Raw genomic sequence first — 72,089 nt, 5'->3', positions numbered from 1 at the left:
ACTGACAGATATCTTATTTCGCTGCAAAATGAGCGCAAGGAACGCGGCGAGCCCCCCAGTGTTATCGTTTCATAATCCACTCTTGTCCGGTTTAACTAGTGCAGAACTTGGCAGACCAGCAAATAAGAGGCTCCATGCAAGATCAATGATACTCCATAGCACAATATCAAAGCTGCCATTTGTCTGGTTTTCAGGGAACTTCCTAAGTTTAATCCTGGAAATCAGAAGTCCAAATTCCTAGTGACGGGTAGAGATAAACTAAATTGATGTGTTTGCTGAAATGTTGGCGACAATTAAGCTTCAAAGAATATTATTATATTGTTTTGTAATAGTGCGGACATATTGGGCAGTGCTTTACAAAGTCTATATAAGTCATATGTCCGATCTGAAGTACCTAACATAGTCGTAGGTCATTAACACAAACTGAGATCAATTTGGAAGCCAATTAACCTAATTTGTTTTTGGAATGGGGGAGGAAACCGGTTGGTGGAAACTCCTTTCCAAATAACTATTAGGGAAAACCACAATGGTAATTCTAACTTTGGTGTTAGGACTGACCTTAGCCCTACTTCTAAAATTAACCCTAACCCTAAAACTTAACCCTAACACTAACATCATAACATGACCTTAACCTCAAACTTATCCTTAAAGCAGAAATAAAGTTCTAATGAAAAATTTGGTGATCAGGCAGGGCAGAGCAGGGATTTCCCTTCTGCAAAATGCATTCTTACCTACCGGATTGCTTTGAGAAACTGTCAACTGAAAATCACTGAAATGCAATCCCATATTCCCTTGCACTTGCTGGGACTTGATGAACTGTACACCTGTGCAGAAGTTGCGCCATCCAAGATGGCCAAAGATCGCTAGAACTAGCAAGAGATGAAGGAAGAAGATGGCGGCACCCTACAATTGGATGCGGCAGGGGAGTAAAGTAGGGTTTAGTTCTGTTTTAACTATAAGGCTATTACTAACCCGAAATGCAACCCCAGCACAACCCCTTAATGCGTCACTATGTTACCTTCCCGAAGGCTCTGAAATGTTGGTTTTTTAAGCATGTTTTGCCAGTGTTAAAGCAAAGATCCTGTACTTCGGAGTGCTGGTGACTTTGTCTTTTGTTTTCACCAGCAGAAAAATAGTATACCTAACCATGATCCTAATAGGCTACCAGTGTTTAACCCACAGTGCTGCCCCTAAACCTAACCCAAAGGTTCTGAGTTGATTGGCTTTGATGTAGTCAGTTCACAAAAAGGACATTGTGGAATTGGAGAGAGTGCAGAGAAGGGCAACTAAACTAAAAAAAGGAATGGAGGAGCTCAGCTATGAGGAGAGATCTGGATCAACCACTGGGATATGTTTATTTCCCTAGTGGTTGAACTTGATGGACTTATGTCTTTTTTCAACCTAACCTACTATGTATAACTATGTAATAATTCGGCATGCTTTTGATATCAGTTTAAGATACTTAAAATAGTGAGATAATTGAAATTTTTTTGTAGCTGCTTAAGCTGCTTTAGCATTCATATGATCTAATACAGAAAAGAAGTTCCTGAAGCAAGGTACATTATTTTAATAAATATAATTATTTTAATAAATGCAATTAGGGCCGATGTTTGTCTAAACATAATATTAGGCAGCGTGGTGTCAGTTACTGTTAATCACAAACAATGCAAAAAAAAAAAAAAAATTAACTTTATGGAGCCTAGACATTCATTAACTTCTGGAGCAAGCTGTGCTTTGATATGCAAAAAGAAACAGCTGCAGAGTTTGTCTTGGTCATTAAAGAGTTACAAGACGTTACAGATCAGCTCAGCTCATACGATCACCCACAACCTCAGCTGTGTTTAGCAAAAGATTTCTTCTGCAAGTCATGCAAACTGCCCCCCTCCACCCCATCAAGCCTTCGTCCTGCACACGAGTGAGCAGGGAAACCCCGTTCTTATCTAGAAGTCTTCTATATGTCGGATGTCCTTAACCCTGAGACTGCCTGTAGCTGTATTTTTTACTTCAATGATGCAAAGAGTAGCGCTAACTTGGTCATGTCAGCACCACTGTATGCACTGTTGCATTGTAAGTGCATGATGCTGTGGTGCACCCAAAAATATAATGTGTTTGTTACATCCTGCACCTACAGTATGTCCTCAGTCTTTTGAGTAATACTGGATGACAGTCAACATTAAAGTCTGAAGATGCTGGGCCAGATTTATTAAATCTCTCCAAAAACTATAGTGGGAGAACCTGGGTGATCCAGCAAAGCATTGCTGGATCATCCAAGATCCCCAATAATAGTCTATCTTTTCCAGTCTTGATGAGCTTTAATAAATCAGGCCCATTGCGTGGCTGGGAAAAGGTAATGCGAGGACAGCCCCAAGAGGAAATGAATATTACAGCTACAACTGTTTTTATTTTACTCTCCAGGGCTTCTTATTTTAGCCCAGGTTTTAGCTTTAAGCTTTAACTCATAAACTCTGAGAATTTGTATTGAATCCCAAGGGAATAATATTTTTAATTGTAATTTTTTCTTTCTTTCACTGCATTTCTCAGTCCCTTGTTTTGCACTGTCCTGCAGCCAATGGATCAATGCCTAGATATGTATCTCTTCCTGTGCACGAAGAATTATTTTTCCGTGCGTTGCATCCTGGTCCTGTCGCTGTCCTGTTCACCTCTGCGATCCATTATTCTTCCTGCTTGGAAGGTTGTTAGCCGCTGCTGCATTAACATTCAATCGCAGGAAAAATAATTTACGGTTTCCTGTTTTCGGCGTTATCAAATAATGAATATAGATTTTGGTATTTTATTCAGGGAGTGACATAGACATCACTCTCTGCTAACCTTCTGTAACCACGATGCACATTTACATTGAGCCCTTGTCTGAAGGAGGAAACTGTACTCAAGACTTGTCTGACCTCTCTATAAAGAGAAACCCAGCTCATAGATTTTGGAATAAACTTTGCAGCAAATTTCTGGGTGGAAATATATATATAATTTTTCTCCATTAATTTAAAACTTAGAGTTGATCTTAACACCTCCATTGTTGTTTTTTTTTTTTTTAATAAATTCTTTGTTGCAACTGCTGATCTCCTGAATTCTCCATAGGCCATTTCCTGGATAGCTGTGTTTCAGGGTCTGTTGCACGTCATTGCTGTGGATTTTCTTTTACTGAGATCTGTGGACTAGGGATGAACGAGCAAGAATATTAAGTTCGATCTCGTGGTGAATCGTCCTTTCTTGCTTACCAAAAATGTAAGCGAAAACGTCCTTCTGATTCACCGAGAGGTCGAGCTCTTGCACAATAGGAGATTTCCAGGGCTGCATCATGCAGCCCTGGAAATCTTCTGCGATCCCCAGGCACTAGAGGTTAATTAACCTCTAATGGCCCAGGTATCGCACACTCTTCTCAATGAATGCAGCCACAGCTGCAATCATTGAGAAGATGCCCAGCACAAGAGAACCTCCTGACATTGTAATATAAGTATCTCTTACAAATTATACATTGGTTACAGCTACAAATGTATCATTTGTAAGAGATACTTATATTACAATGTCAGGAGGTTCTCCTTTGCCAAGCATCTCCTCAATGATTGCAACTGTGGTTGCATTCGTTGAGAAGAGTGTGCAATCCCCGGAGCACTAGAGGTAAACTAACCCCTAGTGCCTGGGAATTGCAAACAGAAGGATTTCCAGGTCTGAATGCAGCTTTGGGAATCCTCCTTTTTTAATTTCCTCTTCCAATGGTTTCGCGAAATCGGTTCGCCAAAATTTCGCTGAACCATTGGAAGTTTGAGAAAATTTTCGCAAGAATGTCGAAGGCATTCTTGCTCATCCCTACTGTGGACCATATTTGTGTAATGTGTATTGCCTTGGTTGCCCATAGTCTTCACCAGGAGCATAGGTGACAAAGCGAGAGCACCCATAGGAGTTGTCACCCTACAACAGGAAGTGCTGGAACCTACATGGCAGGAGCACCAGCTAATATTTTAATGAAAACTGCAGATTGAAATATGCAAAAAGCAAAATTAACATGTTAGGATTTGATAGTTTATTGGTTGGGTTTGCATCCCAATAAAGGACGTAATTGGAAAACCACTTGAGATTAGTGTATATTGGTGAAATTGATGACTTGCGCCATGTTTTTAAAGCTAAACTCTAGGTAAATTGAAAAACGACCTTTGGAAAAAGCCACTGCAAGCAGTAATTGCTCTTTTTTGTTTAGGGTAGCAAATAAATCAGCTCTATTTACCATTTCACTCCCTTCCCCGGTGGCTGAAATCTTTTTTTCCAACACTCTTGATTGTGGGTAGGCCCTCGATTAAGTGGTGGAATGAGTACCAGAGACTTCATCTTGGTTGAAAATCTAGAGAGTTTTAGTAACAAAGTGAAATCAGCACCAGAAATATTCACATTTTTGTATTTAACATGAGTTGCATGCAAGTGAAAATATAACACTGCCAATTTTTCACTATCCACAGTTTGGATGTTGAAATTTGTCCCCTTTTACCTGATTGCTCTGACTAATTTCCTGGCAGGGTTGGAGTTGAGTATAGCAGCAAGGTGGCACCAGGACCTGGACCAGTGGCAAGCGGTACATGCTAAATTATGAGTTGTGTTCCCAACATATGAGATTGATTCTTGCTAAAGGATTGGACTTTCTCAAGTGTTCAGCACTGTTTCAGTTTCTGTAGGTTCGGCTGGAAAGGAAAAGAACAAAAGGATAGTCAATATGCATTCCAATTTGTGCCCAAATGATGGTCACTTCCTTTCAAGGATTTTTTTTTTTGCTAACCCCTGGGGCATTTTTTTTAGTCTTTGTGCAAAGGGAGAGAAAGCAGTGCTTACTTGGTTTATTATTTATGTGCTTACTTGGTTATGTAAATACATAAAAAATGCTTGATAAAATTCGCCTGCCATTTTAAATGGTCAGTATATAACCCACTTGGAAATTGCGAGAGAGTAACAAACAATTAATTGAAATACAATAGGAAGATTGCCAACACATTTCACCAAAAAGGCTTCCTCGGGGGAGGTGAAGACAGGTAAAGGTCACTGTAGCAAACAGAGTATTGCAATATTCATGTCATGTAATTACATAAATACTACCTGATATGAATATTGCATTTCAAAATTACATTGTTTGCAACAGTGACCTTTACCTGTTTCCACCTCGCCTTAGGAAGCCTTCTTGGCGAAACGCGTCCGGCATCGAAACATTCGTTCTTTTCTTTGTATTTCAACAAACTGTTTGCTAGTGTCTCCCAACAAGTGGGTTATATAATGACCACTGAAAATGGCAGATGAACTTTGCCAATTTATATGTATGTATTTATGTACTTATATAACCAAATAAACACATTATCAATTTGTCAAAGAAAAAATCCCACCAGTAAATGATGTAGCCAACCTATGGGGTGACATTGTGTGTATTGGGTTGCAGGGTCTATGCCCCAACTGGGTGTTCTTTGGATCTTTTGCTGGCAAACTTTTTGCCTTGCTGACCAGGTTGTTTTACCTAATACACACCCTAGAAGAAAGTGGTGAATAAGTTCAGGGAAGACAAGATATTAGGTGTGCAAAGTCTTGGCAGTTACCAGAAGTGTGTGGTATCTAAGTCAGGCTGCAATGGTGGTCAGCAAGAAAGGGTCAGCAATCCAAGCAAAGTGCCATGGGGCAAACAGAAGTGCATACTGGGGCAGGAAGATGGCTGATTCTTAAATGTTCTATATATTGCTCCAATTATTATTTCACTAGACCGATCTTTCACCTATATGCCATTACAAGAAGGTCCGACCCAGCCAGTAAACCATTCTTCTTAAAATTTTTCAAAGCTCATTGAATCAGACAGAGCAAAAAAAAATTGTCGCTGCCCCATACAATTGACTCTCTGCTGTTTTAAAAGACCTTAGTCTCCCATAATGCATTGCTTTTGACAATGACACCCCACAGCAAATATTATTCATCTCCTGTACATTAATCCCGCCGTTTGTCAAAAGTACGGATGACCCAGTACGTCTCTATACGATAAGACCTCTTTATGATTCACAGCTTGGGAAGAAATTGCTGTAATTCTTAGAATGCTCCCTTTAATGACTGTTAATGGGCGTCTTCCCTACTAATCACCAAACTCCCGCTGAGCGATAACATCATACGTAGCAGAAATAAAGACATAATTATACAAATACAAGGATTTAATAACCAGAATTAGACAACGGGAGGTGGATCATATTAGCACACTTATTTCTATGTATCATATTAGCACACTGACCAGGAAAATGTGTCTTTGCCAAACTCGCTAGGAAACTTCAATTTATGGGTAAAAATAAAAATTCTATATATTTGGAATAGAGCATGAAAGGCTCTAAAATATTGATTGATCCATAGCTTGATTGTTATAAAATGCAATGTATTCAATGGATATAATGCAGCAAAATGTCATTGCTTGTCAATGTCTGCTGTTAAAAGTTTTTGGTTGGATTAGCGATGTCATGACAATGAATGGCAGGTAGACAGTGGCTCGGAACTCTCAGGGGGAAACATCTATCAAGTGCATTAAAAAATTTAAATATAAGCACGGAGATTTTACCAACATTTGATTTGCTGCAGAATTGCCAATTGTGAAATTTTGCTGCAGAACCATTCACTTTTCTTATTGGCCACTGTTCCGCTTTACACTAAATCTAAAAACAAATGTTAGGATAAGACAGGTCAAAGAAACACAATACGTGAGAAGAAAGTCTCTCTAAGCCAGCGTTTCCCTACCAGGGTTCCATCAGAGGTTGCTGGGGTTCCTTGAGCAATAAGCAATTTGTGCTTCTAGGTCAGTTTTATTGTCACCAATGATAATTTTGGCTATCTGTAAGGGAGACATTCTTCTCAATGACCAACAATGTAAGAGGCATTCCTCCCACTGACCACCATGCTAATATAATGTGAGCTATGGATATAGTAATTTGAATGGTTCCTCCATGTTAAAAAGGTCAGGAAACACTAATCTAGTGGGAAGAATGCCTCTTCCATTGCTGGCCATTGGGAAGAATGTCACCCCATCAGCCCCTACAGCCACAAAGATCATTGGAGTCACTTATACTGACCAGAAAGGCAAATTGCTCATTGTTTAAGGAACCTTTAGCAACTTTTGGAGGAACCCTGGTTAAGATTCACCAATCTTGACCAAACCTAAGCTTATGGGTATTTAAATAGCAGATAACTTAAAGGATAGTGGATAAGTAAGGGCGAAAAATGTTTTATCCAAGATAGCTCCAAACATTTTCCAAAATGTGACAATTTTCACATTGGATTCAATTTTAAAACGTCTGAATTACGATTAAAATTTTACTCACACATTTTCTAATTGAACCCATTTGTAAAAAAATTGTTATTTGTAGATAAAAGTGGGAGGATCATGGGTGAAAGTATTTATAAATAAACTCTATAGAGAGAGGGAATTGATCTTATGTCAATGGTGGATGTCCACGGTCTATGGCATCCACTCCAGATTTTCCCAGTTGAGGGATCCTAGGAACGGACTTGATGACACAAATTAGAAAATTGTGTTTAATCACCAATGCCAATGCCAAGATAAGCTGGCATGAGAGTAGCCTGCAGAATTTGTACTATGTCTTTACATTGCACAGCAGTTATCGGAACATGTGGGTGACCAATGGCTTTCTTTTTATGGCCGAAGCTGGGCCAAAAGACATAGTGAAATCACCATCTGGCCATGCAATGATATCCTCGGCAGGCTTTATAACAGAATATTATCCTTGGAGCAGTTTTCTCATTGTACCCATAGTTATGTTCTAACTATCGCACTCACAAAACTGCCCATTTACCAATACCACCAGGCAATATTATTCCATATCCACACTCCGGTATAGTCTAGATCTTCACAGCTTGTTATAAATAAAACGAGCGAGGGGGTCAAGATTACCTGCCTGGGTTATAAATTAAATTCTTCCGGCCAATTACAACTCTTCAGGGGGCTGAGATGACGCGTCCGGTCCAGGCTGAAAGGGATGATTAGAGCGGATCTCCTGATACTCGCACCTGATAGTAGTTTCTGCACATATACTATTGATTTTCATTTAGATATCTTAATGTTTACAGACAATCCTCGCCAACGGGGGCTCGGGGCCTCCATCGCCGGCAATTCCAGTGCATTTTTCTCTCTCTTGCTTTTTCATTTTTCTTTAAACAACTGAATTGGAATCAAGAAGGACAAATGGAAAGCGGCGGCTTCGCCAATCAATCACGCCGTGCACAAATATTGCGACGGCCTGTTCCAAAGAACCTATTACCACCGGGTAGTTGGCTAGTCAGGGAGGAATAAAAATTACACCGCGAACACCATACGTTAGGCTTGATTTGTTGAGCGGAAAAGCTGACAACGCTGTCAGGAGCATACAGCTCAGTCACGCTAAAAATCAGCCTGTTTATGGCCGCCGAATGTTTATAAAGACTGTTCATTTCATAGGTAACAGTCACCCTCGCCCAGGAGGGTGAATAATAAGGGTTATAAATATGGAGGGGGGATCTGTGCGTCTGGCTCTCTGTAGGATGGCGTTCTTGCGGGCGGTTGAAGGAGAGATCTTAGGCTGGCACTGGATAGTCAAGGTCAGCAAGGGAATACATTAAAGGAGAACTCCAGTCTAAAACATGCAAATGCAGCTTCCAGTGCTGCATTAGATTTAGACCTGCGGTAAAGAGCTAGTGTTTTGTGTAGGAGACTCTCCCAAACAAATTAATACACCAGTATCTTGGACCTGTGCGCATCCTTTTGAACAGGTGCCATGGAATCCATTTTAGTATGACAAATATTTGCTTTGCTCATTAATTCCAAAGTAATCCCTTTGGTCTCCCACCATTTATTTCATCATTGAGGACATGGAGACAATGCAGGGCCAGTTAGTGCTGGCCAAAGAGAGTTGGTAGTCTTCTTCAACTCCGATGACTACTAGCCTTCACATGAGTTTCTTTTCACTTTTGGTGTGGAAGGTGAAGTGTATTATTGACCAGGGGTTCATGCTGCATTAAAGTGCACCTATATCATTGCCAAGCCAAGCACAGATTCAATGGAAATAGGGAACTGTATGCTAAATGTGCATTTTGAGAGCGGAGGAGGTTACACCAATGGCTTTTTGGTTCCTGTCTTCTTTTTTTTTCTTCCTAGAGCTGTACAGACAGCACTATTGTGTTCTATGGAGAGCAGGGAGGGAGCAGGAGGCACACCTATGCACCCCCGTATTAGTAAACAAGTGCAGTGATACAATAGGATGGATAATTAAATGGCATTGGGGGATTTCTGAACGATCACTAGACGTTTGGTGAAGACGATCATGAAAGTTTGTTTCAGTTGACAAAAATTTAGATTCTGTACGTAGCTCTAGATTTCTCCTAATGACACAGAGAGGTTGCTTACGAAAGGAATTCAGGCTGTTCACTTTGGGAAGTTCCCATTGAAAATAATATTCCATTTTGTTTTGCAAAGAATACCCAAACACATCCAAGGAAAAAGAAAAAATAGGATTTTTGCTTGCACATAATTGGGTGGTTGAAGCCAGCAAAGCTTTACCCACCATCAGGGTGCGACATGGGGTACTTCCATACCGGGCCCTGATCAAAAGAACTTTTTACATTTTTTCAATGCTGGAAGTTTACCTAGCATGGAGCCCAAAAATTTCTAATGGCGGCCCTGGCTTTACCTTATTTACTAAGCTTAGTGAATTATCCATTGCAGAGTAATTGTACATTGAACCTGAATTCCTTTACTAAATTAGCCCCAAGGCATCCACAGCCATCACTAATGCCTCTATCCATCCCACATGCAGGGCACATCCAAAGTGGAGCATCCCTTTAAATGCAAATGCTCCTATCAATCACCTTTCATAAAATATATTTACTGCCAATACCCTAGTTTGCAATAACCGTCCACAGAATCGTCTTGCAGGGCGGCACAGCCCCTGTGCGAGATTAGCGCAACTCCGGCAGATGTTTTATTGTCTGCCCTTATTTACTCTGGCAAGACGGCTGTCAGATCTGAAGAATGGATGGAGGCAGTTACACACACTGAAGTTCAAATGACTGGTAATTGCTTTAAATAAAGATTGACTAATTGTCCCCACTGTACGCAGTCCATCACACGGAATTTTAATATGAACATTCCGTGATGTTTGTTTTTCAGTCTCAGCTGGCTCCCATCTCAAAGTATCAAAGAACGCGCATTATTCCTTGCAGGCTCCTAAAATACCTTCTTCCCTTGTTCTCTTCTGACCTCTCATAAAGGAAAATGACTTTTTTGGCTGTCACAATTTTTTTTTCTTTTATTTATCAAATCCATCATCTCAGTCTTTCCGCAGAGGTATCAGATAAGTATCAAGTGTGGAAAAATAGATTTAATCTGTCAGCTACAATCTGGTAGAAATGTAACACCCATCTTGCGTATTTACTTGCATATTGATATATTTTATCGCTGTCCTTTTATGCTTGGGTTCACTGCATTTGCCTTGCCACATTCACACAAATGATACAAATATCAGATGGCCAGTGCAGAAAGCAAAATGTGAACATGCAAATTAAAAGGTTTCTTCATTACTGCAAATTTTCATTTGCAGTAATAAAGAAGTTAATGATTGAGCAGCATGGATCTGCCCATTGAATAAATTATTATCAATGGATTGAGTCAATGGGTGGCTGAATGGCTAGCATGCTGGGCTTGCTCAATTCCAGGGTCAAAACTTGGCCAGCATACTATCTGTATGGAGGTTGTATGTTTCGCCCTTGTTTGCGTGGGTTTCCTCTCACATCCCAAAACCAACTCTTTGGATCATTGGCTTGCCCCAAATTGACCTTAGTCTATGTAAATGACATACAACTATGGTAGGGACATTAGATTGTGAGCTCTTCTAAGAAACGTGCTAGCTTTCTGGGCATGCTCAGTCCTAGGGTCCCAGGGTCAAATCTCAGCAGATAAACTATTTGTATGGAAGTTGTATGTTCTTCCCTTGTTTCCATGAGTTTCCTCCCATTTCCCTAACATAAAATGATCTTAGTCCATGATCAAGGCATATGACTTTAGTTGGGACATTAGATTGTGAGTTCCTCTTAGAAAATGACTAGCTCTCTGGGCTTGCTGAGTCCTAGGGTCCCACGGTCAGATCTCAGGTAGGATACTATCTGTATGGAGGTTGTATGTTCTCCCTTTGTTTGATTTGCTAGTTTTGCCCTCCCATCCCAAAAACATACTGTTTGGGATAGTTAGCTCCCCCCAATTCTACCTTAGTCCATGTTAATGACATACAACTATAATAGGGACATTAGATGTTGAGCTCCTTTGAGAGAATGGCTAGCTTTCTGAGCTTGCTCAGTCTTAGGATCCCAGGGTCAAATCTCTGTATGGATTGACCCATTAAATACATTATTGTCATTGGGTTGAATCAATAGATAGTACAGTGGCTGAATGGCTAGCATGATGGGCTTGCCCAGTTCCAGGGTCAAATCTTATCGAAGAAACTATCTGGTTGTGTGTTCTCCCCTTGCTTGCATGGGTTTCCTCTTACATTCAAAAACATACTGGTAGGTTAATTGACTTGCCCCCAAATTGCCCTTAGTCCATGGTAATAATATACAACGATGGTAGGGACATTAGATTGTAAGCTCTTCTGAGAGAATACCATAACTTTGGACTTTGCTTATTCTGTAAGGCTTTACAAGAGATTTCAGTACAATTGTATCTGCAAATATAATGCATGTGTGGATTACAAATACACAATATGTTGCTAAAGAATGGGAAATGTAGGTGGTGGTGAATGCTGCCTGGTTGGGCTAGACAGTAATTGTATTTATGAATGGTAATATGGGTATTTGAAAGCAAAAACTAATGAGCAATAGACAAATCAGTCATGGAACAAATGTGACCCATCAAATTCTTTTTGAATTCATGCTGACATTGCCCAGTAATCAGCAGGGGGAATGTCACAGTTATGGCTGCTGTTATTAAAACAATCTATTTTTTCAGCGATCAGTCACACAGCGGCTTTGTGAAGTCAAAATGCTAACAAAGACAATCCATTAAAAAAATACTTCCAATATGGCCTTTGTAGTTGCCAGAATCATATTAGCTACCTATATTCCCCACGAAATCTATAAGCCAAGATTTTTTTGCATTGCACAGTGTTGTTACTTTAATTCTACTTACAAGAAAGAGGAGCGAATGGGTCACCAAAGGGTTGGTGCTTCTTCCTGGTGCAGTTTTTTAGTCACACTTCAGGTCATAATTTTGAGGATGGGAATTATTAAATCATGTAAGCTTGGTGGATACCACAATATGGTAGAGCATAAACACAATGCTATTGTATGCATAAAATGATATACTTAAAATATTATTTTTTGGCCACATTTCCATGGGGTCAACATGGCCCCATCCAAATAATATTTTTTATTATTTTATTTAACAGGTCTTGAAATACTCCCTGTATTCTGTAATTCTGCATTTATAATGATAATTATGATGATGAATAAACAAATGGAAAAGGTCAGTGTTCTGAGGTCAGTGCAGAGAATGTCAACCCTTGTTGTACACAACACACAATTACCAATGTCTCTCCTGACTACCACATGGCAATGGGAAATATTATTAATTTACTCAAAAGACTTGTGTTTAGAAATAGAAGGAAAGAGCATGGAGGGAAAAGCGAAAGTGCCTGAGCAAGGATCTTCATGGCAGATCAACCAGGTAGTTTTCCACCAAAAACAGAAGTTTTAGGTAGACTGAAAACAACTGAAATTACATTGGCATGTTGACGCTGATAAGTGCTTTAATGAAGGAACGTTGGATCCACATTAATGATGGTGTCAAGTACATGTGCGTCTGATGCAATTGTGCCCATGCATCTTTAGTTCATTGGGTTTTATATGTTAGCTATAAAGCAAAATGGAGATGATCAGGTGATTTCCCGAACTAGTTTTTGCTTTGACAATTATCATTTCTTGAGATATATATATATGTATATAAAGATGGGATGCACTTCCCAAATAACTTTGTAAAGTATTCAAGCAATTAGGATTTACTACTGTGGAGGCAATCATCATGTAGTAACATTTAAAGGACTATACTGAGTAAACCTAACCGACCTACCATCATTTTATTGGGATGGTACTCCATCCCTCACAGATGATGTGGTGTACAACAGTAGTGTTGCCAACCGAAGATTAAACGGGAACATGAAACGGGAATAAGATTAAAGCCGGTACATAATCTCTGGAAAATTCATAACATGACTGAGATAAAGCCATAATTATACTTTGGTAACCATTGCAAATTACTGAGCATGAACTGATAGTCACGTGTTGTGTATGGCTTCGTACATTCAGTTACATGCAATGCTCAGCGTTAATTGTTGTCACCTTCTTATGATTTACTAGATCACCTGCTAATAAAGTTTACCTAATAGTCCAATGGGATTAAAATGGAACCCTAAAAAATGTAATGTTTATGTTTCCATTAACCACTATTATTTGTGCCACCATTTTTTCCAAAATATGCCATTGTTCGTCATGTTTGGCCAATACAAATTTCTCAATTTCGTTCATTAGTACAGATAAATCCAACAGGGACAATAAGTCAACATCACGAGCCGTAGACACTCAGATCCATCACTGTCCAACCATCACATTGTGAGATTGGGAAAGTAACTTGGAGAAGTTAGTAGTTGTGGCGCTGTCCCTGCCACTGATTATATATATCTGATTAGTACATGTCAGCCTTCTGCTGGCTTCTTGAGAACGGCTGCAATTTTCATTCATCACGGGTGCTGCGCAGATGCTCGGAGACGTGCCCTCTGTAACATACTACATCGTGTCCCGAGCCTGACGCTTTGGCTTTTTCAATAAAGGATACTTATTGTCTGGCAATAAGTTACTCCGGAGAGGCTGGACAGCCATTTTTCTATGAAAAATGAATGCGATCATTTATGTACCTGATGTTGCAGAGAATGTCGTCATTAATCTGCCCTCCACTCTCATCAAGTCCTTTATTCATGGCCGTTAGCGCAGCAGATGGCTGGAAAAGAGACTCCGCACGGACATTTTGTTCTACAGTCATTTTCATCACGTCACGTCTGAACCTTCGACCCGATACCCTTCTGTTTGAAATACTTTGGCTGACTCAGCACTAGAATCAGGAAAAAGGTCTCAGTACAGCAGGGGAGCAATTTGACTGTGGGCTACTATGACATGTGGACATACAATATGGTGGTACTCAACCTCAATGTAGGTGGTGTTGAATGGCTACTCAGGGAGTTTAACACTGGAACAGTGAAATAATAAATTATTTAAAATGTTATTTGGGTTTAATCATTTTGTTTTTGGAAATGTTGATAGTCCCATAAAAAATACACCAAAAGGCCAAGAGCCTGTGGACACCAAAGTATTGAGTTTTGGTGTTCCTAGTAGGGGGTACTATAAATGCAATGGCATACAAAGACATTTTAGACAAATGCCTGTGCTTTACCTTGCAGAAACAGTTTGGGGAAGATTCCTTCCTCCTCCACTGACCGTGACCTTCTGGCATAGCCAGCTTCATAAAACCATAGTTTGACCTCAAGTGACCTCATGCACAGAACCCTGGTCTCCATACTACTGAACAGTTTTGTCAAAAAATGAAAGAATTTGTGTATATGTATTTATATAGCACCGATATAGTACGCAGCACTTTACAAAGTCCATAGTCATTTCACTAGCTGTCCATCAAAGGGGATCACAATCTAATGTCCCACTATAGTCATATGCCATTACACAGACTAAGGTTGAGTTTGGGGGGAAGCCAATTTACCTCACCACTTGTTTTTGGTATGTGAGAAGAAACTGGAGTACCCAAGGGAACCCACGCAAACACAGGGAGAAAATGCACGTTCCATGCAGGTAATGTCCTGGTGGAGACCTAGCACTAAAAATGCCACTGTGCATGCTAATAGCGAAGCCACCGTGCCATCATCCCATCCAACATCAATTCTTGACCTCACCAATCCTCTTTTAGTCTAATGGGCTCACATAATCAATTGGAAAGCCTTCCTAGAGAAGTGGAGGATGCTATGGCTGCAAATGGGGGAGAGTGGGTAACCTCATAATAATGCCCATGTTTTTAGTCGAGGTTGTACCATGCTTTTATAGATGGTCCTACACCTTTGGTCATAAAGTGGTATTGTAATGTGAAACCTGTCTGGTGATTAGTCTACTTACCAGCTATTTGGAGACTGCTTATGAGATTAAATAGAGGCAACCACTCAATGTGCAGTTTGTTTCTGGTTACGCGGGTATATGCCTTGGGGCATACCCATTGAGAGAAACACAGAAGGCTGCCATTGATGGCTTATAACATCACCTGACCGGCTGTCTTTGGCTACTCCCTGAGACACTAACCTAGAATACATGGTATTATCACACCTAATCTACACACTTGTTCCAGGTCAGGTCCTCAGAGTATTGAAACCAATGGATAAACACGCAGAGAACTATAAAAAGAACAATTTTCTTGAATAAAAAAACTTGCTGGAAGAATGTTTTGGCTGCATCATTATCCATCTACATGAGAGGCTTTATTATGTTATATTCTGTGCTGCTTTACAGAATTTTACAGATAAACAGTCATTATAACATTCATCAATACATGCTCCCCAACCTCCTAAAATGGAAAAGAAGGCCACCTTCAGGCTGCCACATCTGACTATATAAACTATGACAAATTAAAAACCAAAAATATCATTTGAACCTATTGGGATTTTTTACTGCTACCTTTTTTCTTTTTTTTCTAAACAGCATTTACACTTAACCAAATAACAAGAGAAAGAAAGGTCAAAGGCTAGCTAACCTTTACAAATAGAAAGACGGAAAGTAAGGGATTTTTGTGGCAATTTATTCAGTTAAAAAGACACATTTATCCAGTATCATACAATATAATTACATAAAGATTATAAAGGTAATTGAAAATCCCCTGAGGAAGCAGGATCTCACCTGCAAAACGCGTTGAGTTCATACATATTAGCCAAAAAATGCTATGTTGAACCATGGATACCCTTATTGTTACTTTACTTTATAAAAATCTTTATGTAATTTTTTTGTATGATTACAAATACATTTGTAGTTTTTTACCTGTATACCTTGCAACAAAAAAAATCCCTTCCTTTCTACCTTACTGTTTGTAAAGATTGGCTGGTCTTTGGCTCTTCCTTCTCTTGTCAGCTTTTCTTGTGGATGTGGCAACTTACTGTGGCATACTTTGTATATGTAGGGAATTCTTTTTACTTATAGCAAAAGCATAAATCTGAAAAATGGAATAAATATTTAGCACAATACAGCCCTCACTGGTAAATTATCCCATTGTTAATAGAGATCCCAATGTCTTCAGTAAAAGAGGAATATGAAAAGAAATAATGGCCAGATCCATTTTTCTACCTTGCAGAGCAAAGTATGCAGACCCAAAGATCCCTGTCATGCCCCCCGGGTACAAATCACAAATTATTAGTAAAAATGATTGGTTTAGCCCACATATGCATTTTATTATTAATATTTTTCTTTTATATTTGCATTTGAAAGTAGCAAATGCAATAATTTAGTGGACGTATTTAGTTTAGGAAAGTATGATATGTTAGGTAGTTGCTCTATACGTCAGACCAAAAAACAGACAGTTGAAAGGAAGAGAAGGGAAAGAAAGATTTGGTTCCAAAAAGGAACTGTCCCTCATTTGAGGGCCAATTGAGAACATTGTCTGTAGATCTGGACCTAAACCCAGTTGGTCTACAAAAATGGTTCATCACATGGCTATGGGGTCAATGGGTTGACATGACTTCAGGACAGCCCACTGTTGGATGAAACCACCCTGTGTATAAAAGCTAAATGCTTTTCTGGAATGCACAGAAATGCCAGATACCGGGTCATTTGCCATGTCCAAAACATTACTATTTCTGCATCCAAAATATGAAAAGCAGACACAACTTTGCACCCTTACAAATCTGTTGAATAATTTAAAACAAGTGTCACCTTTCCCAAGACTATATTTTAAATTCCTATTCTAACAAAACCACAAATATAAGCATAACCTTAAAAAAAGGAGAGAGCATTTTCAGAAAAAGAAATGGAAACACAAATCTTACCCAGCCTGAAACAAATTAAAATGTCCCAATTTTACAGTTTATAGCTGGCCCTTGAATTAAAAAAAACAGAGGATTGAAGAAAAATACATTGCAAACTCACTTTATTCCAAAATGTATTTTCCAGCAGCACTTTATATATATTTACTAAATCTGTAATCTTAAAACAGGGCACTTTTTTTTCTTAATACGGCGCGTCTGATCTCACCCAATTAAACAATAATGTACATCAACATAGTGATTTTCTCGAAGCCTAATTATTATAACAGTCAGTGAAAAACATTTCAGAAGAACGTACCTACAACACACAGACAGCGCTGACAAAGAAACATAATTCTTAGATTTACAATTAATTACCCCAGTGTCTATACCTTGCATCCAATTTGCATATCTTAAAACTGTTATAAATTTCACCATGGTCCCTAGATTACATGCCACGGGTAACTTTTTCCTTTTTTTCTGCTTCTTTGTCCACAGTGATGTTCTTTCCCTATAGTCACGTCTAAAAGTCAATAAATATTATTATACTTTAGCGAAGGCTGGTTATAATTTTTCTTGCCTTTTCTCTGAATGTTTTCCATTATTTACTTCCTTGTTCCTCCTGCCCTCTCATTTATAATCCCCCAAAGAACGGAGAGATATAAGAGTCTAGCTAGAAGACAAAGTGAGTGGTCAGTACAGGAGATGTTATCGGTCCCCAGGAATCTGGAGCTGCTGGGTGCCTGACATATTCTATACATCTTTTTAGTGTCATGCTCATTAAATAAATGCCGCTCGATGGGAACTGTGCAATGAACGCAGTCATTCCTGTCCTTGTTGTAAAGATTGTGTGTGTGTTTTTTTTTCTGTAGAAGAAAGACAATCTTAGAAGCTGAATGACACCAGTAAGGAAATGTAAGACATTTGGTGGTGGTAGTAGAAGGTTCGGTGCCGACTTGCTTTTAAACCGTTGGCAGTTCTGGGTGCAATACTAAATTTGGTGATGGACTATAGAGGATCAGTCTTGTATGTCTTTTCTCAAGAGTTCAGTCCAGACTGTTTTTTAACCTACTCTTATTGGGGTGGTTGCTTCGTTGTTGAAGGCTTTTAAAAAGGGTAACCCTAGTTTGCCAAAATTTGGGGTTGCTGAATCTCCTGGTTCTTTTGATGTTTCCGGAGCTTTCTGGAGGATCAGGTGCAGAAGGGCCACTGTTGGGCTTTTGGATCAGCATACTCAAAATACAGAATGGAGAGCACAGGGCAGGTATAAAAGTTTCCAATACCCAATAAAAAAACAACTATTTTCAAGGATTCCATAAGGGTATCTTGGGTCTTAAAAGAGGTAAATTTCCGATAAATGCATTTCAAATTTCAAATAATGTGCCCAAGGTCTTCAACTTTTGTAAGCCAGATCTACTTTAGCCCTGATTGTCCTGGCATGCTTTTGTAGAACAGTTAATCGATTACTTGCCTGTATAGATCACAATTAATTAACTAATACCTGGTAGGATCACAAGAACCTCAATCAGCAGAGCAGTGCAGTAAATGGCAACCATAAGTGGGATAACAAGATCGGCCATCATACTGGGGATTTGTGCAATCACTAAGATTTGTGTCTGGACTTCTTCTCCTATTTTTTAATAGTAAATGGACTTTTAGAGTCTTCAGTGACTTTCTTCTATTACTGGCAAACTTTATTATAGATATTGCCACACTTGATGTGCATTTATGTGACATCTGCACCTTGTATAGGTGAGCTCATCGGGAAAGAGATGCCCGAGCTGCAAAGGTGTGATTGCAGTCTTATCACAATTTTTGATAATCTTTGTTTATAAAGTGAAACAAGAATGAGCTGACCCATAAGTAGAACCATCCCAAAACAAAAATAAAATGGGGCATGGGGGGTCAATGCCTGGGATTTGGGGATTACCTACAAGCTTGCTAGGGGTAGAGTTTTGTGATGATTGCTATTCCAAATTGACCATCATCTTACCAGCTGTTTTTATGAACATTTGCCGCCAATCAAAATTTTGGTGCTAAGTAGTTTCCTATCATTGAGATTTTTTTAATGCATTTTCATTGGGTTGAATAATTGATTTTACATGTTGGAAAAGGTGTGATGGTTTAGTTGTTTATGAGAGCATGTAAACAATATTTGAATGTAGAAAGGGTAAAAGTTTTGATTTGGAAGTGCTGATCTGTATTAAACTTTCAATTCAATATGGCGGAGCTGCATTGTAGAATTGGGTTTTGGATAAGAATTTTTTAAAGAAATGTAAGAACATTGGTGAGCTCATTATGTCATACACCTAACATTATGTCTTATTATTATTAACATTAACAATGGGTTCTTTTCTGAACATGCAGGATGGTGTATTGCAGAGATGTAATAATTTTTTTGTTTTGCTTACATTTTGCTCAAGCATTTTAGACATGGAGACTTTCTTGGTTCAATTGGTACCAACATCTTAGCAAAATCTTGTTTTTCTGATTCCAAACCAGAAACCAAAGGCTGTTTCATAACAACTGAAAGAAATAAGATTTGCAGTAGAGATAGAATGCATTACATATATGAACCAGGATAAAATATGGATAATATGTGGATATATGGACCAGATACTTGGAATGACGAGGCAAGAAGAAGGGTTATTGCAGAAAGGACATCACCTGCCCCTTTCTGTAATAATGATCAGTCTGATTCATGTTTATTTTAAAGTGAAACTTGAGTTCAGCTTTAAGTCCCCAACCTAAAGGAGATGTCAGAAGGAACAGCGATGAGTTGGGTTAGCCAAGGTCACCTCTAGTCTTTTTAGTGGACAGTGTTCTAAGCTGTCGCTCCACGTTCAAATTGGTAAGTATTCTTTTTCAGGGCTTAATTTTGGAGAAAGGGTAATTAGAGGGACACAATATAGGGGGTGCTGGTTAATATTATTATTAAACCGTATTTATATATCACCATCATATAAAGCAGCGTTGTACATTAAATAAGGGTTGCAGATGACAAACAGATACAGATAGTAACACAGGAGGAGGAGAGGGCCCTGCCCAGAAGAGCTTACAATCTTGAGAGTTGAAGGAGCTGTTGTTCTTTTTACCCAATATAGTAATAACCAAACGCTCCTGTACAACAAATACCAAATCCATTTAATATGAGATGCCCAAACCTCATAAAGGAAACCAAAAACTACCCTACTTTCCCTGACTAAGCCAAAATCATGGGTGTCCTGCATGCTCCCCTTCCTAAACATAGCAGCCTATAGTACAAGAGTCCAAGCTTTTGCCTCAAAACTGTAAATATACCGTGTTTCCCCGATTATAAGGCATCCCCATCAAATAAGCCACCCCTGAATTTTGCTAAAATACTTAAAATAAGGCACTCACCCGCGAATAAGACATCCTCCGATACCTGATACTGTGTGTGTCTCCTCGATGCTGGCTGCAGTGCAGAGCGAAACTGAAAGTAACAAGCCCGCACACGCGCCTCCGCGATTCTGCACCAGGAAGCAAGCTGCTGATCCCTGCCTTAACGGAGTTACCGGGCCGTACAGTAGAAAAAAAGGTAAGTCAGTGAACAGAAGGGGACAATCAATGGCACAGAGTGATCAGAAGGGGACAATCAATGGCACATGAGTGATCAGAAGGGGAATACGGTATGAATGGCACATGAGTGATCAGAAGGGGACAATCAATGGCACATGAGTGATTTTCAACAATAAATGTGTACTGTAGTCTTCTTCATGGAAAAATAAGACATCCCCCTGAAAATAAGACCTAGGGCATATTTTGGCATTTCAAAAAATATAGGACAGTGCTTTATTATCGGGGAAACAGGGTAGTACAAAGTGTTGCCAATCTTGGGGTGGCAGGGGGCTTTTGATACATAATTTCTTGCTGTGTAACCTCCTTCCCATGTGTTGGCCCAGACTGAGATTCAGGACTTTGCATAATATGAGGGCACTGGTAACAATGAGGATTTGCCAACTTGAATGGCTATGAGTACATAAGGTCTATGTAGAAGTAACATTTTAATATCTTACCTTGTCTTACTGTATATGTCCCTACTGATATCTGAAAAGAAGTTGAAATTTGAATTTTTGCCATGAGCAGCACCATTTTCCCCAGCAGAACATGTAGAAGATATACTTATTTGTAGGTCCTGAGTATCAATCATCATCATTGCAGCTCATTAAGCTGTGCCATGGTACGAACCATATAGGTCCTATTCACATATGCATACTGTGGCAACGCACCGCTCGCCATGCAGGGTACCACACCACACAGGAACATGAATAACCCGCATTACTATGTTTCATTTTCATACATCACAGCCGCAAAGATCCCACACCCTACCAGATACCAACACAAATTGTTGCAGCTCTGTAACATCTATAATATACTAAAATATATTAATTATCTACTATAATATATCACAATCTGTATTTTTTAAATACAAGAGGCTTAGGTAGCTGAATGTGACTTTGATGTAGAACAAAGCAAGCCAATTGTGCTGACATTGTATATGCCAATTGCAGGAGAGCCTATTGTGAAAGATGAGTTCCTTGGTATATTGGTTCCTCTTTACAGCTTTGTAGAGATGTCCAATGGACATTAGAGGATTATTTCCAGTAATGGATGAATGGATGAATAAGCACTGTACAAACGGCACCATTCTGTTCAATGGAGGATGAGCAAGTAGCTCTCTATAGAAATGCACAGTGGTCGCTGTTTATTGGTTGTTCCCCAATCAGCCATGGTGAATTGATGAATGACATCGGGGACCAATGTACACTTTTCTTTTTTAAGGTATTATTATCCGACATATGTACATAGCTTTACTGGAGGAGGAACCAGGCCAGTGTGCATTACTTAACTCCATCAGAGAAAAATCCGGTCTCCTGCATTGTCCACCATAGCTCCATAAATCTCAGAAATACAAACCATTTGGCATGTAAAACAGCTCCCATCCCTGTATTTCCTCTATGTATTCAGCATTTAAAGCAATCACCCCTTCCTGCAAGACATTAAAAAAGCCACATCGCACAGCATTTTAAATAATTCAAAAATGGTTTTCTTCTAATCGAACAGTGGCGTAATCGACACTCGAGCGTCACCGGCCCCGTTTGGCAAAACGACTTAAGTAGCAAGGATTTTCTGAGTCCTAGGCTCTATATACATCTGTTAAATTACTCTGAGATCTCATTAAATAAAGCTAATGTACTTGTAAAACAGTAGGTAGAGCCTGTATATCATTGTAATAGCTCGAGTCAGCCATTCTGTCGGGGAGCCAGCCAACGAGGGTAGGTGCATTCTGGTCAGTGTCTCAGGTTCTAAGGAAATAAATCAAAACCCCCTTTTTTTTTTTTTTTGCAGCTCGGTTATTGTGTATTTTCAAGTTGAAGGATTGATAGTAGCCAAGAAGATGAATTTGCACGTACACCCTTTGTCTTATATTTTTCTTTTTTTGTCTTCTGCTGCTTTGCGTTTGCCAAGGTGATAATGCGCCTTTCTGTCCGGACGTCGCTTGCCTCATATTAAACACAGCAGGAACACATAAGGAAGATGCACTTGTGAGCTCCCTAACATAAGGGCCTGCAGATGTACTGGAGGTCCCAGGTGAGACCCACGGTGGAATAAAGCGGGACCCGAACAAGAAAGTCACGGTGGATGGATGATCTGCCAACCACAAGATGACATGATGACTATGATGGATGAAAAAAATAAAAAGATCAAAAGATCATTTTTGTAATTATCTCTATCCTGGGGATCTTTAATTATTTACACATTTAGCATTCTTCCGGTGTTTGTAGAGTGCCGACATAGGCTGCAGAGTTGTACAGGAGCATTTTTTGCAGTGCACATGGAGCTAATTGTATAATGTTCATGTTAGAATGATTTACATGATTGTTAGCTTTTTTTTCATAAATCTGTTGTGGGAGACAGGAATGCCATTAAATAAAAACCCACAAAGACAAGGAAGGTGAACAAGAAAAGCTTGAGGCTTGAGCTTTAGTGTTGTTATTGGCATTGGTAGATTTTGGTGTAAAGCTTCCATTTCAGGTAGAAGTGGTTTATCCTTAGGTCCCCTATTACTTACTCTCCCCATAACCCTTGAAGTTATGTTCATAGTAACTCTAACATTAACCCTACTTGTAACCTCAACATTAATTCTCCCTGTAACCCTAATACTTACTTTCTCTGCAACCCTCACACTAGTTATCAATATAACAATAATACTAACCGAAATGTTCACAGAAGACCTCGCTGTGACCCAGGCATTAACACCTTATAAATTCTCTCTGTAACCACAATACTAACCTTTTCTTTATACTAAACACTAAATGTCCCTGATACCCAAACACTAACAGTGGCCTAACCCTTAACAGTAACCCTCTTTGTAACCCTAACATGAACCTTCTGTAATGCTTACACTAATTTCCCTGTAACCTGAACACTAAACTTTCATGTAACCTTAACAGGAACCCTTTTTGTAACCTTTATACTAACCCTTCCTGTAACCCTAACTGGAACCCTTCTTGTAACCCCAATTACTAACTTTTCTTGTAACCCTAAGAGGAACCCTTCTTGTAACCCTACCACTAACCCTTCCTGTAACCTTAACTGGAATCCTTCTTGTAACCCCAATTACTAACTTTTCCTGTAACCCTAAGAGGAACCCTTCTTGGAACCCCAATAATAACCCTTCCTGTAACCCTAACAGGAACCCTTCTTGTAACCCTACCACTTAACACCAACCCTCTCTGTAACATTAACACAAACCTACCATATACCAATAACACTTACCCTTCCTGCCACCCTAAGCTGATTGACCTAACAAAGTCAGCATTTGTGTAAAAAATCAACCAAGATTCTGGGGTATTGGGTGCTATGGTAGATAACAAAAATTAGATGGATTAGCAACATTTTTTTAGTTTTGAATCCCCCAATGAGAAGCAGATAATAAAAAAAACTTGAATGGCAATCTCAATCCAACTGTATTATATCCAAATTTCAGAAATAAAAGGTTTCAGCTTTAAATATATATACATTAACCTTCTTCTGTTACATCATCACCAGTAAGTCCAAATCGCCTTTCAGCATTTATTGATTCATAGACGGATAGGAAACCCTTAAACCCCCCGAGCAAGCCTTCCTTAATTCCCTACTCCTGCCCAGAGATAATAATACACTTTAACGGTTGTACATATGGCCGATTTCTAAAGATCAGCCATCCGAAATGTTGTACAACATGTCAGGGCTGCAGTTCCGGCTAAAATACGAACTTAATCATGAAAATTTTAGAGCCTCATTAAAACGTGGATAAAGTCCATATTTGGCATGGCAGAACCCAAAGGTTAAAGTTGTATATAACGTGTTCCTCAGACACACCAAGCCATTATCTCTGAATGCCGTGGTTTATCCTACTTTACATCGCACTAAAGAGGACACCCAGAGAGGGAAGAAGAGACGAGAGTGAGTGTACCATAACGATGGCGATCATCGTAAAGCTGATCTATGGCATGGCGGCCCTTTGTAGACGTCAGAGTACAATGACATGCACCTTTTGCTTCTGTTGTTGAAACAATTTGTATTAAAAAAAATCTAGAACAAAAAAAAGGATAAAACTGGAGAGTGCAGAGAAGGACAACTAAACTAAAAAAAGAAGAGACATTTAGGGGGAGGATATGATCACCCTGTATAAATATATAACTGGTTCAAATAGAGAACTCTTTTCCCAATTATTCACTGGAAGAAAAGAAGTTTAAGCGCCGGATGGGAAGGGATTCTTCACTGAAAAGTCTGTGAAATGTGGAATCGGTTCCCTCAGCAAGTTCTATAGATTGCTTTAAGAAAAAGCCGGATGATTTCCTGAAGCACAGAATATAATTGGGGATTAAAGCTTTAAATTAAAGATAACAGAGACTGTTGATCCAGGGAACATCCAATCGCCTCATGGAATAAGCAGGAATTTTTGTTCCCCTCTTGGAGCAAATTGTACGAGAGTTTATTTTTGCCTTTCTCTGGATCAACTATGTCTATAATGTTTTATATTGGGGATATGTTCATTTTCCCAGTCATTGAACTTGATTGACTTATGTCTTTTTTTAACCTGACAATATGTAACTATATGTTTCTTACTCAACTTAAATTCTGTTTCTCCAACAAAAATTCATTACTTAATACCTACCAAATAATACTAAAGCGCACCATCTAACTAGCTCAAAAATGTTCAAAATTTGAGTTAAAAAAATATTTTTGATGCATCCATTTGTAAATACAATTACATTTTTAACTTTGCTTGATTGTTTGGGCTTCCAGTGTATTGTTGCATCTTTATGGAAGATGGGGACACCTCCAAGTTATGCTTTGTTTCCATTGACTTTTTTTTTTTTGAGCAATATACTTATATACATAAACACAGAAAATACAATATAAAGATACAAGAAGAAAATTAAATAACCACAATAGGTCAGATTACAATACTGGAAATATTAAAAAAAGCAAATGAGCAAACATAATGGTTTAACCATGCACCGTTAGGCTCTCAAAGGATTTTATGGCAGAGTATGTAAAAAGAGTATATTTAACTAAAAAAGAATAAAAGAAAGAGAGAAAAATAGGGAAAAAGGAAAGATCAGAGGATAATGTAAAAAGAGGGTCTAAGGGGGTTATGAAAGGACCAGTGGTGGAGACCAAAACCAATTACCATGAGACATACTCCCCATAGCTCCTAACTAGTCTCCATTTATTTTATTATTAATATATGCATACTAAGTAGGCTTCAGCAAGTTTGAGAGCTTCCTTCACCCAGAAATTTTGGCAAAAATCTGAAGTTTAGGAATCCAGGGGTAATCCAAGGCGTGGAGGAGTGGGAAGCTGTGATGGGATGATGTAACTCCTATGCGTAGAGATTGCATCATTAGTGGCAGATCCACTGTAGGATATGGTGGAAGAGATCCTAAAACTGTCACCATTGGGCAGATGGCCATCAAAAGATTAGTGTGCCATAACGCCCACAACTGGTGTACATGCTTGTACATTATTGTAAACCCACCCACAGTATACAGATTTTAGTTGCTCCTTAAGGAGTGCTGGGTAATTTTTGTTGACCCTATTTAGAGCATGTTTTCCCTTTAGACCTGATCTGCTTCTTAAGCAAAGACAAGAACATTATTGGCCTGAATTATTAAAGCTTTCCAAGACTGAAGAAAATAGACTTTCATGGGAGAACCATGGCACTCCAGCAAACCTGGAATGGATCTGGTCCAGGATTAATAGAAAATGTTTTTAATGAAATCAATTCCAAATTTTCTGGATCACCTAGGTTCTAACATGATAGAGCTTTGACAATTTAGGCCCTATCATTGTGCAGCTACAAATATGGCTGGCTGCACATTCATGTATAAAATTAAACTCCACAATTTTCGCAAAATACAAGTTTATAGGATTTTCCTAAACTAATTCATATCTAAACCAAACAGTAAAAAAAGGATAATGGCTCTTATAATAGATCTAGGAGGCCAAAGAGTAACAATGCAATATAAGCTTTTTTTTCCAGTTTTAATCTCACAAACTGTGAAAGTCAAACTGAGAAGCATTCAGCTGACCTTTCTGCATGTCTGCCCTATATTCACTGGCTGTCAGCACATGGTAGCCATTCGTCACTGCCATCCGTCATTCCTGTGCCGTTCCCATCAGTCCCATTATCTGGGATGAAGAGAGAGGGCCGTATATAGCCTGCGGCATCATTAAGCCCCTAGCTCCCAGGTACCCAGGTAGTCCAGGTGGCTTGTTATTTATAATAAAGGAACGACACAGCAGAACAGTGACGACGAGCGGCCCAGGAGGTTCGGATGGAAAGGACGAGCGTTGAAGTGTCATCACTGAAGGACAGCTAAAAGTGGACCATCCCCAACTCCCCCCCAATCATTGCAGACGGAAAGGATTTATTGAACATCTGTTTAGGTCTCGGTCATGATGATTGATTCGTTTAATTGCTAACACTTCTCCCAAGTAACTTTTGAATTTTTAATGTCAACTTTTGAAGGATATTGCACCATGTCACATCTCAATCTAAGCATCCATCTGACTTCTGATGGGTAGCCAATGATGATTGAAATGGACACATTAACCCAGCAATAAAAGCAGCAGAAGATAAATGGTCAACTCAATTTCCTCTGGCCTAGCTCTTTGCTGGGACTGTTTTAGTTAGAACGGCTTCTGGTGCCTCATGGTGGCCATGTGTTTCATTCGCCGATCATCTAATTCATCATCTCATCATTCAATGTAAATATATGACCAAATTGCAGACGCAAACGTTCAATCAATGTAGAGAGCTCTTGATCAATTTCAGCTCCATAGTTTTTTTATATGAAGTGGTTAGGTCTATAGCTAATACAATGTTTTTTTTTTACTTGTTAGTCAAGTGAAGAACAATATTTTATTGTATAGTTTGAAATTTTAGTAAAAAAAAAAGCTTTTTTTTTGTAACTAGAATGAACATTTGATTAATTGCCACTTGCTCACTCATCATTCAGCAGGTAGACACTATGAGATTGTCATACGTTATGCCACAAGGCATGGCCACCTTTGCTTCTGTCCATTGTCATGCTGACCCCATTCATTATAATGAATGGGAAAGAATATGAATATGATAGAATGCGTAGAGAACTGTACAGAATGCATACAGAACTGAGTTACAAATATACACTACATCACAATGCATTAGTCCATCAGACATTGCCCACTATTACTATACAAAAATGTGTATAGTGCGAACCTATATGTTCTTATGTGAAATCAGTTTTTGAACTCCATAATGCAACTGGTCAAGACAGAACAGTAATTTATTATGTATCAGTCTGCAGCTAGCATGAATTAGACCATGTGATATTGGGTTCCATCACCCATTTGCCCATTTCCCAACGTGATACAAGGAATGCGCACAGATTGGTCCACATAATACCTATGATATTCTGGTACTTTTGGACCTGGGTGCCCTCTTTCATAGCAGGAATCGGACTATTTTAAATTGGGTACCATCACCCATTTGCCCATTTTCCAACATGATACAAGGAATGGGCCTAGATTGGGCCACATAAGGCCTATGATACACTGGAAACTTGGTATTTTGGTTCCCTGTTTCATAGCATGAATTAGACTATGTGACATTGGTCTCCATCACTGGTTTCCCCATTTCATAGCAGGAATTGGACCATTTGAAATTGGGTACCATCACCCATTTGCCTATTTCCCAACATGATACAGGGAATGGGCACAGATTGGGTTGGAAAAGGCTTAGGATACTGACTTTGGACCTTGGTGCCCTCTTCTACAATAACCCACTAATGGCTGCAGAACTATGGACCCAGTGATAATTTTTGACAAGATTTCTACCATTTAGAACACATCCTCTCAAATCTGCTTTCCTCTTTACCATCAGGCTCCCCACTTTACATCAGACCTTCCCCTTTCACACGAGATGCTTCCATTTTACATCATTATCCTTGACTTCAAATCAGTCACTCTTTACATAATCTCCTTTCACATCAGAATACCATTTCATGTCAGAGTTTCTCCTTTACCTAGTGGCTCACTTTTTATATCACAATCCTACATTCACATCAGGATTTCGCCCCATAGATCTCTTTTAGCGGTTCACCAGTGGGTGAATCTTCACTCACTCCTGGTAAACTGGTCCAGCAAAGGAACTTTTCTTTGACTGTCTTCCTTTACTGGGTTATGATAGATGTCATCATGTAATGCAAAGCCGGGACGAGGAAGTCATCAAAGTAGATCCCCTTTTCTGAAGTTGTGTACACTAAGGAGTGGGCACACAAAAGTAATGGGTTAGCCCTTTACAGGTCCTCTGGAGTAAGGGGCCTAGTCTTGATCAGGACCTCTGCAACCTATGTTTCTACGCCACTGGCACCAGTTGGTAACATCAGCTTTATTTATTAATCTACTAAACATTTTGTTTTTTTCTCCAAAGGAAACCTCTGAACATTTATTTATGGTAAAAGAATAATGTGGTTTATTCCATAAGAGCATCACACTCAAAAATCAGGAATTTTTTTTTACTACCAAAATCATAAAATGTATTGGAGTTGAAAACTTGCTAATACTGTTCATCTATACGTCTAAGCGTAGTTCCAAGTAGAGTGACTCTTTAGTAAACTTCTGTACAGGACCTTTGGGTACTAATAATTTCTTTTTTTTTCATCCCATTAACAAGAACAGAACGTGCAGCGGAAACCTGACCAAAGTCACCGAGGCGAGGGCGGCCTCTCCCTGAACGTGACCGCACGCAGTAGATCCAGCGACAATCGCTAGTGGCGACAAGGCCGGAGGCAGGTGCCTTTGCTACGAATACCCTTCGACATCAGTCATACTGCTGGGAGAAGACAATTAATTCTGGAGCAAAATTGAAAGTCAGAGGCAGGCTGTGACAGGACACAATGACAATAACAAAGAAGGCTGCCTTCACATTAATCTCCCTCACTTCAGGCCTGTCAGGGGTGGCCGGGCGGTGGTGACTAATGCCAGAGTTTGCATACAATGGTTGCAGAGACGAGCAGCGGCCTCCGGACAGCATTCCCGTCTCGCTTTATTGGGTTTTTGACTCTTTGGGCCTCGTTGAAACAAGCTGACCTGTCGGGAGTGAAAGATCGACGCAAACAGCTTTCATCATCGCAGCATGGATCAATACGCTGGAACCTGCGGGGAGCGCTGGAGTGAAGCCGATGGACTGCTCAAGTTTTACTGGAACTTATTAAATTCTGCATTCAGAAGAGTTAAAGGCTTGAGGGAAAAAAAGGGATCAAAATTTTACATATTTAGTACATTCATGCTAAGTAATGTGTACATCTATCAACTCTAAGTATTTTGTATCTCTCATGGATGTCACAACACTCCCATTGACAATGCCTCCATTTGGTTTTCTCCCCAAAGCCATGCTGGTTCCTCCATTATCTGCTTTCTAGACTGGAACCCTGGACCCAAACATATAAATGGGGGTGTCTGTGCAGTTCTTGGCTATATGCACAAAACTCAAGCACAGATCACCCCAGTTGTGGTCTCTTACATTGTGACATTCTGTAAAGTTGCAATGTTCAGCTGGAGTTTTCAATTGGACCAATGCAATGCCCATCTGCCAGCAACGACTTATAACGCTACCGTAGCCAAGACCAACCACATGAATGGAACTTAAACATGGCATTTGTATGATAAAAGAAGGGGTTTTAGGACAGCAATAACCATGTTGTTATACAATGTAAGATGGTGAAACTGTATTTGTATAGATTTATAAAGTTATTGAAATTTAACTTTTAAACCTCCCAAAATTGGCATGTGGCTTTTGCCTTTTCCACCTGCAACCAGGTCACTTTATGCCTCTCTTGCAAGGGAATAGGACTGAACCCCTTGTTATAAATAGGCCCCTATTGCACATTATTGCACCTGTCAAGTGTGCAATGATAGAAGCAAGCTGTTCTGTATTAAAGGGAAAACTGTAAATATGGAGATGAAAAGTTGCAAGTCACATGCAGGTCCACCATTGCAGCTAATAGTAAGTAATTCACACCATATGATTACAAGTGTAAAAATGAATTCTGAATGTTTCTTTGAAGATCTAGAAAACTTACAAACAAACATGTGATATTCAATTTAAAATGGGTTATTGATAGGTAAACCTGAACTTTGCTATTAGGGCAAATTCATGGCTTAATAAGCTTTTGGGGTGGTTGGATTGTTCTGATTGGAGTTAAGTCTGACTCAGACTGAATCAGTCTGAGTTCTCATCCAACATTACTATACCTGTCATTGTTCAAAGGCTGAATTGGCTGAGCCCTACCTTGTCGATACTGACAGGTATAGTGCACCTCATTAATACAAATTCTGGCTTGGATATTCTGCATTCAGTTGAGTTTCTAGACTGATCCGACCGGATTTAATCCAAGTTGCAATTTCTGTATTCCAAGCAACTCCAACAAGCTCTATGGATCTATTTGTATTTATATATTTATAACACGCCAATATCTTCCAAGGGCTTTACTGAATCCGTAGTCACTTACCATCTTCCACGATCTAATGTCCCGACCATGGTCACGTATCACTAACACCAGCTCAAGGCCAGTTTTGGGAAGAAGCCAATTAACCTACCAGTATGGTTTTGGAAGAAAATCCAAGCAAATACAAGAAGACCAAAAAAACATCATGCACAGGTTTCCAGGATAAAAATTTGTACACTGGAGCTAGAAGGCCAGTGATAGCCACCATTCTGCTTGGCCAGTGAGCCACTCTCCATCTATCTATTCATTCTTCTTTCTATCTCTTGCTTTCTCTCCATCTCTCATACATTCTTGGAATTCATTGAAGAAATGTCGATAAACCATTCCTCTCTTCTAAACTGTAATACAGACTAACTACACATTGGCCCGAGACAGCATGGAGACTCTATGGCTCCTCTAGCAAAGGGCCTTCAGAACATCGCACAGTCAAATCGCCCCTCTGCGGACACACAAATCCATTAACACGGTGAGAGGCTGTGATGTTCTTCTGAGGATTGGGCTCTATTGATTTTATTGTCATTTTTGCGCACCGGTTGTAAATGGCCTAACATTTAAGGTGCCCTGTAATTATTCCTGAAAAGCAAGACATCAATGTAAAATTTATTGTTATGGAGCCGACACCTTGACAGGAATACAGTAGGCGAGCGGCTTGCTAACGGATTACTGAAAAGGTTAAAAATGGTTCCCGTTGTACTAAGACTAGATAGAAAAAAATAAATAAACAACGCACACAGAAAACCAAGAAGCCATGGACACCGCGAACAGAGCATTCGTCACTGTCGGCCTGCCGCATTTCACGTTCTATTCCATAGGTGTCGGTGTTATTGTACGGTCATGGAGAAGGATTTATCATAGTTTTTCACTTGTTTACTGACCAATGTGGCAATTACTCCAATTTTATGGCTGGTCAGTAAAGTCTATTTATCAAGTGCTGACCCAGGCATAAAGCAGGAGAGATTCACTCAATAAGAAGCCGGGGAGACTGGGGTGTTTAACTACAATATCGCAGGAGTTGCAGCGGGGTTTGCATGATAATGGGGACACTAAACGCATCCACTCATTTATCACAGAGCTCCGGCATGTCGGCTGCTCCGGTCTAATGTGTGCGGGCTGGTGGGGCACTTTTATTGCTGCTTGCTACATAGAGTCTACACCATCCTATTAGTGATTGGAGAATTTACTGGGGTTTGGTTGTTGTAGGGTTCAGCCAACGTTCTTTGACATTCACCAAACCCACTGAGCACTGTGAACCCCTTTGACGTCTAATCTTTGTTTAGACTTTATTGCCATCAAATAAAAAAATGAGGAACTAAACCTACTTGCCCATTATGGGTACTAATGCAAAAAAGAAAAGAAAAAATACTGTTCAACGGGGAGAGGGTCCTTTAATTTATATTAATAATATTAAGTGAAGAATGAACAAGGCTGGCCTTCTCTTAGGGCCCATTTACCCCATTACACAAATTTGGTATTCAACAGTGTTGGGTAGCCTAGTCAAAATCTAAATGCACAATATTAAAAAAAGATCCTGCTGCATTTTTTACGCTGCGCCTCAATCCACAACATGCTATGACAGAAGTCCGGACCCTTGGCACAACCTAGGTATAGGATAGAAGGGGCTCTATAGAAGCACAGAGATCAGATTCCAGGTATTTCAGTTGCATTAAAAAAAGGATGCAGTGGACCAGATTTATGGAACATCTCTAAGACTGGAGAAGAAAGACTATTATAGGAGAACCTGGGTGATCCAACAAACCTAGAATGAAATTCATGCTATTATTTGGTATGTTTTCAGTCCTGGACCAGATGCATTCTATGCTTGCAGGATCATCAAAGTTCTTTCAGGATCACTAAGGTTCTCCCATGAAAGTCTATCTTCTCTGGTTTATAAATCAGGCCCAATGTCTTACAGTTCATTTTTTAGTAAACATCCACAGCCTGAGCAGTTCCGTATGATCAACAATTCAGCAAACTGGGACCCATGTTTTGGGAACCCAAGTTCACATTTTTACCCATTCCCACTCTATTGGATGAACAGAATATCAAATACAATTGTGCTGTATCTTTGGATTTCCAGTTAATTGATTACTTATCAGAAAATTGACCCTTGGACTGACCAAACTGGTCAATTGGAGACAAAATTGGCAAGGGGACTTAAAATATTGGCAAGGGGACTTAAAATCATTTTAACTCCAAAACTTTCATTCACTCACCTTAATATTTACCTGAAATCAAGCTCAGTTTATTTTTTTTTCTAACAAAATAAAATTCCTTTATTTTACAATATGTTAAGGGCTTATTGGTCGTAAATTCGATTTCATTGCCCTTATGGCAGCACCGCGACGAAAAACGTCAACCACCTCCCAGGTAAAAAAAATTGCAACGTGTTAATTGATCAATGAAAGGCACACAGACACCTCTCAGAATTCCCTCGCTATACATCAGATTAACGCGAGGTGTTTGCAAAAACAAGGTGTATTTTCCTTCCAAATGCACGTATAAATAAACAGGAGCCCCGACATGACTGAGCCCAGGGTTACGGCAAACTACAAAGCACGCCACGAGTGTTAGATTTGTAGCACCGTAAATTTGACAGGTGCGATAAGAAAATATTTGAAATGCACAATTAGCCGTATTTAAAAATAAAAAAAAATGGACGATTTTGTAAGAAAAATAAAATGTTTGAGAGATTGCAGGTGAAGGAGGTGGTGGTGGGGTATATACAGCAGCTTGTAGAAAACAGACCTTGGTTAATATAATCCTCGGCCTCGCTGCTAATTTATCATTGCTGGTATCTGCCTTATGTCTAATTAGCATCAAATAGCAAACTGTTACTTGCTAACAATTTATTGCACAAATCTGCTCACAAATTTCAGGGTTTAAACTTGGGCTGCAAATTGTTCTGTCTTCCAGAAGTCTAATTCAAAGTAGGGGGAGAAAATGATGATGATTTATTAACATTGAACCAATGCTTGTTAATGTGAAAGCCGAGCTGTGTTGTGTTTAGGAGAGTATGACGTAGAGCTCGTTTTCTGAGACCTGGGGCTTACACAAAGGATTTACGTTGACCTAGAAGCCGCCATATTGTTTTTTTTAATGTAAAGAACCATTGGTGGTAATTGTTGGTTTAAATAATTTGGTGTCCTTTCGAGACTCAGCCACAACCTTCATCCTGAGCATCTTAGATGAGTTCTTTGATTTTTGCATGGTGGCACCACACATCAATGGCAAACAGAACACCAATCCCTGGACGTTTGGAGTTACTAAAGTTCCAATTTTACAAATGTTGGATCAGGCAGGGCGGTATTGCAGAAAGGGACAGGCGATATCCCTTCTACAATAAATGTTTTTACCTGCCTGATCGCTCCAGAAAACTGCCAAAACCATGGGGTTAATGTTGGTGTGGACTTTCCTTGAGCTTGCCAGGACCAAATGAACTCCCTTGGGCTGGAATTATGTCTTCCCAGCTTGGCCAATCAAGATAGCCAAATATTGAATCTAGAAGGAGAAGGAGGAAGATGATGGTGGCACCCTGTGATGGAATAAGGGGGCAGGTTAGTATAGCTGGGTTTACTGCCTTAAAATAATTGTGATTCCAAGATCATGAGATAAAAGTCATAATAACTGTAGGGGTGTACTTATTTTTTCCATGTGATTTGTATTCATTTAGATTAGCCGAATGAGTACACCAAGTCAGTTAAATATGTCATTTGTTCAAGCACTGTTGGCTCTGCTCAATAAAGATCTATTGTTTTCCTGTTCAAATGTTTTGAAAAAAATCAACATTTTCCATGGGGTGTACTTACTTTATCACACGATTGTCCTTGTTATGCAGTCAGACTCCCCTCAGCTGGCAGCACACAGGAGAGCCGCACCACTGCTCTTACTTAGATCCCCATGATCTGGGTTTAAAGGGGCCAAACCCTTGCCTAGCCCATCAGCGATGCTCTGAGAAGGTCTATGCGTGGGAAGTCCCTGAGGTTTGGGACAACCCCTGAGAATCTAAGATGTATACTTCTGCTGTGCAGCCAGAAGAGACAAATCACACCGTAGGTACCAAGATTTGCATGCAGCTATGACAAAAATTGTGTGACTTTTTGAGAACCATTCTGCAAATTGCGGCAGCTTGGGAAAGAAAAGGGACCTAACTTCTCCCATTCACTTGAATAGGAGAGGCTTGTACTATGAATGAGCCTGCAGCAGGCTGCTGCAGCTCATAGCAGGTCTGTTCCTAGGTTTCTTTAAAGTTAAATAGCCTTCTATTTTATTACAATATAAGTCGTAAAAAGGAAAACACAAGAACACTCCTTAAGCTGCGTACACACTTCCAATTTTTATCGTTCAAAATGAACGACGAACGATCGATTGGGCAAAAATCGTTCGTAAAAAAAGTAACCAACGACGCCGACGAACGAGGAAAGTCGTTGGAAATGAACGACCGGACCGGCGGATCGGATTGGACGACGATCGTTGACCATCCTTCGTGTGTACGATCATTCATTGATCGTCCATGGTCTGAGCATGCGTGATGAACGAACGTTCGCTCACTTCCTGTGGTGCACGTAACTTCCTGTATCGTTCAAACGATCGCATCTATTGTGTGTACAATATCTACGAACGATCGTGTCGTTATCTGTATGTACAGGATCGGTGCTATACGATCGTTCGCAGATATCGCGCAGGATCGTTCGTCGTTCGTTTACCAACGATAATAATTGGAAGTGTGTACGTAGCTTTAGGGCTAAAAATTAGTGTGACCAGGTGAACGAGTAATGGATGAGTCTGTAATTAAGTTTGGTAAAATCCTGATATATATTATGTGTATACAAGGACCCCCTGCATAGAAGCAGCATGGCTACAATGAATGTGCACTCCTATCCTGTGATAACATTAGATTCCTCATCAGCTGGTATGAATGTAAAGCAAACGGACAGATATAATTATCACCATGTACAGATTGTATTATCACATTCACCTGCCCTATATATGTTTTCACAGGGAGATGGCATGGAAGTGAACAGTGTAACTATACATTTTATAACATTTAACCTACAAAGGGAAAAATGTCTTTCTGGATTATCCTGATAGATCTAACTTGAGGCAGAGCCAGCCAATCAGAAGCTTTGCTTTTCTTAGGATAATTTGCATCAACACAGATCAGCTGACCAAGGCCTTGGCACTGATCTCATGATCTGGTTTTAGAGAAAAGTGTGCAAAATGACCAGGCATGGTTTGTTTTTTTGTGTCAACATCTGGGTCAATGGTGGATGTAGCCAATAATGGGCCCCTGTGCAGACTTGACCTAGGGCTTTTCCGCCAAACTGACTTGGGGCCCCCTAGTGGTTGAGGATGGTATGATGCCCTCTGTACATAGGCACACTTTGTACCTCCCTATGTTGAGCCTGATGTGGATCAGTGGATCTATCATTTCTTTAAGATGAGTGTTGTCGTTAGGGTTCTGCTCATCTATTGCACCCCCTTTAAAATGTACATGCACTCCAGTAATAACATTTCTCAAAGAAATACCAACCTAAGAGAAAAATATTTGCTGCTCTATCTGTTCCATAATGGAACCGGGTGTCCTGATGGTTTTAACAGAGGGCTATGACTGCATTATGTGTTGGTGCGACCACTTGTAATCTCTATTTGAAAAGTGTGTGATGGGGTGACAACCCAGGAGAACTATTAGGAGATGGGGTGGAGTGTTGTCACTATAACAGGAAGTTCCAGAACAAGGCTCCATATTTAAGTAAAGCTTCAAATTTTATTAAACTTTGTTGCAGATTCCCACCTAAAGCACTTTGTTCCATTATGCCCAGACTGATACCTAAAAGTTTACGTAAACTGTGTACTTAAAGCTGTTTGCAGGCGCTTGGTTTGCATTACCAAGCAAAGGTTTGCAAAGATCTCAGTCACTTTTGTAGCATAAGAACAGAATGGAGGCCTCTGGACAATTTCTCAATTGGTCCAACCTAATACTGGCCCTGTGTTTCGGGTATAGGTGTGTCCTGATTAGTTATTTTACCCCTATGCCTACAGCTAAATGATCCTTGGATGGACTCTTTAATGTTGTCTGGCGTCACCAAGCAGAAGTTAGAATTAAACTCTGCATGAACTGGCGTGTTGCATTTTGTTTAAGTCATGCGCTGTTATCATCGCTGTGCGGAGTGTGAATATGTAGGCGTGCAGACGTAAGGGAAAGGTTATTAATGAATAATTTGCTATATGTTAATATGGATCAGTTCTGATCCCTCCATTCCTAACATGAGGGAGTGTAAGGCTTGCTGCCATGAGTCTACATGTTTCTAAGTAAAATGCATTATCACCAAACTAAAGAGGACAATATTTGTTGCCCCATCTCTTCCATGGTAAGAGAACAGAGAAAATCTAAAAGACAGGGCTGTAGTGTTCATCATTGTGACATTTCCATAGATGACTGGATCCATTGAAAGTGAACATAATCCAATAATACCAAAACAATATATAAAGCCTATTTAAAGATGCAAATCCATATTTTGCTGTAATATTCAATTCAAAGACTTTCCATGCAGTACCTTTTCCTGCCACTAGATCTCCTCTGATGGCCAGCTTCATTCAACCCACCTTCTAGGAGCCCAAAGCCAGTGAATGGACAGTGGAAGAAGAAGAAGCTCATTGATGAGCTTATTTCTCTATCACAATTTCTGTACAGGGACAGCAATAGGCCAATACTAGGTCACATTTTTGTACTGCTCACATTTCTAAAATACATTTCATGATGTATAAGTGACTGCGAGTTCCATTTAATAATTAGCCTTTGTTTTGCCATTTATGTCTCATTTACTCCTGTACTGCCCAACCCAACAACGACGGAGTATTGGTTAATCAGAAACATTTTTCTATAACAGATTTAGCCAGTCGGACTAATTGAGGGCCACCTACCAGTACCTGCAAAGCAAGAGGAGTAGTGGCCCCTTTAAACTCCTAAACTTGCCTTGCTTTAGGTGACCCCACTGAATGCCCCATGGCCGATATTTCACCATGCTGGACGGTAAAAATAGTCATTGTTTCCAGCTTTATCAGTAGGAATGTTTTCCCTGAAAAGCACTTGCTACAAAGTTGCATTGTATTATTACTTAAGGAAGAAGAGACTCAGCAAATGCTTTCTCCTGCCTGCAGCAGACTGATTACATCATCCCAGCCTAGGCACAGTCACTGGACTGGATCCCCAGGATGGCTTTTTAATGATAACCAGATATTTTGAATTCTGTTGCTGTATATTGTGATGGTCAGGAAGTAATTTCTGCAGATTTGTTTCACTTGTTGCCATGCCATAAAGCGGGGCTGAAAGCAGCAGAATGTCTGACTTCAGCAACTGATGCAGCCGCATTAAGTCGGACACGTTCTCATCATCTGGGTTTTACGCGGTGACAAGGCAATAAATGGGCTCCGGCTCACTCCATATCTAACCTTGAGAGACGACATCTGTTGGCCGCCGCGCCAACATTGAGTGTATTAAGTCAGATCTCCTCGCAAAGCTTTCATTTGCATCTGAAGTGAGCGCCATGAGGACTCCCAGCTCCCAGAAATGTCTCGGTATTATTGTGTTCCAGGGCTAAAGCGTACCTGTCATTGCTATGCAGTGGGCCAGGTAAACATGCATTAAACAATGCGAAAGCATCAGCAAAATGGGGCATTGGGGCGAATAAAGGAGCACATTGATCTTGTACACAAAAATATTTCTTATAAAATGTAATAAATTTGGGCCATTCTAGACCCGCCGAGAGCTTCAATCCCATCCTCCTCAATTTGAGTGAATGGGAGCAGTTGGGACCCTTTCACACACAATTATGGCAAATCGTGGCACGGTTCGAAAAAGCCTTGGCCATGTGGTTGTGGCCTGGAGATCCATGAGGTTTGCTTCTCTTCGCCTCCTAGCAGCAGTTTGCTTTCCACCCAGGAGCTGTCAGCCGCAAAGTTTGACCACCCTGGGACCTGAAGGGGTCCGCCATGAGATATCCATATAAAATGACTGTTTAACCTGTAAATGCAATTTTAGTTCTGTCCGTCCACTTTTGCTATTTACACAGGTCTGCTGTATGGCACAGTTTTGTCTGAACCAGAAGAGGACCTGATTTTATTTTGCTGCAGTTAAATATCACCCCCACCAACCTCCACCACTCCATCCCAGGTTTGAACCCCCAGCCAGAACACTATCTGCATGGAGTTTGTTTTTCCATACTTACATGGGTTCCATGGCTTCCATCCCACATCTGACCATAGACTATAGTAGGGACATTAGATTGGGAGCTCATCTGAAGCACATTTAGGGCCATTTCAGACCCAGTGTGAGTTCTTCTTTATTCTCATTTGTGAGTCTAACCACTCCAATTCAAATGAACAGGAGAGGTTGGGAGCAATACTGCAGAAAGAACTGCCTCCATTGGCGCATCCATAACACCCCCTGCACATTGCTCCAATCAACAATGGGAGTGTGAACCCCGACGTTAGAGCTGTGTGCAGGTGGTGCACCTATGGGTGGTACTACTAAAAAAAGCAATCATATTTGTAGGTCCAGTGCCATACCTAATGCCCATCGCCCATGTCCACCATTGAAGCCCCCATCCATGAGCAAAGAATTAAAAAAATCTCTGTTGGATTTACCTATCCATGCCGCGGCAATCACGCCTGCACCCTCGCCAGCTCTAATCATAAAAGCGAAGATTCCGCTTATAAGTAAAAAAAGCCTAATGATTAGGGAACAGAGGAGCGCAGCATCGGAGCGCGGTCATATCTCACCTACTTATTTGTTGCCAGGTAGCGGGCCAATTAGCAGAGCCGGGTATTATTTACATTTAATCCTATATATCATAAAAATGGCGGTGTTGATTTATCATTTAGATTGTTGTATTGTCAGCGTAATTTATTCCGATCATGCTGGGATTCCTGTGAAATTAAGCATTAAACATTATGTCCGCGTCTCTCTCTGTATTCCTGGTTGTTTTAGCTTTTTTTTTTTTTTTTTAATGAGAAAGCATGTTAACTTAAATCTGAGATTATGCTTTCATTGGCAATTTTTTAGACTTATTAGCGAGGCCGTCGAATGAATTTCATTTCCAGGACGAGCGGAAAAAGCAGCAGGCTGGGGTTTTCAAACAATTAAAGACGAAAGGAGATTTTTTCGGGACCAACTGAGATGGTAAAGTCTTAATCTTCAAAAAAACACAAATCATATGATTCTTTTTTTTGTTTTAACAAAAAATCAGTAACATGCTTATTGTGAAAATGTGTTCCTTTCTTTTTTTAACAACATAATTTTTATTTTATTATGCTCTTTAATACTTATATCCAGGTCCAGTTTTCATCCCTACTTTTTTTTTGTATGGTGTCACCTTACTGGTTCATTCGGCCAACACCAAGTGTAACCGACTAATACATAGGTAGATCACAAAGGCAACTTGCTTATTGGCCACTGTTTATAAATTATTCACTCCATTTTCACATTGGATTTAATACCAAATTGTATGAGTCAGGGGAAAAGTTATCTATAAATTTTCTAAATAAATTCAACTTAAAAAATAATGTACATTTCGGGTAAAAATCTGAGGAATTTTAGGGGAAAATATGTATAATTAGACTCCTACGAGTTATATTTAAGGAATATCCCTGTTGGATCACATTGTAATTTGATTCTTGCCTGGCAGGGATCCAAAGAGAATGCAGATCTAAAGAAATGTCAGGGTTGCTTTTGGAATTAAACACAAAGATCCAACATTCATTTTTAATAGATCTGAATAATCCGGGTATTCATTCTAACTTTGATTCACTCATGTTTAATACAAAATAGGACATCCCCTGAGGAACACCAACCAATGTGACTGCCCACCAACATATATCCTAACAATAATCTTACAGTTCTTCCACTCTCCCTATAAGAATTGTCGTTGACAGCATGGATGGTTTTAGGGTAAGGCAAGTTGCAAAAAGGGCCCCCACTTTCTCCAGAGACCCAATTGACAGAATGGCAGGGAGTACAGGAAGCTATGCAATTGGGGCCTCCAGGGCCCTTTTCTAAACTATTCCTGTTTGGAAAACTGGAACCTTGGCTAGCTTGAGGTCTAAGTGCTGTTCATCCTTCTTAAACATGGCACCCGATCTTGTTACCACCCCCAAGGATCACCCTGATTTTTCCCAGCTCATACACACCTATAGGTCGTGACTTAGGGGTCTCAGAGGAAAAAGGTTGCAATCAGAAGATTTATTGACTCTACAAGCTTGGAGTAAAATACATTGAGGTCAAAGCAAATAAAAATCACCTTCTGCTATGGATGTAAGAATAACAGTTATTGTTATTTTTGTCCATGTGGGGGGTTTATTGGGTAAAGAACAAGTTCACCCTGAAGATCAGCTTTAAATGCTGGGTCCCTTTGGAAAGGCACTGCTGTGAAAGACTTCAACATAGAAACCCATGTTTAGAATCTGAGCAAGGGCCCAAGGCTTTCCTCTAGTCCTCTGCAGTTGGTGGCCATTGTACGATTGGCAGGTTTTGCACTGAGATGTATTATAGCACTCAGGGTTCGTGGTGCAGTTTCCAGCCCCCGACCCCCCCATGTTTTAAGTACTGTAGGTTAAACGTTTATAATTAGATAATAAAGATAATACAGACAGGGCTGCCCTTCGGAGCACGCTTTGATGGCGTACACGGGTGATGCGACATTCACCGAGTCTCCCCGTATAATGAACATGGCTCTCGCCCACCGTGACACGCGCACTCAGCAGCCCTGAGAAATGACATTGAGGAGACGAAGACTGTATCACTGGAGCAGGATGCATAATCTTTTGGGGAAAAGCCAACAGGTTATGCTTCATATAATGGGCAGTGATGGAGTATTGGACGTCGTCGCCACATCCTCTCGCTGCAATTTTATTCCAGCTGCTCATAAATTGCTCCAAAGTAACTGACACACAACAAATGGGAATTAACTGCTTACCCACCAGAGGAGAGAGACTGCCTCTGTAAAAGTACAAACCTAACATAGTTGTGATTGTGTTTCTTTTAACAAATTGAATTTGTGGCTTCCTAATGGGAATTTGGACTAACTGGCAGGGACGATGATAGGGTTCTAATAGACCCAGGAAACCATTGGGCCCCAGCTAGTGACCATTTAGTTGGGGATGACGGCAGTGAATAATGTCGGTGTACTTCCCTTGTCACACAAGTCCATACTCATGTGTTGCAGTAATGCATCAGCGATAACGCATGTTATGTCACACAATAATGTTTGTTGCATGCAAGCAATAAATGGACAGCCAACGCACCAGAATGGAGAGAAAGTTGGTCCTCTGACATTTTTGTTCACAATATACAGTAACTCATCATTGTGCATTTTTGTGTCGTGCTACACTACAGTTAGAATTGGAAAGTAATGAACAATGAATGACACCACAGTGCACATATCATGTATTAATATGCATTATGTTAATGCATTAATTATTGCATATGGTTTTGGAATGTGCTGCACTGAAACTAGAAAAACGAGCCTCTGTTGCTTTATGATTCCTGTCCCTTCTCCAGCACCAGGCCTCTTGTGGGTTGAATGATGGCGAGTACCATTTGACCCACTTCCTATGAGCCTAGCGTGTCAATGACCCGGCCCGGAGGGCTCATAGCACATCGGCCTGGGTTCATAGAAGGATACTGCATAACTTAAAAAAAAAAAATAGAGGATCTGGAATGTCATGTAACTGGCCAGAAGATTGCCGGATTTTAGGTATGTATTAAGGGTTTTAGATGGGTGTGAATGGTGATTGTGGGAATTGGAGCCTTCTTTCTTTTTTTCTTCACTGCACTTGATTTCATGATATCCTGCAGCCCCTTGCAGCCACTTCTTGTCTACATGCACTACAGTGATAGCTGCATTTTATCTGTTATATTGTTACTTACACATCATTGCAATATATGAAGCCAGGTGAGCACCAGCAAAACAATTGGCTTTCAATGGGGACTACCTATACCCTCTTGAATACACCTTGCACAGGCATGTGCTGTCATTGTCATCAATAGAAAACATAGCCTGAGAAATGCAGGAGGAAATGGGTGCAGGGAAGGCTGCAGGAATCAGCAGAGCTCACATGCAACATAGGATGAAAAATTAAGGCAAGTAAATATTTTATTATAAAATGGCGCAGCACGGTGGCTCAAAGGTTAGCACTCTGAGCTTTGCAGTGCTGAGGCCCAAATCCTGGCCAGGATACTATCTGCATGGAGTTTGCAGGTTCTCCCCATGTTTGCGTCACAAAAATATGCAATTAGGTTAATTGGCTTCCCCCCAAAATTGCCCTGAATTGTAGCCATTAATTAGTAATGGGGATCCTATCACCAGGCTAAAAGGAGTAAACAATAGAAATGGCTAAAGATTTGCAATTTTGTGGTCCTATAGCTATGTCTAGATGGAAAGAGAATTGCTACAAATTAATCTCCATGTGCCATTGCCCTGTCATTCTTCCAGCTGAGACTGATATCAGTCACCAACTTTGACAACATTTTGTGTTGGATTGAAGAGTAAATAGGAGGACAGGCGGGCCGCGTACCATCTGTGGATGCCCCATCATCTCATCGCAGATATCATTTATTATCGGAGTGCCCAGCGGAGACACCGAGATGACCTGTTTTCAGGTAATAAATGAATGCCATTCTACGTCTATGCCATTATTACATCTGTGCTGCTCAGTCATGCAGTCTCCCTCTATATATTTGCATGACCTAATTTGCATGTGCAATAGGTTAAAAAAGAAAAAAAAGTGTCACCGGTAACAAATGAATGTCATGGGCATTTTCACACTGACATACTAAGGGCCCGAGCTGCTAAGAATGTACGCTGGCTCCTGAGGTTCTTCATCTCTGGTTATGTAGCTGGGGGACCTCACCCTGATTTACTAAATGTATATAAATTAAATTTGATTTACTAAAGGAATTTAGGTTGTTCACATGGCTAGGGTATAATTCCTAATTCTCTGTAGATAATTCCCTTAATTCACTAAAGGATGAATTCCCTGACGTCACCTATCCAATCATGCACAAGGAAAAATATGATGGATATATCTACAGTGATGGATACATTTTCTTGCATGAGTGAAAGTGAATTTTCACTACTTTCACAAAGCTATAGCCGTGCAATGGTATCATTCTCATTTTCTAATGCATAATGCATTTAAACCCCAGAACTTGCTGGATTGTATCTGATCTTGCCACAGAGTATCCAATTGTCTTTTAGCATCAAGAAGATTTTTTCCTTTTGGAGCCAATTGGTGCATTCTTTAGGGCCCATTCACATTTATCTTGACCGTTGCATGATATGTCACATGTGTTGCATCAAGCCAGCCAATGGGGAAATGTGCAAAATACCCATAGACGCAGGCATAGAACACATCCCCACCAAGCCTTTGTTTTGCAGAAAATTTTGAATCAAATTGCAAATAATGATTGGTTGGGTAATGTGGAACTTGGAAATAAGCAAACATTTGCTACATACACACAGGCTATAATAAGTATGCGCAGAATTTATTTCAAAAACTGTTTAAGGTAGACCTATCACCAACATTTTTCCTTTTTAAAAAAAGTTAACTCTTTTATGTGAACAAAAATGAACTTGTTTTTCTTCCCTAAATGTTTTTTTTAGGTGAAGCCCCTCCTTTTCGTCTTTACCGCCACGGCAGTAAAGACTGCATGGGAGCACAATGCCTCCTGGGATACATGTCACGGACCCCAGGAGGTTTCTGACTGCTCTTTCTTGGGCATCCTCCGAAGAGGCTTTTCCCAGCAATGGATAAAATGGAAGTGCTGATATCATGCATGCACAATAAGATTGGTACTCTTCAGGAGGAAACATCAACTGATCTTGTGCTTGTGCTGGGCAAGATCAGGTGAAGTATGCAGATAAAGGAAGAAGACGGAAGAAGATGGCTCTGCCCACCGCTTCATCTGTGCCGGGATTAAGGAAGAATCCAGAACAGCATGGGACTGACTGAATTAGGGCCAGGTATGGAGGGATTAAGGGCTCCGAGGAAATAAAGCTAAATTAGATTTTAATGAAAGTTGCACTCTAACTACAAAATGTGCTCTCAAAATATCCACCTGTAAGAGAAATCTGTTCCCCCTTGTTTGTGGACCACATAGTAAATCGGCCCTCAGTCCAGACCTATAGCGGGCATCTCTACAGGCTGGTGTAATTGGCATTCCAGGAATTTATCTATAAGGATTTACAATGGTCTGAATAGACAAAAAGGGATGACTTACAATGATGGAATAAAAAGATCTCACAATGAGCATATGCTTATTTACTAATGGATGGTAATCTGGAGTGAGATTTGCAATGGTAATGTGTGCTAAGATCTAACAATAAATAGACATAGGAAGATAGAAAGGTTGGGTGACCTCACTGATGAACCAAACAGAGATGGAAAATATTGTCAACTATCATTTAGGAAAACTGATTTAAAATAGAGTTTAATCACTGTGTTTATTCACTAACCAAATGCACTTTCCTGCTGATTTTCTGTATCTTCTTTGCAACCTCCTTTTGCATACATGCAATCCTTATGGTGACCATAAGTAGACCATGCTTGTATTATTTGCATCAGCTTGATGCCCCCCTGTAGTCCTCATTGGAGGCTTTACATAATTGGTCAGTGAGGAACCTGGCACCCATGTTTAGGCATTTCCTAATTGGGCAATCTGCTTTTGTCATGGGGAGCCTATGTGCAAAGGTAGAAAGTAATTTAAAATCTGCAGCTTCTAATAAAATAGTCCCTGCCATGGAGGTCCTGATTCAGATGCTTCCTGGTATAGGGTGACAATGTTCTGACTTTGTCTCCCAGTTGTACTTATGGGGTGTCATCCTACTATGTAAGCTTCCATTGGAGGGCTTGTGATAAAGTGACAATATGGGCAATTTAGAGAAATGGCATGCAGCCATCACTGGAGTGCATGTGGACAGGAATTGCAAAAAGGATGCAAGAGATGAGCAACACTGAGATACAACAATGGAGAAATGGCTATAAATGAACTTGAAGGCTTACATACGTTGAAGGCCCACATATGAAGCCTAGACGAGTGCACACATCCAAGGAAATATTTCATTATTGACATTTCATGGTAAAAATTTTGGGGTCCCAGAATCTCATACATCAGCCATCCCTGAATCCTTTTCAGTAAGGTGGCAATGCACTGGTTAAAAAAGAGTGGCACCATTTAGAAGGAATTAGTGATTTGCTCCTGGGCTCCATCCTCTAGCTTTAGTGATACCCCCTGTGGTACAATAGTGCCTAATTGGGAGCTGCACTGAATTACAAAACTCCAAGCCGCATTATTAATTTATGAAACTGCAACACACTACAAAGATCATTTTCTCCACTTCTAGGGTCCTCCACGGACAATATTTTCCAGCTACTTATCAATGAAAACAGCTGGATGTAAATTATTAATGTGCAGCATAAATGACTTAATATCTAGAAAATATCATTTTTTTGGTGGTGGAACATCACCGACATTGGTGTCATAAAATATCCCCTTCGTGTAGATTAGGGAGAGTGGATTAAATAAGATTTTGTACTTAGTATTATCTGAATACCCAACAATATTCAGCTCTGTGCTAATCATTCTAAATGTTATGATGGGGCGTCTTTGCGCACCCAGGTGTATCTAAACTCAAAACCATTCAAGTAATCTAATTTAGGTTGCCAGTAGGAATGATCACCGTAGGAATGGCATATGTAAGGGTGGGCATATTTTCATATGATATGGCCAGTGTATACAGAACATGTACGCTGTGCTCCAATGAGTTGCAGTGACCCTCTGTGCTCCAATGACCCTTTGTTCTACAGTGATCCCATGCTTCCATCACCCCTCATGCTTCAGTGGCCCTGTGCTCAAGCAACTCCGTATTCCAGTGTCCTTTGTGCTCCAGTAAACACATTCTCCAGTGACCCTCCGTGCACCAGTGTCTTAGTGCTTCAGTGACTCTGTGCTCTTGTGACTTTAGGGATGAACTCCATCATCTTTAGTGCTATAGTGACACTTTGTACTCCAGAAACCTCAAACTCTAGTTAGCCTTTGTACTCCAATGTTCCCATACTATACTAACCATGTGCTCCAGAGACATTGTGCTCTAGTAACCCAATATTCCAGTGATCCTTTATGCTCCAATTACTTTGTGCTCAAGTAACCCAATGTTCCAGGGACCATTTTTTGACTCCAGTGACCCCAAACTCCAATGACCCTGTGTTCTTGTGACTTTGTGCTCCAGTAACTCAATATTCTACTGACCCTTTATACTCCAGTGACCCTATACTCTAATTACCCTGTGGACCAGTGACTTTGTTGTCCAGTAAACCGATATTCTAGTGATCCTTTGTGCTCCAGTGACCCAATATTATAGTGACCCTTTGTACTGCAGTAACCTCATACTCTAGTAACCTTTTTTACTTCAGTGACCCTATACTCTACTTATCCTGTGTACCAGTGACTTTGTAACCCAATACTCTAGTAATTCTCTGTGCTCCAGTGACCCTGTACTTCACTAACAATATTCTAGTGAATTTCTTTTTTACTCCAGTAACCTCATTCTCTGGTGATCCTTTATGCTCTGGTGACCCCATACTCTACTTATCCTGTGCACCAGTAACTTTGGGTTCCAACAACCCAATATTTTGGTAACCCCTTGTGCTCTAGTGACCCATTATGCTGTAGTAACCATATGTGCTGGAGTGACGTTAGCACTCCATTGACGTTTTGTGTTGTAGTGACCCAAAAAGACAACAACATTTTAGACACTTGTCCATTTTCAACCCAGTTTAGTGAAGGCTCTTTTTTGTTCCAGCATGACCATACCCCTGTAGACAAAACTAAACTAAAGATATGGTTGGATGAATTTGGTGTGAAGGAAAGTGGGTGTGTCCTGACCGCAACCCTATTGAGCACTTGCCAATTGTGAGTCAGGTCTTCTCATACAACAGAGGTAAGCAAACTCCGGGCAAAATATTGTGGGAACTGCTATAATTGCAAAGGTCATCCAACTATGTTTGGTATGGGATGTCCAACCGAGTCATAAAGGTGTAATGGTCAAGTTTTTACCACTGTTAGGACCATATGGAGTAAATCTATATGCAATATATACATACATTTACATATAAACATATATATATATATATATATAAATATATATTTATATATATATATATATATATATATATATATATATATTTATTACATGACATCAATATTATTTTTATTGTGTCGTCATTTTTTTAATGTTGATCTAGAGAAGGTTCATCAGCAGTGGCACTCACTTCTCAATAACCACCACTGCATTTCAGAACAGCCTCTTTTCTGCCACTATGCTGGTACGCGGGATAAGAATGGCCTAAAAACAGCCATTTTCCCCCGTCAAAGCTGAAAGCCTGCTGGGTGATAGCTATGACACACATAGCAGCATTTTTCATTTTGATAAATCCCGTATCTTGTTCCCTTGTGTGGGCCGTAAATATCTTTTATGTCACTCTATCACCTTTGTTAAGCAAACGCTGGAACGGAACTGGGGTGCCCGGTGCTCTGATAAATGCAAAAACTCATTTGCTTTGTGAGTGATTGAGTGCCAACCCTCCTCATATTTGTTAAGATTCCTGCGTTAGCATGAATAAGTAATGAGCATTCCGGGGCTTTTTAAAATATTTGATTGTATCTTTGTAATGGATTTGCGTCTGCCTCATTGTTCCAAAGCCCCCGTTGCTGTTGGTGTTGCTGCTCCTAACCTGTGCTGTCCGTCTTTATCAATGGCCTTCCAAGTCAATTACGCCCTTTTTTTTTAGAAGGATTGCCGTGTCATAACATTGTTCCGTAAAAAAAAGTTCATTGCCTCCGTTTCAGCGTGATGGTGTAACGTTCATTGAGCGTTGATGAATTGAGGAAAAATCAGGACGGATTTGCTGCCTTGGTATTATAATAATCTTTTTAAATATTTAGAACAAGCGCTTATAAATAAAGATGAACAAGCTATAATAATGCTTTGTTATTTGTAAGTATATTTTACAGATCCGGGGAGAAGAATGGGCATCACATTGTGATAATTGCCAAAATATTGAATTTGTAAGGCAGTTTGTATCACTGCAGCTATCCTGCAACTACAAGTCTCAGCAGACCTGGAATAATTGGACTAATGCTGAGACTTGTATATCTATGGCTGGAGCTTTCCAGGCTCTCTTTTGTTCCCATCTCTTGCAGCCCCAAAGGTGACCTATTGGACTCAGCCTTCAAAGTATTTAAAGTACATGTAAACCAAATCATTCCAATGTCATATCAATTTTAAATGCAATTCTCATATTGAAATCAATTTGCAATAATTTTAAATATTAAGCTTTTATTAAAAAATTGTGATCCTGCCTTGAAAGTTGTTTAAGAACCCCTATAGGGTGAAAACACTTTGCCCCTTTGTCCAAATTGGTCTCCAGTGGAGACTGCTAGGAGCCAGTTCATCACATATGATCCGGTGTTGTCTCTGTAAGGAAACCTGCCCTGAGTAATATCATGCAGCCATCCCCGGAGTGCAAGTAGGCAGTAAGTGGCCGTAGACAGTAAATTGGATATTTCTAGGTAGAATGAACTGAATTATAATGAGATTTTGTATATGGGGGAAGACCACTTATGCATTAACCACATATGTAAATTATGCTGATGGTTTGAGAACCTTATATTGGTATATTTTTAGCATACATGTTATTAGACTTGAGATTATGGTAATAAATATATGAATTCCTAATTTTATTTATGATGTGTTATGCACTTATTTACAGATTCAGATTTTCTTGGTTGTCCATATAGTCCCATTTGGAATCAACTATGCTAATTGGAATGGCACCTGTATGGGAACTGTATTTATAATAAATATTTTTTGACTCCCCTACAATAATTCATGTTATTTGTCATACCTGTGTTGTCAGTCTGGTTGACGCTACAGCAAGGCTAAAACTACATTGCATAGATATGGTCCACCATTGCCAAAGTCAATACAGAGCAATAAAGTGCAACCAATGATGGAGGGAGTGCAAGCAGACAGAAAGGCTGGAGGATATCATGGAGATTCAAAAAAGATTAAAAAAGGTAATAAATATATAAAATGGAAAAAAAAACATGGTAAGGCTTAGTTTTTGCAAATGGTATACTGAATTATCCATTTAGGATTTCAATCTTCCTTAGACCTTCCTGCTCTGCACAAGGGGGGGATGTGCAAGTGAGTGCTATTTACACAATTTGCTCTCCACTTCCAACTCCGCTAGTTGTCTCGGAATGGAGTTGCCCTTTAATTGAGCGGGAGCGCGGTAACAACACTCAGACCTATTTGCGACACGACTCCGAAGCTTAATGGGTGAGACGCTGGCCTCATTTATAAATGATCACTTTAATCCCGGCCTATTTGGTGTGATTATTATACGGAAAGGCTTATTCTGAGGCTTTTCAGATGCTGTGTAAATATATCAATTTAGCTTTCAAAAATAATTGAAAACTTATTTGTAGGAATGAAAAATGACTCGCTGCAAATTAACAAAATCTCACTCCGGTATATAGAGAGTGTGATGGCGGCCGATTGGTGCAGAATTAAAATGAGGAGTCTCAGCAGCTGAGGAAGGCTTTACCGCCAATAGTATTAAGTGCGGGGTAGCCACTGAAATAAATAATAATTTGCCTTTTGTATATTCCACTACAAAGCAAAATACAGACAATCATATAGAATAAAAAAAATATATGATATTAAAGAAGGTGAAAACAAAACTTTATTGTATTTTATGCATTGTTGCATTGCATGTTATACATTTTAATAGAAACCAGAACATTTATGTTATTGTTTGAAGAGTGAATTACAGAATATACAATGATATTTTTATTGATATAAGAAAGCAAAATCTATCATTTTCTAATGCACAAAAAATATGATTAAAGATGAATTACAGAACAGTTACAGAAATATCGGGCTCCACAGCTCTTTTCAGCTACATGCAATGGTCTTGGGTGGTGGACAGACTTAAGGTATTATTTTGTCCTCCATGTTCTCCAACAAATACAAAAGCAACAAAATAAAATAGCACATAGTTCAAGTATTTCATAAACTTTATTCATCATCGTAAAAAAGACCCCCCCCCCCCCCCCCCGCTGCTCCCTACTATTTGAACAATCCTTACCTGGCTCAATCATTGAAAATGTGCCCTTGTCTAGAATGGTCTCCACCACACCCCATCTCCTCCATCACCATAATAAAGGCAGGAAACTTTAAACAAATGCCGGGGGTTTTCCCTTGCCTAAACGATTGGCAAAAATGCAACATTTTTTGTAATTTGGATGCATGGGAGTCCTTATTTGTTGAAGCCCTCAATGACTGGAGAAGATAGACTTTCATGGAAGAACCTGGATCACCCAACAATCTTGAGATAGATCTGGTCTAGGATTAAAAACAATTCCCAACGAACAGTAAATGACTTTTTAGAAAATCCATTGCAGGTTTGCTGGTTCACCCAGTTTCTTAGTCTACTTTCTCCAATCTTGGGGAGCTTTAATAAATTAGTTGATGGTGGTTTTAAAAAAATGTGGTGTTTTAATTAACCTTGGACTTGTTCTGTGTTATAAATGGCTCCTTTAATAAATGGGAACAGATCATTATATATTGATGAACTCTGCTAAACTCTATGCCAGTCTTTCTTGAAATTTTAAACATGGGGGAACCCTTGAAATAACATTTAAGTCTTCAGGTAACCCCTGCTATAAATACTAAATCCACAGCTCACAGTATATAAGCATGGTGGTTTTTGGAAAGAATGCCACCCTTACAAAAAGATCAACGTGCTCGAAGAACACAAATTGCTCATTGCATTAATCAAGCTATTGATTACCTATTATTTTTGACAGGGTGACCACATGAGCTTGTTAGGAAACAAAGCCATTTGATTTTTTTCAATCAAACTTAACTTAAACCGAAACTGAAATTTTTGGCTAATTTTGACAAAATTTTATAAAAATTATTTTGATAATTTCCATGCCAATTGAATTTTGGCTCAATTATTTTACTTATCCTCATTTAAAACTATGAACGCAGTTTGGTGATTATGACTTGTGCACTTATTGGTCTTTAGTAGGTGTGTAGGCTTCTAAACCAACCTATTTAAGTGCAGGAGAAGCCATTAATTGTTTGTACTCTATTTAGTATAAGAAACTTTTATATGGAACCCATAAACCTTACTGTGCAAAAATATTCTTTTGAGACCTGCTTAAGCCTATCTACATTTGCAGCATGCTCCTGGGGCCCTACAATAAAGTTTTTTGGGTAGCAAGTTGGTTCAGTGCCATAAAAAAGAAGGCAATTATAAATTTGGGGAGCACGAGTTGGGGGAGTTATCTCTGGCTCATCAATTTGACTAACTGAAATTCAGAGGACTGTCCACCCTATTATATTGTCTGGGGTTGAGTAGTATAGGTAGGGATTGACCTCCCCTTAGAACCCATTGCCCTTCACACCACTTGGACTTTCATTCCTACAATGCCACCTTACAGTTTCCATTAACATACTTGCAGACATAATAATATATACAACCAAAGGATTGCATTTTTAATGTGACGGTTTAAAAATCACATTTTTTTTTTACAATCTCTTATCTTCAAAACAACTTAAAGCAAGGTGTTTTTCCTGTTTATAGATCCCCGTGTGTACTTTCCAATTAATTGCGGCTAATGATTTAAATGCTGTTGCCCGTTACATTTTCTAAATGAAATCCTCAAAATAATTTCAAGTGATAGAACGCTAAGCCCAAAGATAATAAATCTGTGTAACAATGGGATTAGTGTTAAGAAACTAATGCGAATTCGATGCAAATCTGGCTGTGACGGCGGATTTGGAAGATGCACGCATTATGAACATGACACGATTAAAAAGAAATGGTCCTGATCCCATCTTTTAATACCTTCTCATTTCAGGAGGAGCCATGTTTAGGAAATACATTAGCTGAATCACATACAAAAGCAATTTCTGGCGTGGATTACTGATTCGCTAAGAACAAAATCTAATTAAAAGCAGTTTGTGAGATCCAGAGAAGCGGGATTATATCGTTAAACTGAGCCAAGGGGGTCAAGATTTGTCTAAACACAAAGAGGTCAATAGAAGCTCTGTGTATGGGTGTAGATACGTATACTGATGATGCAAATTTAAATACTTTGTTGGAACTGAAATTTGTTTCAATTGTAATAGGTTGTTTATTGTATTCTTTTTGTGTCATCAAAAATGTGTTAACTGCTAAGAACCTGTCAGTGCAAAGAGCCAAGAAAAGAAGCCCTAATTTTTGGGGATAATTGGGCAAAATATATGAACATATAGGACATCTCACCTCCAGCATGACCTGACCACTGAACATGTTCATCAAAGAATCCTATTAAATGCTATATATTATTATACCTCTACACTAAGCCCACCAATGTGTCTGATTAGTAGAGTCAATACAAGCATACTACACCTCAAACATGACCTCCCATGGAAAATATTCAATACAATTCTTTTATATTCTTTACATAGAACACTGCAACTCAAAATGGCCAACCAGTGGATATGATCATAGCAGAATTATATGACATACTGTACCTAGAACACCATACATCCAAACTGCCAATCCATTGGGCATGACCATAATAAGATTCTACTACATTTAGCTACACTTCCTGCATTGCCAAACACTTAACACAATCATAACACAATTCTGTTCCACTTTAAACCAGCTATTCTCAACCAAGGTTCTGTGAAACCCCAGTTTTTCTCAAGAGATTAGTTCTGTGACAAATGCCATTTGGAAGGACCAGCTGCATGACACTAATGAATTTTTAAGCTAGAATTTTTTCGAGTAAACTTTTTTCGAGTTAACTTTCGAATGACTGGCCACCAATGGTTTTTCCCAAGGACCCCCCAAAATTGTTTTTTACCAGTGGTTTCTGATACCTTATAATCATTTTAGGAGTTTTCCAGGGGTAAAAGGTTGAGAACTGTACCCCCACCATGACTGACAACTAGACATATAATATATATATAAAATGCACTATAACTATAATGCTCTATTTTATTCTATTACACTCTGTGCATTAAACTCTACACGTTCAACATGACCAACCACTGGATATGATCACAATACAATTCAACTATGTTCTGCTATTCCTCTTACATATATGACCATTGGACTTTACATCTGGAAGACTACATCACCAACAGATAGGACCACTGGACCTGATAAAAATGCAATTACTTTTTATCCATAGAACCTTACAGATCCAACATACCTGACCACTGTGAATGGTTATAATGCATTTCTATTGGACTTTATACCTAGAAAACTACAGCTCAACTTTGCCAACCACTTGACACTTATAACATGATTTTTAATATACTCGTACTCTACATTGAGCACTACACTTCCAACATGGCTGACCAATGGTAAGATTGTATTTCAATTCTATTACAGTCAATATATCAAACACTAACCCACCAACATTGCTGCCCATTGGAATTAAAATCATAAGATAATTCCATTGCATTTTATACAGTACATCTCCAATATTACCAACCATAGGAAATTATAAATATACAGTTACAATATCCTGTGAAACACAAACACTCTATTCTATCCAAAACCATTGAAAAGTTGTTTTGGTTTTCGATACATTTTAGCCCCCAACCTATACAATCCTGACCCATTGCCAAAATGTAATAGTACAATATATATAGTTAATTTAAAATATTTAGCTTCTAATAATCACTAGTCTAGAAATGGTGTTATCCATGTATTTCCCAGCAGCCACATTCATCAGGGCACGGCCAAATTTTACCACGCATTGCACAATCATGTTACACGGATCTATCATATGGGAATGTAAGGAGGGTCTGTGATTTAGGCTCTGGATGCCGGTGGGAGTAGGATAGACACCAGCACCCTCCACTTATGTTTAGTGTGCTAAAGCCATCCATCATATCATTTTAAATGGGAAACCATCCCTAAAATGTACATCCAAGCTGTATATCATTGTGAATAACTGTCAGATTCATTATAGCAGACAGCAGAAGATGCTGAGTTCAGTATTAGGTATTTTATATATGTTCTAACACATACACACTTATGCTGTATATCTGTCAGTAGCTTTTATTTATTTATTTTTAGTTAAAATGGTCACTTTAGTTAAAATGGTCACTTTAAAGGGTATGTAAGCTGTAAACCTATTTATCAGTTTGGTATAATTTAGTATTTAGTATTTATTTGCTTTTGTTTTGTTTACTATAGCCTTGTTATCTTAATATTAAGTGCAACAAGTTACTTTTTGCTTTTGTTACCTGATATCAGTTACATTGTTTTGAGGACTACGGGACCTCACCTTTCTATGTACTGGACTACATGATCCAAAGGGCCCACAGAAGCCCTCCTTGCGACCAGTTTCTTACATTGGAAAACTGTAGCCGCCATTGAGAGTTTGCTGTAGCCATTGCCATGATATGCCAACCCTTCCTACTATTTATTGGCTAGTGTGATGGAAGGAAGGGGAGGAAGTCAATGGTTGCATTGGAGGCTGAAGGCTAAATCCTCTGCATCCATTGGTAGGAAGGGAGAGAACATGGTGGGGAGAGTTCGGAACACAGGTAGGAATTTGTTGGGAGTGTTTTATGGAGAACAATTTGAACATGGACCGAAATTGTTGGCAGTTTAGGGAGTGCTGGACATTGGTTGGCAAAGTTGACCTGTGGTGGAGGATCTCCTTTTTTTCCGAGGGCTTTGCCCTGTGTTTATGGAGGAGTGTGTAAACAATTTCCATCTATTTCTAGCTTTGCAACTAGTCTTTGACCCTTTGCTGGAATATCTCTTCAGACAATGCCATATTTTCACTATATCACCATATCATTGTGCAGTCCAACAGAGATGTTGGCTGATGCAAAGTTGGTCACCACTGCTCTACACCAAATTCCCAAAGTCCTGATGTTACAGATCAAATTTTTTAAAGATGTAGACATTCAACTTCAATTAACCCAAATCCTCCTTGTTCACAGCAGAGTATGTATTACTAATTTCAAGGTTCCCTTTAAATCCAGACATTTTAAATGACATATGCCAGAGACGAGCCTGTGGATATGTTGTACACAGCCTAGACAGGGCGCCGGAGAGATCACATACATAAAAACATCATCACAAAATGTGCTAGTGAACATGCTGCTCTTCATCAAGCACCGAGACGGCATTAATCAGGATTTCATAGTTCATTACGGTCTGACTAATTCTGAAATCCCTCATGGAAGTTGATTAAATATCATATGCATTCAGGCAGATTGAAGTTTCCTCTCAATAAAACTTGGCAACAATTCGCCCACAGAACATTCTGCAGGCACTTTCTTCCATTTTGTCTGCCGGGTTGATATTCCTGAGATCGCGTAGTCTTTTGGGTATTTAAACATTATTTACCTGTAAAAATTATCATTGTGTGGACATGCTGTTATTTTGGAGGTGAAGTTAGCAACACCAACTATACAGCTCATGTACATCTAAAGCTTGAGACTACCTTCGCCTATGGTGGATGGCATATTCTGCCACAGACTCAGTCACTTATGGTGCTGTTGTATCCAACAGATATAGGTGGTCCAGATGGATGCCAATGCCCCCCTAATGTTTGCAGGTTAGTTTGAGCAAATGCTGCAGAGCTACATATAGTCTTCAAATACCTACAGCTTTTTCCTTTCTTGTGTTGATGATGCCTTAAAAAAGAAAGACTCCATACCTCTTGGAAAAAGAATCAGATAATAGCATTATCATAGGCAGAATAGTAGGACAGAATATGAGTCCTGAAGAGGTTTTGCAGAATTTAGGGATGATTTGTAGCACTAGACAGCCAATAATGGATGCCATAATTCCCTTAACAACCTAGGCACCTCCGTATAACATTCCTACTCATTCTTGTTGGCCATCTTGGGCCAATGTTGACTCAACATCATTGTGTTTTAATTAAAGTCGTTCAATACTGTCACAGTTTTGCCATGTAACAAGTCAAATTCCAGCTAAATATATTATTTATTTATTGTTGATGCACACATTGGGCGTGATTTATTAAAGCTCTCCAAGGCTGAAGAGGATACAATTTCAGCAGTGAACTTGTGTGATCCAGCAAACCTGGAATGGATTGCCTCAAAGTCAATTTGTATTTACTAGCAAATGGTTTAAAATTTGGACCAGATCCAATCCAGCTTTGCTGGATCACCCAGCTTTACTGATAAAAGTGCATCCTCTCCAGCCTTGGAAAGCTTTATTAAATCAGGCCCATTGTGTGGTTATAGGCTTGCCATCTTCCATTAAGAACCACAAATTAAGTTTGGCCTTGATGTTGGCTATGGGGAGTGCCTCATATCAATTTGTACTTCATGTTAATCAGGATATGGTGCTTCTAGTTTTTTTCTGTGCAGCACTTCTTTTATCTGCAGTAGTGGTTCACCGTTGGCTTTCACCTTTTGTCTGTTGCAGATCTGTAACAGAGCCAAATCAAGCACTACATTACATTACACAATATTCAAACTGATGGCAAAATTCCATATATTACCACGCAAAAAGAATACCTTGCATAGCCTTAATTACACCTTATGCTGACACAGAGGCAGTCTTTGATCAATCATCACTTCCAATCACCCTAATCAGCTTTTCTTACACAGAGATATATATATATTTCCTTACACTCAGATCTGGAAAAAAGATTTAAAATACGTTATCTACTAAAAGTCATTTAAAGAAGAAATTAGGTATATTCATATGATTGGTTAGCAAATAACCCAGCTTATCATGAAGGACCTTGCTGGGTGCTGGGTTTCGGGTCTTGAAAGTTGAAACATATCATAAGGTGGACCTTCTGATAAAATTAGGAGGTTAAATTCAAAGTTTAGGCTCCCTCTTCCATAACTAAATTACATAATAAGTACTGAAAAAATAGAATTATGCTTACCTTAGCCTGAACTTCTGCCTAGCCAAGGATTAAGTCTATCTGGGAAGATTCCTTGGGGATACAGTGCAACCAAAATGTCTAGAGGGAGAGAGAATTTTTATCAATGGACACTGATGAAGTGTCTTCTCGTGAGTTTTTGCCTACACATGCATTACCTGCATTACCTTGGAATCTTCCCTAAAGGTCAGCTTAAAAAGAAAGAAGGACAAAAGGATTAAACTCTAAAAGATTGACCGTCTCCAAATGAAGGCAATTTGGAGCCAAGCTTATGTTTTTCTCTGTATTTCATAAGCCAATTTAATATCTTTATTGAGAACATTCAGTAAATATGTTCTTCATTGGCACATAGGCTTCCAAACATATATAGTATTTGTAACTGTGCAACCCTTGCTTTGTTTTCTCCATATACTTATTAAATCCCACTATGGGTTTTAACCTTTCTAAGCAAGTTTCAGCTTGAATTTCACTTTCACTTCTAATCTTAATATCTTAATCTTAATATCCAACCCCTAACACATAGCTTTACCCTAAGAGTCAATATTTACCTTTACATTTAACCAAAGCTTCCAAACAGTCTCCTAATTCTTCAATTCTTTCCCCCAACTTAAATACTTAATCATAACCCATAATGGCCAACTGGATCCTAGCTTTTACATCAGCCTTAGCTACAATTAAAAAGTTTATTTTTACAGAAATATCAGAAGAGGAAATTTCACCTCCACTCTAATCCTAACCTTTATATAAAATTAACATATCATTTATAAAATATTTTGGCAGCCATTGCATCTAAAAATTATCTGCTTGGTGGGTACGTTGACTTACTGGTTTTACTTACTTCAAAGACAACTAAAAAAGTTATTGGCATTCTTGATCTGGACCTGTAATCTGAGGGGGGAACTAAAGTTCCACTTTTAAAAAGTTTTAATAAGACAGAGCTTTATTGCAAAAAGGGACAGGCAATGTACCTTCTACAGTATTCCTTCTTATTGTCTAATTGTCAAAAACACTGAGCTGCAAACATATAGCTAAGTGTTGGTTGGTTAGCAGGATACCCGGCAATCCTAGCCTCTCCTACACTTGCCAGGAGTAAGTGAATTCCTGTGCATCTGTGCAGGAGTAACGTCATTCCAGTCCATCCAATCAAGATGGCCAATGGATCATATGGAGGAAGGCAAGAAAAAAGAAGATGGCAGCTTCCTGCAACTGAACAGGAAAAGGTGGCCTTTAAGCAAAACCGTCAGCATAATAGCCAGGCACACTGGCACCTTCACAAACCCAAAAACAAGGGTTGAATTGACCTAAAAATAAATCAACTTACAGTGTTTGTGATAAATGATTGTTGATCAAAGCATTGGGATGAACAAATTATCAATCAGATTGCAGAACAATGTAAAATGGCAATGGCCTCATCAGTGCCCCAATGCTTCTTTATTGTCCAATTTATACAATGGGGCTGGGGACCAACTAACCAGTACATATTACTAAAGTGCAATAAATTTAAGTAAGGTCAGGGAACTTCTTGGCCATGGGGGTATCTTGATCGCAAACCTGATAAATAAATTGTTTAGATATATGAATTTAATCTGGATGCTTAGCTGTAGTATAACTTTAACTATGAACATAAATCATAGTTATTACTTGTCCCTCTAAGTTTCCCAGAAAGTGATTTTTTACTTTTTGGCTCCATCAATGGAATAGTTTTTGCGTCTTTTTCTCTCTCTCTCTCTTTGTGCCATTTCTTCGTCCCCATCCTTTCCAGGTCACTAATTTTCTTGCTTAGAGTTCACTCTTTGCAGACTGATCTGCTGTCTCTTTTTAATGAGGTTATTTCTGGGTTATTAGCTACAGTGTTATATGATACCTTATGTGAAATTCCTAATTGATGTAAATCAAACAAGGCCGGCTAGGGAAAAAATCAGAACGATCTTTCAGAATTTTTGCAGTCTCCGATCTGTTATACGGATCTCATATTTAAAGCCAGCTCTTGCACCACAGCTTGTGTCAGCCTAATAAGACAAATAAATCTCTTTTTATTCATACATTAGCGAGTTCAAAGGAGTGGAAAGGGAGGAAAGGCATTGGCATTTTGCTTTGCTGAATAAGCTGCGGATAGAAATTAGACGGAAGGTATTTAGTAGGTGGAGTTTAATTGTCCCACTCGATAAGCTCAACAGCGCATTTTTATTAATGCCATCTCGAAGAAGCAGTTAAACTTTAGCTTTACACTTGAGTGATGGAGATTTAGAAGCAGCTTAGAAATATGTTATAGGTCATAACGATAGTTAAGGTGGCCACTGATTGAGGTAGGCCGTCAAACATGCTGGTAGTATCCAACAATCTTTCTACCAATTTGGGCACCCAATATGGCACTGTAGCATTTACCGCCTTAAGAGTGGCTGGATTCCAGTGGGTTCTGTTTTATGATGGGGTCCAAACAACAGCTTGACCACTATTTAAAGTTTAAGGGTTTGTTGAAAATTGTGGCTAAAAGAGAGTAGGAGGACACAAGATGCCCAAAAATATTGAGTTTCACATCTGGAGGGTTACAGAATTCTCAACTCTATCCTAGAAACCCCTGAGGTCTTGGCATGTCTACTTTAATTTATTGAGCACCTATAGTCGCGATGACCTCTCTTGTCTAGCCACTTCTCTCACTGATCTCAAGACTTCCTCCTAGAGCGGCCCGGCTCTGGATATTTGTAAATTCCATAGGGGTAAATCCTGGTTCTGAGCACCCCAATTCATAATGTCCCCGGAACGCTACTTTCCAGCCTGGCCTCTCTATTGGATGGGCCATATCCAGAAGTGTTTTATCTTGATTAACCCTAACTAGGCCCTGGGAAGGCCCTCTGAGTTCATCTCAAGGCACAACACCCAAGACCCCAGGAGGATGTATCTGCACTGCATATTTCCCCCCTTGCATATAGCTCTCTCTAATTCCACATGGTTGTCTTAGATATATATACCTTCACCCAAGCCTACACCACTGAGTCCTCTTTTCTAGGACTTGTTGAGGCCAACAAACAAACCTTGTTTGACATTGGCCTTTCTACTGAACTCTCACCAGAAAAAGTGAGTAAAGCTCAATAACCGAACTAGAATACCCAACCTGTGGAAGCAGAAAAAATAATTATAGTTCCCACTCCCCACCATATAAACACAAAATTTGATTTTGTGACTTCTGCCTGGCAAGAGGTCCTCACATTAGTGCTTTCACAGTGTGTTTAAAGTGGACCAATCATCAGGTTTTTGTTTTCCAACTTAAGTGCACACATGCTAATTCATGTATAACTGTAACCTTTGCAGGTATTAATGCAACTTACAGAGCTCCCAATGACAATGCATTCATCTACTTTCATCCAGGAAGTATCTTGAGGCACCATGTTGAGGCACCATTCCGGGTTGGTTTCCTGGACTGAAATGTTGGGCAAACAACGACAAAGTCGTAGGTAAACCTGGTAACTCTATATTTCATATATCTTGATACAAAGGGCCTGATTTATTAAATCTCTCCAGGGCTGGATAGAATATACTTTCATCTTTGAATCTGGGTGCAAACCTGGAATAGATTTGGTCCAGGAAAAAACAAAAAATAACAAACAAGTTTTAAGAAATGTATTCCAAGTTTGCTGACTTACCCAGGTTCACTAATAAAGGCGAATCTTCTCTAGACTTGGAAAGCTTTAATAAATCAACTCACAGAGAGAATGGGAAAATAAATGGGGATGTTATAGGGTACATATTTATTGGTGGGTTAATCCATAGAATAGTAATTTCTCAGCAACTAAAAATAAACCAAACTACCAAGTTGTAAAGAATGTAAAGTCTTAAAGATGTGGAGGGGGAGTAGACTAAGGCAATGATTCTTCTTGTGTGCAGCAGATGTATAATGTCATGTCAGCATAGAAAGTATAGACTGGAGATCAAACATAATATGGAGTGTTTATCAAAAATCATGCTGGTCTTCTACATTGTGACAGTAAGAATATTTCATTATGCAAAATTGTAAGACAATGTTCGGATTGGCAGAGAAATTGCAGGGAGGTCACTACTTCCTCATGCCAGTGAACCCCTGCCTCGGGGGAAACGCTTCATGTAGTTTATAGTATTTCTGCAGTAACCCAATAGGGAATAAATGGGGGTGGCAGTGAGAGGTTCAGCACTGCTTACTGGTACATACTGTCAAATCTGCAAATCCTGGTTAAGAACAAAGTGTCTGCTTGGAGCCAAGTGCCATCTCTTTCTCCCCTCAAATCTGCCCTAAAGCCACTAAAGGACCCAATTTTCAATGCACAAAATGCCTTTACAATCTGATATATCACCTTGTAACAATAGCTAACATCCTCACTGAACTGGACAATCTGTACTATAGAGCATGGGTTGACAAACTCTGGCCTTTAGGCCAGATACGGCCTAGCCAGTTGTCCATTCTGGCCTAATGCCCCCCTGGTCGATCCCGCCTAATCCCGGCCGCCAGGGGTCGGCTACTCCCGGCTCCAGAGCCACATGAGGGGGTAAAGGGTAAGGGGACATTCCCTCTCCTCCGTATGTATGCATTGCGGAAGAGAAGGATTTCCCTTCAGGGGCATTCCTGGTGGGTGGCGGAGCCATCAGCGCGGGACTCGAGAGAGAGTCGGTTTAGTGTGCCTTCTTGACCTCCTAAAATGGCCTTGTAGCCAAAAAAGTTTGCTGACCCCTGCTATAGGGCATAACAGTGGGGGGAAACTATAAGCCCCTCACAAAACAGGATTTCTGTAAAAGGGGGGGGATAAAAGACCAGTCATCCTGCACAAGAAGGGAAATCAGTAGTGACCGGTTCTTATTACAGGAACTCCTGCACAGAGAAAATGTACTGGAGTTATTGGACACTAAATATATTGACATCTATAGGAAATATTCCAAGGACACCAAGATACAAGTAATAATAGTCATGGCTCCTATTTAGACATTATTTAGTTGAATATTTAGTTTGATGTCCATTTTCAATCAAAGTAATCACTTATAAAATAAAAAGCCAAATGCCAAACCTACATAATTAATGACCTGGAAAATATGTTGGACTGTTCATGGAAGAATCACACTGCAAGAAATGTAAAATACTTCTGTACAATCAGACCCCCTTTAACATATCCAAGGCTTAGCCTTGTGGGACTCCAACTTGATTCTCATTTAAATATCTTAGCCGACTTAATCAAAACACGGTATAAATTAGGGGTATATAGCATGGCATAGCACTAATGTACACACTCCATAAATCAGCACTGCGCCCGTAATTTACAAGGTGTACATCTTGTAAAATGTGCTGCGCGGTTACTAATGCTGGTGGCTTTCCATTGACCTGTCTTATCTCAGTAATTAAGTCCATGTCATCAACCGGCTGCCTTAAACAAAGTGGCCTTTTCAGCTGGTGTGCATAGACGACCTGGTGCAAGATGGTGTACGTGTTCATATATCATGGGGTTCAGGGAAAGGATTAGTACTACCATCCAGACAAGAGATCAATGTCACAAGTTTGTCCAGCTTAAAGGTAAAAGGGGCTTTTTAAAACAAGCAATTCCTTGTAACAAGCTACAAAAATGCCAAATCGAAATTTAATTTTAAATCAGTTGAATAGATTCCAAGTGCATCATAAAAGTTAAGATGAAAGATGTGCTATAGTTCTATAGTCCACTTTTCTTGAAATTAGTTACAGCACGATTTGAAAAGTCTGACCCCTGCCAGTGTGCAGCAGTAGAGAACTCTTGCTCTTCGTGAGGAAATAGTATTCTTTCTGCAGGGGCCAGACATCACTTCAGATAAGTCACATCTACACCTTTCAATCAGAAAAGCCCATTTACCCTTCTGTTTCCTAAGTCAACACAGGAAGTGCCAGATCTCTGGGCAGTGGAGCGATATACAGTATATATACAATAATTGTTTTACCAAAACAACAAAAAATGCACAACAAAGTATCCCCAGAGCACCATGGGTTAGCAAAACAGGCAACAGAGCAAAGAAGCTTGTCTTTGCAGATTCCGTTGTGTGCAAAAATAAGCACACCACATGATTGAATAGCTCAGAGTTTCTCAACCAGGTATTTCAAGGGTTCCCCCATCGTAAATACGAGGAACTCTGGAATAGCTTGCAGAACCACCTTTACCAGAAATAACTTAAAGTCATTAATGTGTCTGCTTGGCTTTAACAGTCTTTCCCATTGTGGTAAAGTTGAGGTTTGTGGTCACCAATTTATATATATATAGCTGTCTCACAACAGCATTTGATTGGGTTTAGGTCTGGATTTTGACTGGGAAGGAAGATCACCTCAATTCTTTTAGTTTTTTAGCCAATATATTGTAGATTTGTTGGAGCGGTTTAGTTCATTGTTCTGTTGATGCAATTTTGGCCAACCTTTACCTGTCACATTATTTTGACCCAAGAATAATTTGGTATACTGAGGACTTCATGTTTGGCTCAATGAATGCAAGGTGCCCGGTGGCTGCTAACAAGCCCAAATCCTCACCTCGCCAACACCATTCTTGACAGTCGGTCTGCAGATATGATGTGCTTCGTTTGCACCAAATGTGGTTCTAAGCATTATGTCCAAATGTCTCCACATTGGCCTTGTCTGTCCATTGTCCTTGTGGTTTGTTCTGCTCCATTTTTCCAAACTTAAACTACACCGTTCTTTTTAGATTTCTCCTGATAACCCAACAAGTTAAACTTTTTTAGTCTTTTTCCTATTGTACCATCATGAACTTCAACATGTAACATGGAAACTGAAGCCTGTAGTCTGAAATCGATTTTTTAAACATTTTACTGAGCATTACACAGTCCAACTTTGCAGTACTAAATCCATTCCTGGGAAGATTGGCAAATGTCTTGAATGTTTTACACTTGTGAATATTCTACCTCACTGTAGAATAATGGACTTCATATTGTTCGGAAATGGCCTTGTGACTCTTCCTAGATTTATGGGCAGCAAAAATTGCTTCTCTAAGATCATTGCCGATGTATTTTCTCCTTGGCATTGTGATAACACACACCTGAATGCTCCAGAACAGTAAATTCCCTTGTATAGAAGAGGTCCCACTAGCTAATGATCAAATAATCAATGCATTTGATTAGCATCACCTGGCTGTCCCTTACTCTCCTATTTTCAATGGAATTGGTACAGGTGCACTTTTTTATTCTGTTCAGTTCATTTTGGCTTTTGTTAAATGAATAATGACAGTGTAATATGTCATGTATTGTTCTTCATCTGGGGTTGGATTGAACTAATTTTAAGACCTGCTAAGCACCAGATGATTTTGTATTACATCCTGATACACAAAACTTTAGAACTGTCAGCAGGTGTACTTTCATTTTCCCATGGCATGACTTCTCCGCACCCATTTTAGTTCTACAACATCCTTTCATGAACTGGTACCCAAATGACGTATTACCAACCCAGAGTGTAAAATGCTCTGGCCTACCAAAGAAAAAGTAATATTAGAAAATCCAAATATTTTATTACATTTTTTTTAGGTGAGTTGTATTTGGCAAACATTAGCTGTACGGCACCAGCCGAGTTCGCTCACTTAACCTCGACATGTTGAATTTCTGAGACACTTTGTATCTATTTTTGTGATGGGACTGACAAAGTCGCAGTGACACGCGCTCCGTCTAAGTCACATGTACAGAGACAAAATGAAATCTATCACTAAACTAGGAAGACAGAGAGAATGTGCACAGCTGAGAATGTCACTCTGCTTATTGTACTTTCCAGCCCCGGCAGAAGAAGTTTTTTTTTTTTTACACAGAGAGAGAACTTTGCAGAAAGTGCACAGTCGGCAGAAATTGCTCTTTATTTAGTGTTTAATTTGTCCTCATCACGGCATACATATGGAAACTTTTAGATTGCCAAAGAGGAAACTACTCTGACAAGACATTAGCATATGTGTTGGAGGATTTAGGAAGACTGATGTAAGGAATCTGTCTAAGACTTCCATCTCAATACTCCGCTAGAAACCATCTGGAAGGTGGGGAGACGGGCTTCTTGGCTTGATAAAAAAAAATACATGTTTATCTGTTTTCACCTTGAAAAAATTGCGGTTTGATTTTATAAAGCACAAATATCATAAGAATCTCAAAGCAGAACGCCAGATAAAAATAAGCAATACGTCGGCACAAGCTTTTGCTGCAATAGCCACCTTCAGTTTGGATCTCCAGGGATCATTAGATGTCACCAGTTGTAGGGGTTGGATGATGACCACCATCATTCACTCCATTTCCTCTAAGACCAGGATGGTATGGAAATGCTTCTTGGGGGTGACGGGGAATGATTGTCATTTTGCAGCATGTTTTAGGGTATCTCAACATTGCTTGGCCCTTACACATCATCTGTCCAAGAGAAATGACCACCACCCATGGAAGAGAAAAAGAAGTACTGTGACCTCCCCACCACACTCAGAAAACCCAGAAGAGCATTTTTACTCTATTTGGCCAAATGTTGGTGGAAACCAGACCATTACTTGTTGGACATCCCATACCAAATGAATAGAACCCTTTGTATTTATAATGGTCTCCAATAATATTTTTGATGGTGTTTGTGGGAATTTGTGCCAATTCAGGCAAAGGTGAGGTTGGATACCCATGTATGATGAGAGGGTCTAGCTTACAGTTGGTGTTCTAATTCATCTCAAAGGTGTTCAGTAGGGTTGAAGTCAAAGCTCTTTGTTAACATCTCAAGCTTTTATATTTATGGAGATGAAAAAGAAAAGGGCCTTTACCAAACTCTTACCACAAGGTTGGAAGTGCACAACAGTACCCTTCACTGGAAATAATTGAGCCTTAGTCATTTAGAGGTCCACCTACTGTTGGTCAAAAAGCAGGTAGATAGATGCAGTGCTAGGGACCAGAATTAAAATCTTGGCCTGTATGAAGTATTTTTTTTATATTCTCCTCCTTGCTTCTCTAGGTTTCCTCCTGTATACCACAAGCTTACTGGTAGGTTTGTTGGCTTTTTGCCCAAACAATTGACCTTAGACTTTGGTAGGGACCATAAATTGTGAACTACTCAACTACTAATAAATGTGTGCATATTTCAAACTATATTTTGTAATATAGTAGAGAGTAGGGGTTCATTTTTTGTTTTCTATACATTGTTGGGGAGATCTTCCTTTGCTTCTTGTTTTGAAAATCCTACAGGAAGTGAGAAGAAACTTCTAAAGCGTGATGGGGAATTTCCCTTTCGTTAGCTCCTTTTAGAACAGATGTCCCCATTGGAACAATTATCGTCTGTTGGAAGCCTTCTCTACTCCCTCCATGCAGCCATATCTGAAAACCTTGCTCACGCTAAATAAACACTGAAGAAAGATTATGTAGGAATGAACTCTGAACGAATTAATGATGATATAATAGCGTTGTTAATTGTAACATCACATCAAGAGGCTCCTTTGTTGATGAAATCCCCGCAGGCCTGTCTGCATCTGCGCGCCCGTGTGCGGCAGATAATATTAACGACTGAAAAGAGAGCGCTTTAAAAATAGACGCGGGGCCGGTACCCACCACTTGTCCCCTGTAACCCCCCAATGATTGTAATCTTCTGGGTCTAATTAGTTGGCATTTGTTATTCAGATGAATGGAAACGCCGAGATGGGATGAGGACGGCTCATTGGGGAATTTGGCGTTCCACAGGTGCGCCTAATGTAAGGGGACACATCTGCATGAGAGAAAATAGAACGTTACCCAGAAGGACTTCGCAGCTGCTACCACGGTGCCACCGGCTAAGGGGAGGTGTCAGACGCCGGGGAAAAGACCAGACCATGGCTTATATTACTGGAAGACTGTCTTGGTGTGCATAAAAAAGAGGGCAATTGGTGCAAATTTTGGAGTTTTTACATGACATTATCCAATTATTATTAATGCTGAATGTTGCACAAACTGTATTGGTGCTGTGTTACCTCCCAATCATTTTGAATTTCTGTTCATCAAGTTTTTGAATTTGCACAGATTTGCCCTAAAACTGTCTTGTCTGGCAGGACATCAGACCCAAATTTCATCTGCTGCAGTTAACCTCCTGGGCAGTTCATTTCTGTCTGAATTTATATGTCTAAAAGCAGTACATTGTCTTTCTTGAAAACTTAGTTTACAGTATAATATAATAATATGAGTATAATGAGGTTTAAAACATAAAATCACATCAAAAAAATAAATTAAATAGAATAAAAAAATACATTTAATAATAAACTTTGACATGATTTTGTGTTTCAAACTTTATTATACTCATACTATTATAATATACTGTAAAAAAACATTTTCATGGAAGACAATGTACCGTTTTTAGACATAAATCCAGTGTATTGCATCCAATACAGTTATTTTGTATTGAATGAAATACAAAATAATTTAAAATTCCCGCTGTGCCCCTAGTGACGGCTGTACGACCAACGTCACTGGGAACTCCTGGGGAGCGTGAGCGCACTCGCCAGGAGACAGATCGATGAAGAGGACGTGGCCAGAGGATGGCAGGATATTAGAGGACGCCGATGGGACCAGTTAAGGCTTTATTTTTTATTTTTTTATCTACCCTGAGGGTGACTGGCGGTTACAGCTGTAAGCAGGTTTTTTTTACCCCGAGTCACACTTGGGCTTATCTCTCGGGAGGTTAAACACCACTTTCAGATCTTCTCCTTCCTCCCAGCCTGAGAATGGAAGGTAAAAGGAGACAGAAGCCTTATCTCATTGTGACTGCGTTCTCTTCCTATCAGCATATAAGCATTGCAGAATGGACCAGTTGCCTTCTCCAGACAAGGAACTGGCTGGGGGGGATGGTGATGGATATCCTCCAGCCTGGAAATGAGGGGGGCTCTATCTGACTTGCTGCAGCTTCCAAAGCACAGTATGAAAAGCTCACAGTGTGCATTGAAATCTGAGTAAGCATTTCAGTCCAAGAGAGGAGCAGGAACAACTGTGTGAGAGGGGCAGGAGGTCAGCTTTAATGCAGAACTATAACTAAAAAAAAAAAATCTCTTACCTTTAAAGGTTCCTCCGTGATCCTAGTCCAGTAGATCCCATGCCGGCCCTTCATCCTTCTTCGCTCCGATGCTGGCTGGACACTGGGTGCCATTATATTTTTCATTTTCTCCCAGGATCTTTTTCCTACATCACCCAATTTTCGGGTGTGCGGACGGAAGAATGGGTGAGGCGTCTCCCAGAGATTGTATATATGTTTCACTGATCATGCTAAAATCGGCACTTTGTTTTAATTAGAGGAAGCACCCCGCAGCCTCCTGGGATACATATGTCATGCTCTGGGTTTCCCATTCAGTCTTTACTGCCGTGGCAGTAAAGATAGGAGCAGAGGGACCTCCTCTACAAATGTCAAAACAATAGTTAAAAAAATAAATTAAAAAAATTGTTTGAAGGGTTGTGTTTTAAGTGAAAAATGTGAGGATATGTCTAAATCTCCGTAAAGAAGACATAGGAAGCAACAAAAGCTGGGAGCTTCTAACTTCCAAACTAAAACAAAAAGATGCAAAAAGATTTGTTTGAAGAATTGCTGAGCTTTGTCTGGAAATGTTAGCTGCCTCTGATTTTTTGAAAGACCTTGACCCAGGCAGCCAGGCGTTTGGAGTTTGATCATGGCAGGTTCCATGTTTCCATGACAGGTTTCCTTAAAAAAATAGACTTTTTTATATTAGCCATGAAAAAAAAAACCCGGTGAGGACAGATAACAAAGTTTGCTGTCTAGCCTTGATAGCTGTTGTTTTGCAGCTCTTTACAATAACCATTCATATCCTGCTAATTAAAAGTGCCAGAAGCCTCACACCTCCACACTAATATCAGCCTGATTACCTTTTAGTTCACAGTAATTAACAACTTCATGTCCCGTCTAGGGGTCCTTCCTGAGCGCTTGTAAAACGTCTGAAAAATCCAGAGTACCATGGAGACCAATATTCATCCGTGTGCCGGGTGCAGAACAAAAACTCCGACTGTAGCATGTTAAGGAGCTTTAACGGAACTTAAAGCTGACCTAAAATCAAAATTTTTACTTTACATAAAACGGTAGACAGTCCTTTCATTTATAGAAAAATTGTATTTTTTTTAAGTGCAGCACCTTCCTTTCTTTCTTGATCACCACAGAGACCAAGATAGGATGGGACACAAAGCCTCCGGGGATACCTACGTCACGCATCCCGGGAGGCTCTTGGCTGCTCCTGCCCTGATCTCGGACATGCACAGAAGGAGCCGTTTCTTTAATGGAAGGAAAACTATTTGTAGACCTCATGCATGGGCAGTGAGATCGGCAATCTTTTCCACCATCTATGCACCCGATCTTGTGCCTGCGCAGTGCGAGATTGGGTGACAGAGGAAGAAGAACCCAAAAGAAAAGAAAAGATCTTGTACTTTTTGGAAAATTCGTTGTAACTGGAAACTTTTGAATATAATTCCATATAAAAAAATTGAATTGAAAATGAAAACCTATTTTTGGTGGGAACAAAAACTAGGAATGGTTTCATTGGCCATTTTAGGATAGCATGGGGTCAGGCTGAATCCACTTTTATGATCGGTTCACCTCTAATTTTCATTTCACCATAGCAGGAGGAAAACTGCCTGTGTAAAACTGCAACTAAATGTTGCAATGGTAATTCTATAATATTCAAAATATGAAAAATGGCAAATTTTATTTGCAACAATGGGACAAACATTACCTACAACTGGGAATAACGCTAGAATTGCTGCAGTTGCATGTTTTTTCTATCTGTCTCTATTAGCTCCAAGTTTCCTGATAAGCAGAAGCACTGTCTGACCATTTTTGTTTCTTTATTATCCCTGCCATTGGTAGGTAGTAGCAGGAATTGCACCTTGGTAAGCACCCTCTGCCCTTGTTTATTTTTTAGTCCTATCTGTACCTAGGTTTGTTCCAGCTCTGTCCCTTACTGGAAGTAGCAAACAATGGTGCCTTGGTAAGCACTCTCTACCCTATTTTCTTTTTCAATTTTCTGTTCCTCTTAGCTTCAATAAGCCATCCCTTAACTTGCACAGTAGCAGCAAATAATGCCTGATCAATGTGGCTGCCAGTGATTGGATGATTTTTCTGCAAGTAGAATATTCAAACTCTGATTTGAGGTTGGATTAACTAAAATCTGACTCCGATCAGAACTATCTCCAATTATATTCTTGCCAATAAAAGGTAGTGCTGAGATTACAAATTGCTTTATTTTTTCCATGGGAGCGATGTTAGATTTTAAAGAGGAACTCTACTCATTATTAGGTGTATGTGTGATTGGTCTAAAGTGTTTAGCCCATGAAGGACAGATAGAAAAAACACAAATTACAGCCGTTATTGAAAACAACAACCTAAAAGTTGATCTAAATCCAATCACTAAAACTCATGTCATTAATTTATCATTTTATTGGCATTTTAGGAGTTTTCTAAACTGAGCAGTTTTCATTTAAAGGCCAACTGAATTTCCAGTTTAAAACATGTTAACATCACTTAAAGTTAGGGATGTCCAAACTTTTTGCAAAGAGGGCCAGATTTGGTGAGGTGAAAATGTGTGGGGGCCGACCATTCAGCACATACTCTGGGTTAGTGTGGGCGTGGTCTGTGCGGGTCCCACACAGTACACGCCCACCAGGGTGACATAAGGGATTCCCTTTGCACGGGATCCATTGTCAGTGTGGGCTCCATGGAGAGCACATTCTTGGAATCAGAGTGGGCGTAGTCCGTGCGGGTCCTGCACAGCACACAGGGGATTCCCTGTGCACACATGAGTATTCCCATCCTGATAATTGCAACTCTAATGAAATATAAAATAGATTTTTTGTACGCATGTATTTTATGCTGTGGTCAACAGTGCTGGCGGGTCTCATATGATTGATCTTATTACAGAGGCTGTGGGCCCTTGGGAATCTGAATATGGGCCGCAA

This window comes from Pyxicephalus adspersus, chromosome 9, assembly GCF_032062135.1.
Source record: "Pyxicephalus adspersus chromosome 9, UCB_Pads_2.0, whole genome shotgun sequence".
NCBI classification, from domain to species: domain Eukaryota; kingdom Metazoa; phylum Chordata; class Amphibia; order Anura; family Pyxicephalidae; genus Pyxicephalus; species Pyxicephalus adspersus.
This window is presented reverse-complemented; position numbering follows the sequence as displayed.